We start from the raw sequence: 72,089 nt of genomic DNA on the forward strand, positions 1-72,089 counted from the left end.
GGCGTAAGAAAAGTAAGCAACAAATAATCAACTCAAATCTCCAATATCCCTTTTGACTAATACCAATAATTTTGGTTCGAAATTTCATCAATGAATTAAAATAATTTTCAAAGAATACTGCACTTTCTACACTACTAATTTTCCCAACATCCAACAAACATAATAACCAAGATTGTATTGTTTTTTTACTGATTTTCGTGGGTTGAAAAATGAAATACTGATTATTGCCTATTATTTATGATTATTGCTGATTATTGCTTCACTCCAAAAGTAATATGATGAATCTTATTTGCAAGGGTAACAGTGGCATCAGCAAGTTCGATTTCTTACATGCGAGCGAAGAATCAGACTTGGAGGAAATTGTAAATTAGATGATGAAGTTTGAGCAGTCATGAGTAGGCATGGCGGAATCGACTCCGGATTCGATTTATTGTGGATTCTACTGGAATCGATTCAGGTGACTTGGAATCAATTCTTAACTGGTAAAACTTGGATTGCAAACAAAGTATAACGTTTTGTGACACACATATGTATAAACCGCTATGTGAAGTTGTTACGACGCCGCAAACTTCACTATATTCCTACACTCTCATCCCACTCACTCGCTTGCGCGGGTCAAGGACACGTGCCACATTTCATTCGTATATTTTTTTGACTCCTCTATTGCGTTCATAACTCCTATTAGGAAGATGCATTAGGAAAAGTGAAATGACTGTTGCAATTTAAAGTATAAAATGTTTACACCGCAATCCGGCAGACCGGAATAGCAAAATAGCTCTCCAATAGAACGAATTAACCATATATATATTGACAATCTCATCAATGATGGTATTGACAGCTTTGAAGCAAGGGGCGGCGACATTGGTGAATGTACCAGGACGGTAGAGGCTTCAGCTGAGATATCAAAATATATAAATGACAGAAATTTTCGCATATCAGCGATCCAAGATAAAATGTTGCAACGGTGGCAACAAAACAAATGTTCTTATCTATACATCGCAGTTGTCGCTCAAAAGTACCTCTATGTGCATCAGAAAAATCATTAAGCTCAGAGGAGCTTACTGTCTCCAAATTGCAATAGAAACTCACAGGGAGGCATGTAAAAAAATTAAACTTTAGATTGCAATAGATTTTTTGGTTTCCTACGACAGTGATTTTTTGGTTTTAAAGTAGACATACAGACCATTTTGTTACTATGTTGTTGTTAGAATTCATCTCCTTGGTAGTGTTATGAAAAAATAACTTTTCTCTACTTGAACTAGCACTAGCACTTTGAAATTTTCAGTCGTTATAAATTGTAATCTTTTCTCTAGAAGGCTATTACGTTTATTTTATGTAATTCAAAAATTGCTGTGGGCTCTCACGGTTCCTTTTTTATGTGCGATTTAACTTGGTCTTTATGTCCATATAATTGAACATCGCTCTTTTGTTCGATTTCATATGGTATTGGTTAAGTGGCTATGTTCTCTCGGTAAGCTATGTCCAGGAATCGAGAATCGGAATCGAAAATTAAGGAATCGGAATCGAAAATTAAGGAATCAGATAAGAATCGAATACTTGTAAGTAATCATACTTAGCATCCTTAGTCATCACAATGATCACACTGTAAGTAGAAAATTTATTGATTTACATAATTCTGAATTTTTATTGATTTGAATAAAGGTATTGGCAATGTTTATCACTAAATCAATAGTCTGCTTTGAATACAGTATAATGATCAAATGCTTATTTTCTCGAATAATAGAAAATTTCCGAAGATTCTGTAGATATAAACCGCTCTCAACAGTAGTCCTAGACTACTTCCTGCTTTGCGCAATCTTTTCTTGTTAGTAGATGCAAATTTTTCAGCAAGTCTGTCAAGTATTGAATTCAATTTGTTCTGAATTTCAGTCGATATTTGACAAACTTCTTCTGGAAGCTGTGAAATATTTAAAAAATTTGATATATTGACAACTATTTTCATATTATTTGCAGTATAACGTCATTTTAAACAAAAATCTAGGCGAATTGATGACTATATCATATACACACGACATACATTCGAATACTCATGATTAAGAGTAACTTCATAAGCCGAGGTGATCAGTAAGCGCAGTTAGAACTCATGCCTGATTTATATTTTGTTATGAACCTTTACCCTTGTTTCAATGAAAGCTTTCAAGCAGCGAGCATATCACATGAAATTGAATAAAATCAGATGGAAAACAAGAGGCATACTAAAACACCATACCCTTCTAATTTAAAAAAGTCAACCTAGGCAAATAGGAATGTGTAAGTGATGATGACCAAATTACAACAAGAAGGAACGTAAATTGCCCGCCCACACAAATAATAATTTGACAATTTTTGGATGTACGAGAGTCTATTTCTGCTGTTCATTAATAAATAAATAAAATAATACCTCAACAATTCTCCTCCCATCGTTTGATAAAGTTTTTCCAGTAAAATTCGGCCTTGCTGAATATTGTTCATCACTATACGAGCAATCTCAATATCTTTGCAATGTTTACCATGCCAGTCCTTCGAATGGTCTATTTTTCTCTTTTCCAGTCATATCTACAGTATGGTATCATATCATGGGGTAACGCATCGACTACTCTCCTTCGAAGATTGGAGGTTTTACAAAACAAAGCAGTTCGATCCATATGTAACGCACCATTTCGGTCTAGACTAGATCCTTTATACCACAGATGTGGAATAATTAAACTTGGTCATATTCATGAATTTGAGGTATTGAAACTCATGCACCAGTACTTTGATGACAAACTTCCCATGGCATTCACCGAATTTTTTACGAAGCAGATTAATATCCATTCCTACTCTACCAGATCGGCTTCATCAGGTTCATTCCATGTCCCAAGGTACTCCTCGAGCAGAACACAGAAATCCATTAAATAATAGGTGTGAAACTGTGGAACGCTTTACCTAATACCATTAGATCCCTAGCATATTGCACTTTTAAAAGAGACCTAAAAAATAAATATATCGGTAATTATCTCTCCTCTTATACCAGTACGGGTAACCATTGAAATTTCTACTAAGATCACTTACTTTTTAACCTCTGTGAAGCTAGCAGCAAAACACGAAATTGTGACTGACAGAATCGCAGAAAATACCCACGCGTAAAATTAAAAGTTCCCAATGGTTTTTAAAAGAAAGTGTACATTTTGATTAGTTTCACAATAGCAAATAAAGCAAAACAATCATTAACTACACTCCTCGTATTGTTAATACATAGTAAACAAGCTAAAGCGACTGGTACAGTGCATAAAATTTTTTTATACTTTTTTGAGAGTTGTTTAAAAATGACCGAATTTTCTCGATTAAGACGGTCGATTCATGAAAACCTCCAATAAAGGCAGCATTGCAACACCATTGGTAAAAAGTAGAAACCTCAAAGATTCGATTTCATTATGTCAGAACAGTCTCAGCACGTTTTGACTTGGCCATATATAATAGTAAACATAGCGTATAATTTTCAATTGTATGCACAATGTATATACAACAAATTTAAAACTAATTTTGTGTTTCAACTAAATTTACTGGATAGTTCATCAAAGAAGATATTTTTCTCTTTGTCACACAACAATAATGCACTTCATTAAACTTAGAATAAGTTGAGGAAAGTCTAAAATACCAAAAAAAAATTACGCTACCTTGTGGATTCTTTAATAAATTTCACGAAATTATCGTTTTTGAAAGGGCGATTTTTCAAAAACCGCCAATAAAGGCAGCACTACGACACATTCGGAAAAAAGCAGATACCTTATAGATTTGATTTCATTATGTCAGAACAGTAGCAGCACGTTTTGACTTGGCCATATATAATACCAAACATAGCGTGTATTCAAAATGGTATAAACAATGCAGAAGTAACATATTCAAAAAAACGTTTGGTATTTCAACTAAATTTACTAGATAAATGATCAAACATCTTTTTCTTTTGGCATACATATATACTGTATTACTGTACGTCCATTAAACTTGGAATGAGTTGCGGAAAGTATGAAATATTGAAATAATCATTTTACGCCCTCTTGTTGATTATTTTCAAATTTTTGAAAAATTATCCTTTTTGAAACAGCGATTTCTCAAAAACCGCTAATAAAGGCAGCACTACGACACATTCGGAGAAAAGCAGATACCTTATAGCTTTTATTTCATTTTATCAGAACAATAGCAGCACGTTTTGACTTGGCCATATATAATACCAAACATAGCGTGAATTCAAAATTTCATAAACAATGCAGACGTAACATATTTAAAAAGTGCTTTGTATTTCAACTAAATTTACTAGATAGTTCATCAAACATCTTTTTCTATTGGATATACATCAGTACTCTACGTTCATTAAACTTGGAATAAGTTGCGGAAAATATGAAATACCAAGAAATCATTTTAAGCCCTCTTGTGGATTATTTTCAAACTTTCGAAAAATTATCGCTTTTAAAGGGCGATTTCTCGAAAACCGCCAATAAAGTCAGCACTACGACACATTCGTAGAAAAGCAGATACATTATAGATTCGATTTCATTATGTCAGACAAATAACAGCACGTTTTGCCTTGGCCATATATAATACCAAACATAGCGTACAATTTTCAATTTTATGAACTATGTACAAGTAACATATTTAAAGAGGGTTTTGTATTTAACTAAATTTACTAGAAAATTTATCAAATATTTTTTTCTCGTTGTCACACATCAATACTGTACGTTTATTGGACTTAGAATAAGTTGCGGCAAGTATAAAATAATAGAATTCATTTTATGTCATGTTGTGGTTTCTTTTCATAATTTCATAAAAATATCGTTTTTGAAAGGGAGATTTCCCGAAAACCGCCAATAAAGGCAGCATTACAACACATTCGGAAAAAAGCAGATACCAGTTGGATTTGATTTCAATATGTCAGAACAGTAGCAGCACGTTTTGAATTGGCCATAAATAATACCAAACGTAGCGTATATTATTCAATTTTAAAAGCAATGTAGACCAAACAAATCTAAAATTGATTTTGTATTTCAACTAAATTTCCTGGATAATTCATCAAAGATTTTTTTCTTCGCCACACAACAATAATGTACTTTATTAAACTTGGAATAAGTTGTGGAAAGTCTAAAATACCAAAACAACATTTACGTCCTGTCGTGGATCTTTTGAAAATTTCAAAAAAATTCCCGTTTTTAAAAGGGCGATTTCTCAAAAACCGTCAATAAAGGCAGCACTACGACACATTCGGAGAAAAGCAGATACCTTATAGTTTTGATTTCATTATGTCAGAACAATAGCAGCACGTTTTGACTTGACCAAATATAATATCAAACATAGCGTGAATTCAAAATTTCATAAACAATGCAGACGTAACATTTTTGAAAGTGCTTTGCATTTCAACTAAATTTACGAAATAATTCATCAAATACTTTTATCTCTTGATCATACACCAAAATTGTACGTTCAATAAACTTGGAATAAGTGGGCAAATCTTAAAATAACAAATCATGATTTTAAGCCCTCTTGTGGATAATTTCAGAATTTCAAAAATATATCGTTTTTGAAGGGGCGATTTCTTGAAAACCGCCAATAAAGGCAACATCACGATATATTCCGAGAAAATCAGATACATTATAGATTTGATTTTATTGTGTCAGAACAGTAGCAGCACGTTTTGACTCGGCCATATATAATACCAAACATAGCGTGTATTCAAAATGTTATAAACAATGCAGACGTAACATATTTAAGAAGGGGTTGTATTTCAACTAAATTTGCTGAATTATTATCAAATATATTTTTCTCCTTGTCGAACATCAATATGACCATTAAACTTAGAATAAGTTTCAGAAAGTATAAAATAATAAAAAACATTTTACGCATCCTCGTGAATTTGTTTTAAAATTTCGAAAATTATGGTTTATGGAGTGGCGATTTCTCGAAAACCGTCAATAAAGGCAACATCACGACACATTCGGAGAAAAGCACATACCTTATAGATTCGATTTTATCATGTCAGAACAGTAGCAGCACGTTTTGACTTGGTCCTATATAACACCAAACTTAGCTTATATTCTTCAATTTTATAAACAACGTAAAAGTATAACAATTTGAAAAGGGTTTGAGTTTCAACCAAATTTGCTGGATAATTAATCAAATATCCTTTTTTTTTCTTTGTCGCACATTATTACTGTACGTCTAAACTTGGAATGGGTGGCGGAAAGAATAAAATACCAAAACTCATTTAAGCCCTCTGGTGGATTTTTTTTACTTTCAAAAAATTAATCGTGTTTGAAATAGCGATTTCTCGAAAACCGCCAATAAAGGCAGCACTACGACACATTCGGATAAAAGCAAATTCCTTGTAGATTCGATTTCACTATACCAGAACAGTAGAAGCACGTTTTGACTTGGCCATATATAATGCCAAACATAGCGTATATTCCCAATCATTTAAATAGCGTAGATGTTCACATATTCTAAAAAGGTTCGGTATTTCAAATAAATTCACCTATTTCATTTGCTTACTCTATCAAACACCGATACTGTGTGTTAATTATACTTGGAATAATTTGCAAATTGATTTGGCCATATATAACATCAAACATAGAGTATATTCTTCAATTTTTGAATAGTGCTAACGTTAAAAATTCAAAAAGCTGTCGTATTTTAAACGAATTTACTGAATACTTGTTCAAATATAATTTTTTCTCAGTCACACATCAATACTGGACAAGGCGAAAAATATATTTGATTAATTATCCAGCAAATTAAGTTGAAATACAAACTTTTTAAATTCGTTACGTCCATTTTGATGTAAAATTTTAAAAACACGCTATGTTTGGTAATATATATGACCAAGTCAAAACGTGCTGTTACTGTTCTGGTATAGTAAAGTCGAATATGTAAGGTATATGATTTTCTCCAAATGTGACGTGGTTCTGCCTTTATTGGCAGTTTTCGAAAAATAGCCACTCCAAAAACGATAATTTTCAAAATTTTGAAAATAATCCACAAGAGGGCGTAAAATAATATTTCGATATTTTATACTTTCCGCAACTTATTCCAACTTTAATGAACGTACAGTATTGATGTGTTAGCAAGACAAAGAAAGTTTGATAAATTATCTAGTAAATTTAGTTTAAATATAAAACTCTTTTTAAATATGTTATGTCTGCATTGTTTTTTGAAATTTTGAATACACGCTATGTTTGGTATTATATATGGTCAAATCAAAACGAGCTGCTACTGTTCTGGTTCAGTCAAATCGAATCTTCAATGTATCTGATATTAACAATTTGCAACTTATTCCAAGTTTGTGTGTGTTTGAAAAAGTAAGAAAACGGAATAATACGTTATTAGGGAATTTACTTGAAATACCAAATCTTTTTAAAATATGTGAACATCTACGCTATTTAAATAATTGAGAATATGCGCTATATTTGGTATTATATATGGCCAAGTCAAAACGTGCTGCTACGGTTCTAACATAATAACATCGAATATAAAAGGTATCTGCGTTTCTTCGAATGTGTCGTAGTGCTGCCTTTATTGGCGGTTTTCGAGAAATCGCCCTTTTAAAAACGATAATTTTTGGAAATTTTGAAAATAGTCCACTAGAGGGCATAAAATGTTTTTTCTGTATTTTATACTTTCCGAATTAATTCTTAGTTTAATAGATGTGCAGTATTAATTTGTGACAAAAAGAAAATATATTTTATCAATTATCCAGCAAATGTAGTTGAAGTGCAACATCTTTTGAAATTTGTTACGTCCATGTTAGTGTAAAATTTTGAAAAAACACGCTATTTTTGTTATTATATATGGTCAAGTCAAAACGTGTTTTGACCTGCTACTGTTTTGGTATAGTGTAATAGAATCTATAAGGTATCTTATTTTCTCCGAATGTGTCGCAGTGCTGCCTTTATTGGCAGTTTTCGAGAAATAGCCATTTTGTAAACGATATTTGGTTGAAATGTTTGAAAGAATCCACTAGAGGTCGGAAATGTTTTTTTGTTGTTTTATACTTCTCGTAACGTATTCCAAGTCTACCCGACGTACAGTATGAATGTGTGACAAAGAGAAAAAGATATTTGATCAATTATGTAGCAAATTTTGTTGAAATATAAACCCTTTTAAAATTTGTTTCGCCCACATTGTTTATAGAATTTAGAATACACGCTATGTTTAGTATTAAATATGGCCAAATCGAAACGTGCTGCTACTGTTCTGGTTTGGTGAAATCGAATCTTTAATGTATCTGCTATTCGCCGAAAGTGTCGTATTGTTGCCTCTTTGGCAGATTTCGAGAAATCGTCACACCAAAAACGGCATGTTTGGGAAATTGAAAAAAAAAAATTGATATAGGTTGTATGACATTTTTCATTGTTTTATACAATTTGCAACTTATTCCAAGTTTAATTAACACACAGTATCGGTGTTTAAAAAAGTAAGAAAACGAAATATTACGTTATTAGGTGAGTTTATTTAAAATACCAAACCTTTTTAAAATATGTGAACATCTACGCTATTTAAATAATTCAGAATATACGCTATGTTTGGTATCATAAATGGCCAAGTCAAAACGTGCTGCTACTGTTACGGTATAGTGAAGTCGAATCTATAAGGTATGTGCTTTACTCTGAATGTGTCGTGATGCTGCCTTTATTGGCGGTTTTTGAGAAATCACCACTTCAAAAACGATAATTTTTGAGGTGCGCAAACTAATTCACGAGGATGCGCAAAATTTTTTTTATTATTACTTTATACTTTCTGAAACTTATTCTAAGTTTGATAGACGTACAGTATTGATGTGCGACAAAGAGAAAAAGATATTTGATCAATTATCTAGCAAATTTAGTTGAAATACAAAATCAATTTCAAATTTGTTACGTCCATGCCGTTTGTAAAATTTACATTACACGATATGTTTGGTAACATATATGGTCAAGCCAAAACGTGCTGCTACTGTTCTGTTATAAAAAAAATCGAATTGATAGGGTATCTGCTTTTCTTCAAATGTGTCGTGGTGCTGCCTTTATTGGCGGTTTTCGAGGAATCGAGGTTCCAAAAAGGATAATTTTTCGAAACTTTGTATTTGAGGAATACCTGAAAATTCATTTTCGCTCAGTTAGTCTTTTTTTAAACACTATTTTCTTGCTAAATTCAATGTATTCATTCAGTTTAAAGATTTTTCATGTATTTCCGTGCTAAAATTATATTTTGATCAGCCTTTTCAATTTTCATATGTAACTATAAGTGAACACTATATGCGCGTGGAACCTATATTCAATGTGTAAAAATATTCTGGCTGAAAGTGCTGCTAGCTTCACAGTGGTTACTTTTTATTACCGCTACATTAATAGTTGATTCAAAAATCGTTCAGAGTAGAGAGCGATAGCTTATTGCCCTTTAACCTACGTTCGCTATTATTTTCAATGACCAGGCCGTTTTATCTTTTCCTCTTTATTATGTACATTATATAGATGCAATAGTTTGTTTGTATTCCTCATTAGACTCTATCAATTTTTCGTAAGTGTCTCCTAAATTGCATTTGCTGTAAATATTTTCGATTTACTGTTTGCCTTATATTGCTTTTAGTTGCATATTCCGCCAAACTTGCCCTTCCTATATTTTTTCTGTGCTTTTATCTTGCTTTCCTCGCGTTTTTATTAGTTGTTAGTAATTATTCCGTGAAAGTTACATTTTCTGTTTTACTGTGTCATAATCGCATACATTTCGAATGTCGCTGTAATTGTATCAGTTGTGACTTATTCCTAGGATTTATTCATTTTATCCCTCATTTAATTATGTTTATTCTAACCTGTAGCGCTGTAGGTGTCGCTGCTTGAAGACCTTCTTAGGTCCCTCGCGACTCCGGTCACGCAAAAACATGATTAGTACTGTAATTTATTCATTGTGTCACTTTATGTTTGAACGTGTTTTTGTGATGACAAAATAAACGATTGATTGATTGATTGTTCAGGAAATGTACTTTGTATGAGTTTTGAATATGCTATCAAAACCGTTTCAATGTTATGAAAATATGAAGACGTGCGCTTATTGGCATGCGACGAAATTGAGGAATACAAGTTGTAAATGTAATATTTTCTATGGATTCTGTACACTATATAATTTTTTATATCGGTCACCTTTCATTTCATCAATGGATAACACCATGTATTTTTCATGTTCTTCCACTGTAATGCTTCTGGTTTTGATTTCTTCCAAAACATGGTTGTGTATTCCTGGGGAGGTTCGGAAAACATTCCTGTAACATTCAAATGGCCTTAAATACACTAGTCAAATTTGCTCATATACCAACACAATCCTTCCAACCATGTGTAATGTGTTCCAGTATGATTGGGCTGACCTGTAATCATTAATGTTCGATTGCTCGGCAGGTGGAGCAAACCGCTTTTTCTCAGTTCTTCATAAGCCTTGCGACTTTTTGCAGCCAAACTCAGGCAAATCTGTAATATAAATCTATTATTTATTCATATGGCCAATTTTGCTTTAAAGAAAATTTTTTATTCCTTACTTGATTATTTTAGGGTGGTATCTTTTTCTGCATAATGATGCTCTATTTAATTTGGTTTGTTCTTTCCAGAACAGTGAATAAAAGTCGGTAACTTCATTTTTTTGTGATGCTGAAGACATTTAAAAAGATATTTCAGAGTTCAGTGGTAGGATGTGGAACCAAACCATTTTTAGTGTGATTTAAGAAAATATTTGATAAATGTATTTCGTTACCGATACAAGTTAGACGCAAACCTGAACAAAGCAAATAATAGAAAACCTAGAATTAACAATACCGAGTTGAGAACCACAGAAAATTATGTACCATTATTTATTATTGTATAAAAGTCTTCTGACATTTCGGAATCAACAGGTACTTGAATATTTTTATCTTGAAGCATATTTTGGACTTGTTCTTTCGATTCTTTTAATCTACAATTAAAAAAAACTATTGAGTTCACTTTCATGTGTCTTATTAGTATTTATCTAAATCAACGTTAGGCAAAAATTTTGAATGCAATGTACGGTAAATCTTTATAAATGGAATTTGAACAAATACCACAGAAATTAATATTGTTAAAAACTACATCTCAAAATTGACAATAACAATCGACATCTTGTATCAATATTCAACAAAACATGATCAAAAATTTTAAAGACTACCTTATGGCTTAGTGTTTCATTGTGGCTTTGTTACGACAGTCTAAGGTACCAGATTTGACTTGTTTTAATGGTAATTGGCAAACTTTTTTTCTGTAGGAAGTTTTTCTTATCGCAGTACTTTGTATTCGCTTTTCGTCCTTCATACATTGCTCGCATTTGCTTCCTGATGATATGAATATGTCACAGGTTGTTGATCTGAAAACAATAAAGCTGTATTAAAATGACTTTGCTGATATTTCTTATTTAAGTTTCAATATAAGTTACAAAATAACACGGGAAGGTTGGAAACTAACGATACAACTGAATACGGTACAACTGAATATGTAATATTCCTTACAGCCTAGAATTATTCACAAAATAACTATTACTTACAAAAACAATGAAGTAAGTTCACGTGATGTAATTTCGCAGGCAAGAAATACGTGAAGTCCATGCTTTAGAAAACAAATAACTAACTAATCCCATACCCGACTTGGAATGGTAACCGCATGAGAGGCCGTAGACCGTGGTTCGCCATTTCCTCTCCCCCTGGATAAATATGTAAATCCTATCTTACGCATATTACTGCATTATGACAGTATGACAATGTATCACAATTCACAGCACAGTTAGCCTAGGTGGGCAAAACTCCTTTTCATGTAATGTATGATACCTCCTTTAAATAAAAATTCTCTAATAACTAACTTTGAACTTTGTCATCATCTGCGAAATGCTCCAAACAAATCTTCACACTATCGCGTTTGTAAAGGTCTTTGATAAAACTGTAAAACGATCATCTCTGATTCCCAGAATGATTCTCTCCAACTCGTCAGCCCACTCCCTCTTTTCACCTGAGCAAAATCGTTTCGCTGGCACCGCACACAAACCTGAGGTACTTGCGATACTGCTGCATCCCGGAACACAACAATGCTTGGAAATATTGGCAATTTTTGTTTGTTACGGATGCAGAAAGACGGGTAGGAAGCGTGAACAGCGTGCAGAGCAAGCAAAGAAAGCGGAAGATAGGCGACGACAGATATGTGCATTGGAGCGTATTATGAAATAAAATCTTTTGCCTGTAGCTTTACGGGATGACGTCAGAGTTTCCACTCTTTGTATATATGCTCATTGGTCTACAAAATGGCGTGGCCCGTGGTTTGGTAGTGCCAGGGTCTGAGGATGCCTTTTAGAAGTCCTAAACTTTTAAGATCTTGGTGTCCTATGTATGAAAAATAGTAATAATGAAATTGGTGTTGTGTGTTGACTGAAATTTAATAAGTAAGTCCCAGTATTCATTACATGTTCGCTGGAACCGATCTAGTAGACCACATATTCACGCCGCAGTGGTTCACCTGCGATTCAAATCCGTGATTTCAGTCTAGATTCTCTAGAACAGCGTTTACCTAACTGTGTTCCGCGAGCGTCTTCGCGTCAAAAATACGTCTAAAATGATCGCCATGGCAATCTATGGAACGTGGAATTGCCGCCCAACTGACCGGCGATATTGCGTCACCGTCGGCCTAATGTGGACCAATTAGGGTGGGGTAGTAGAATTTTTGATAACCGTCGCTATTCTTCCTTCATCTTTGACTGGTTTTACTTTAAAATAATTTCTTATTTGGCCAAACTCTATTCAATAAATAAATAAACTGCAGCAAGTACTTCTATCTCCATTAGAGACAAACACTATGTAATGGAAAGTAAACGACATAGAATGGTAAAATGAATGAATTGATTTATATACACAGTATTTAAATTAAACAACCATAAAACATTCATAATAATCAATATGCAAAATATTCAGTCATTTTTTAGGTATGTTTAACACAATTATGTTAGTTCTCGCGGCGCATTTGGCAACTCGCCACTAGATTGAGTAGCGGTTACATTACACCGTTTTTCTTTATCAATTTTATCCTTTCAACCAGTGGCGGCGCGTCAATTGGGCCAACCGGGGCAATAAAAAATATTCGAAAAATACCTCAATATCGGTTGCACAGACTGTCTACACTAGCCATATTCTCCCGACATGGTCATTTTTCGCTCGCAAAGCCTTCGCCGAACGTCGACGGGGCGACGCCGATTTTGCCCCGGTTGCTCATTGTATATCGTATTCTCTCTTTTATCTTCCACTCGCCGCGTTTGTCTCGTTTGTTTTCTGTTTCTTTTACTAAATCATCGGGGCCGATCGGGGCTAGCCCCGAAATTATGACGACACAATGCCGACGTTTCTTACAACAACGTGTTGACATATTCACGCATTCCTTCTCGTTCGTTGGTTGCTTGAAGAGTTGATAGTTTCCTCGCCTTCGTTTTTGTCGCTTGTTTCGCTATTTGAATCAGTTAGAGACCTTTAGTCCATTTGCTTTCGATTTTCCACATTCCTTTTGAGCTCCTCACTTCTTTCCGGCTTCGCATTTCTTAGCCTTAGACCTCATAATGAATAAGGTTGATGCACTACAACGTCTTGGGCCTTATCAACCAAAAAATTGTTCACTGGAACAATCCCATGACGAAGGAAAGCGTCGGCGTACATTCTGCGCAGAAACTTGGTATAAAAAACACGAATGGTTGTGTTACAGCGAGGACAAAAATGCACTTTTTTGTTTTTATTGCCTACTTTTTGCTACCGCCCGTGACTCACGTTGGTGTAAATTTGGTTTTAGAGATCTTAAACATCTTTCCGAGCGTGCCAGGGATCATCAATCTTCTATGGAGCATCTGGACAATGCAGTAAAATACCGAACATTCGGAAATGTTAATATTGCAGCACAGGTGGATGAAGGACGCGCGGTTTCTATTCGTCGGCACAACCAAAACGTCGAGAAAAACCGCCCTGTTCTCGGTCGATTGATAGACGTTTTGAAGTTCATTGGTTGTCACGAGCTGTCCCTCCGTGGGCACGATGAACGGGCTGGCTCTTCTAATAGAGGGGTATTTTTGGATATGGTGGAATACACCGCATCCCTAGATACAGTATTGAGAGATCATCTTGATGCCGCAACTGTTTTGAAAGGGACATCTAAGGATATCCAAAATGATTTGCTCGACTCAATGTATAAAATTTATTTTCAACATTTGGCTCTGGAAATTGAGAATTGCCAGTTCCTTTCGATTCAGTCTGACGAGACAACTGACATCACGTGCGTTTCCCAACTGGCTGTAATTTTTCGGTTTGTGAAAGATGGTAAACCTACCGAGAGATTTTACAGCTTTGTACCAATCGTTGATCACACGGATTGCGGGATTTCGGCTGTACTGAAAGAAGTGTTACAGCCTTACAACGCGAAGTCAAAATTGATAGCTCAAACTTATGACGGCGCGGCAGTCATGAGTGGGTCGAAACATGGTGTTCAAGTTTATATAAAAGAAGATTTTCCTCATGCGCATTTTTTACATTGTTATGCACACCAATTTAACCTCGTTATTAAAAATATGTGTTTTGATCCCCCTCCCGTATATTTTTTGCAAATGTTTCGGGGTTTTCTTCATTTTTTTCCGTTTCGCCGAAGCGCTCTGACCTCCTTCGCCAGATATGTAGCCGCCGTCTCCCAGCTTGTGCACCAACACGTTGGAACTTCCAATCACGCGTGGTGCAGGGCGTGTCCGAAATTAGGTCTGAGCTCATTGAGTGTTTCAATGGCATTCAGAGCTCTCCGGTTTGGAACGAACGCTCCGTGAGGGAGGCGGCAGGTCTAAAGCGTCTGCTAGAAGATGGTGAGTTTTCATTTTTTCTCGCTTTTTTCTCCACAATATTCTATCACGTGGGTGTTTTATACGGCGCATTATTTCAGACTTCTGCGATGCTGTATCTCGTATCCGGGAAACAATAAAATACGACGACACATGGAGTGCTTCTTTACGCCGCGGGCAAGCGTTTGATTTTGTCTGCAAAGGAATGCTGTGACATTCTGGTGAATCAAATAGGCGATCGTCTGCGCACTGAACACCTTGCCGCGTTCTCTTTGATGAACCCCAAAAATTTTTCAAAATTTGCACGTCAATTTCCCATCCATTTGTTGGCTACTGTCTCCAAATTTTACCCCGTGATAAACGTGGGTAAATTGGAAAATGAATTGCGATGTATATACACCAATCAAACTTTTTTGAACATCACATCAACTTGCGCGCTATGGGTTCCTCATAGATAACACCCTAGTAACTACCTTTGCGGCGTCTGCAAAATTTCTGGACATCATTTTGACGACGCCTATTTCTTCCGCCGACGCAGAGCGAACATTCAGCACGCTGAAGCGTATTAAAACGTATCTCAGAAACACAATGAAGCAAGATAGATTAAATTCCTTGGCTGTTTTATCCATTCACAGAGACGGTATTTCTGGGATGCATGACTTTAATCAGCGCGTTATTGAGCATTTTGCTTCCAAGAAACCGCGGCGTGTTGCATATATGTTCAAGCCGTGGAAGTCTAGCAGCATATATATCTATGAGTGAGCGACGCATGTCCTTATCTTTGCATTAACTTTCCTTCCTTTATAGTAACGTTTTAAACCTTATTTTAGGTTTTGTCTGCTTTCCCGAAGTTTCTGTTAATATGTCATTGTATTTATCTGGGTAAATATTGCCTTTCCTTTCAAAATAAACTATGTCTATATTTATTAATCCCTTGACTTGGACCGGTTTTAAAGACACTTTCTTATCGTTAAAAATTGTCGCTTTTGCCGATTGGTTGTTACCGATGGAATGGTTTTTATACTCATAAAATGATGGGAGAACTTACAGCGCTCATCCTGTCCCCGTAGATGGGGGTGACTTGGTCCCACAGTTGCTTGCCCCTGTTGTCAAAATGACCACGCGCCGCCACTGCTTTCAACTTTTAGTGTTCCGCGAGGCGAGATGAAAAGTGCGAGTGTTCCGTGGACGAAATAGTTTGGGAAACGCTGGTCTAGAACATCAGACCTCCTACCGAGGAGGTCTGGAAGTGAGCTACACTGGTCTTGCTCAGGGCTGCTACTTTTGCCTGACTGAAAACATCTAGATTGACCTCGAAAAACATCCAGATTGAAAAAAAATAACATCTAGAAAATACATCTAGATATGGGGTTATTAAAATTAATGAAAAGTACCCATAATACAGTAATATTAGATGTCGAAGAAGCTAACATGATAACCTAGAATTCAATTTCACCTGCAGAACTTACAAACGATCTTGTTCTTATCATCTGAAGGGGGAAACCATTCCTTAAGCCAATCTTTTCTAAATTTTTGCTGGTAGTGTATAGGTACACTTTGGCATTTTGAAAAGTTGATGTTTAAAGAGAGACACATTCAATGGCACTTATAGACTTAAATAACCCAATAATTTTAAAACCCCTTGGCAACAATATCACCGGACAAACGTCGTCCTTTCTATTTAACGTTAATCAAAACGTTACATGTTTTAATTCGCTATTCAAATATTTTAAGTACATATGGCTGTATGGTACCGGTGGACGAATACAATAATAATGGGTTTTATCAATCTTACATCAATACTTTTAAAAAATAAAATAACATTAATTAACCTATTACAGTATTATACACATCTCTTTAATTATTTCCCACTGAATAATATTTAGAACCTTGAAAAAAATATATCTAGATTTTATAGCTAACATCTAGGCTCCAAATTTTACATCTAGATCTTGAAAGAAACATCTAGATCAGGGCTTCCCAAACTTCTGAGCTCGCGGCCTATTTTGAAATATTAAAATTTTTCGCGGCCTCTGTTCACGTTAATAATGCTAAACAGTTCGAAATATTTTATTGACACAGTCACAAGTGACTTAATGTTTGTCGATTGAAGGCCCGGATGATAATGAATTACGATATCTGGCCACCGGCGGCATGGTCCTTATCAGGCTTTGTTACTCACTTTCAATGATCCAATTTAGCATAAAGCAGCGGTTCGTGCGCGCCAAATTGACAGGGAAAACACTTACGGCGCACCTACACAAAAAAATGCTGCCTAAAAAATTTTTTTATCATCGTCAATATGTACTTTATGCCTTTTAAAGTTTATAAACAAGTAGTAGGCTTAAAGAATATAGGCAAAAAGATTAACTACTCTTCCTTATCTCTGCCATGTTCTTCTTTGAGAATCTGAAAAAATCACTCATGTTGCAGCAAGTAGGGTTTACCTCTACTGTTACGTAACAATGAACCCAACGTAACAGAAAGTGAACAACATAGAGCGGTGAAATGAAATTATTGATTCATAATATACAGCATTTACAATGATGGGAAACAATAAAACCTTTAGAATAAGTACAATATTCAATCATATATTAACACAAATCTCTTAAATTTCGAAGCGCACTCAGCAAAGCGCATTCGGGAACCGCTGGCATAACGATTAAAGCCGGCATCGTTGTGCAGTCAAATCAGGTTTACGATCAGTATAGATAGACATTGTTATGCGAGCTCGAGGTTTCTACTAGGCCGCGAGCCGAGGCCATTTATCTTTCAGTTTCGTAGCGCACATCAGGTAACTAACTGAAAATGATTTTAAAATGTTCCTTAGAAATTTAGTAACAAATATTGCCTTGTTCCCACTTCCAAAAGTTGCACGTTTTACAGAAAATACGCTTTTACTACAATAAATATGTGTTACCATCTGTCCTATTTTCTCTGCTTTTCCGGTATCATGGGCCAATGAACGCAGACTTCTGCACGACGTAACAGTCAGGTTAGTCAGCTGTAGGTGGATCCCCAGTGGTCGGATGAATATCAGATGTACTCAACTGCTCGCTTTTGCGTTGAGTAGCCTTTCCATAGTTTTTTTCAGTTACCGGTAATATTAGTCCAGTTATTCTAAGGAGGTGTTGAAAAGTATAGGTAAGATATTAAACACTTGTATATCCTTGCCATAAATAGCAATTTTAGTTGAGCACTAGCTCATAAGACGTTGTTAAATAGGTACGGTGCGGTAACTCCAAGGAAGGCTAGACCTAGAATAATACTGTAATATGTCACAAACAACGATATTTTCTGGCTTGCATGAAATGTTTATGATTAATTTAATGACTCTTCTTGACTATTCAGCAGACTTATACTACTATATAGGCCACAGCATGTTTGGAAATAGAAATGAATGGCTGTTTCTGTAATGCACGGTTGTGTGAAAGAGAAGAAATTAATCAATTTTACTAATGTCGGTTGGTCTAAATCTAAATTCATAGAGTCGACAAGAACCTGGGAAGCAATGATAAGTTATGCCGGAGTGGAAAGAAAGGTAGCATTGGAAATGATTGAGAGGTGAGAAATGAAGTTGTAGACAAACAGTTGATGTTTCAAAATATAGTCTATAGTCCATACTCATACTGTCATAGGACATTTCAGACTGTGATATATCAAAATTTAGTGTAGATATAGTCTAGTAATGGTATGCAAACACTGCTGGACTGCAGAACATGCAATGAGCATATATACGCTCATTTAGTACATCAGATAAAATGCATTATGTATTCAAGGTATTAGTTAGTATTTAGGGGTATTTTTAAAATCATGCTGCTCCAAATATTATTTTCTTCCTTATTTTAGATACTGTACTACAAAAGAAAACGGCAATGTTCCACCAATCCGACCTAACGCAGGCTCTGATCCCTGCTGCTATCAGTGCTATAAAATGGATTAAACAAGAAGTCTTGAAGCTTAAAGGTATATGAGGTATACTTTTCTGCAATTGGAACTGCCCATCAAATTCATGTTGGAGACTTCATTGAGATTTTCAATTCATTTTTTTCCCTCGACTATGAAGATCTTTTGAGGTTAACGAGGTATTATTAAATAAAGCTGAGGAATTTGAAGAGGATATGAAGAATGTAAATGATACCGGTACCAGGGCACGTCTATTTAACACTGTCAAACATAAGGATTATACTCTCCACCCAACAATGATTCACTGAAGAAGCATGTGGCCCTCAAATCAGTTCTTGAGTTGGCAAACTGCAAAGAAAAATAGTCAAAATAATTTATGAAAGTGTGCCAAAATCAACTTAAATTGCACAGATTTTTGTTTTTGTATTGACTGCAGAAATCACAGTACACCTATAGAGGAAAAGTCGATTTTTTAGATAGTGGATTTCGAAAACAATTCAGAAGAAAGTGAATTAGATATTACAGTTGATTTAATAAGTGTCATACATTTGTTTTTGTTTTTCAGACATTTGTTAGTGTCGTAGTCCTGTTTCTAGAAATATTATTGCCTTTGTTCAAATACATAACCACATAAACTAAAAAAAGATTAATTGTAAATTGTAATATTTCTGTTCACTATGTTATGTACATATTGTACATTCATTTAATTTTCTTGACTTTTGCGGTAAATTTCTAAGTGAGAAATAACTGATTTATTTGTGTTTTCGTGCTCACGATGTTAATTTGTGACTTCATTGCTTAAAAATAAATACGTTTGATACTTGATAGCTTCTATAAAATGGATGTAGCTTTTTATGCTGTTCTTGTTGTAAACTGCTTGTGGTTATTACATAAAATTTATTCTCAAATGTGAATCAGCGTTGTTGGTGTCGCTGCTTTCGAGGTCACTCCCGACACACAATTAAAGTATTTTTTGTTGTTGGTTACATGTATGCCATATTTTTCGTAATCTACCTAATAAATTATGATTGACTGAGGAAGTCCGATTTTGGTCAGGCAAAACATTACAGGAATACATTTGTGTTAGTGTGCTGTAGGGCTCTCGAATTGTATAGTTCTTATGTATGCGTTGTAAACTTATGGTTATTGAATTTCCGGGAACCTCTTATATTCAATTTCGCACCAGGATTGTGGAACAAGCTGTAATGCGTTCATTATGTTCGTTTTCACACAAAACTGAAGAATTTATTTAGTTACCAGATGTGCGCTACGAAACTCATTTTCTGGGCGTTTTCATGGTTTCGTCTCACGGCCCATATCCGTGGTAAGGATCTACAAGTGTTTAATAATTTACTTATACATTTTTCAACAACGTCTTAGCATAACTTAACTAATAATAACTAAACAGGGCTATGGAAAGCCTGCCCAACTCAGCGCAAGGTCGAGCAGAAATAACTAATATTCATCCGCTCGCTAACAGCTGGTTTAATTCAATTGTTACGTCATGCAGAAGTCATTGTTCAGTGCTGAAAATGTAGAGAATATAGGACAGATCGTAGCACATATTTCTTGTAGTAAAAGCGTCTTTTCCGTAAAACGTGCAACTTTTGGAAGTGGGAACAAGGCAATATTTGTTACTAAATTTTTAAGGAACATTTTAAAATCATTTTCAGGTAGTTACCTGATGTGCGCTACGAAACTCACTTTCTAGGCGTTTTTCAGGGCCTCGGCTCGCGGCCTATACCGTGTTTCTCCGAAAATGCGACCTAGCCCTTCACTTAAAATAAAACTTACTCGATAGCGCAAATTTTTTTTTTGACTCAGTCGATAGCAAGAAATATTTTCTACTCCATTTTAATGGTTAATAATCTGTTCAGCAGTTATTTTAAATAAAACGTGATATTTATAAGTAAATGGAAATCGGTTTTCCTATTTTGTATATTTAAAAATTACGTAATTTCCTCATTTGTGAATTATTTACTAAAAAATAAAAATGAATGACATCACCCCAAAATAAGCCCCGGTGTTATTTTTCAAAAAAAAAATGGGAGACACTGTCTTATTTTCGGGGAAACACGGTAAGATGATGTATTCACTCGAAATCGTGAGATTTTTTACACTTGTTTTAATAATTGAATTTCAAATCAAGAGTCTGAAAAAGTGCAATAGATATAGTACTTTGTGTAAAATTGGTGTTCTCTTTGCGGCCCGCAAAATTCGTTTCGCGGCCCCTTGTGGGTCACTGAGTCACTTCACACAAAGTGTTTGATTGATAAAATGCAACTGTTTTAATTTGGTTTCCAATAGACTACTGGTAACTGTAGGCCTACCGTATTTTTTTGAATGGGTCGTATGGCGTAAGGTGCCAGTACTCTGCAACATTGAACGCTGAATAGTGGGCCAAAATGATCTAAGTCGTCTATCTTTTATGCCCCCAATTAATTTGTCGTTTGGTTTTTAGATTATTGGCAAATTTCAACGGGAAAGCAACCCCTCATCCTATTCTGCAAATAACTTCACAGAACTTCAATCAAGAACAGGCATTTAATTTTGATACTTTAATTATCATTCGTATTGAATTTATTGAAAATAAAATATATATATGCAGTGTTTGCAAATCATGACTTATTTGCTTTAGTCATAAAACCCTAAAACTGTTCTCATCTTGTTGGTTTAGACTTTAGACATGTAATCGAGGGCTGTAAGGGGTCTCCGAGACTACTTTGACTTTTCTAAACCGAACCGGTTCGCTGATGGCCAAATTACGATTAATTTGCATGATTTTTCGAAACAGTTCTCATACATTGACAGAGAGGTTTAAGATGATATCTAACAATTTGTGTATCAGGTTAGGGTTCAGGTTGCGTGCCATCTTGGTACAAATACTTCGGGAGCGCCTTATTTTCTACCATCAAAAATTCGCCAAGGCCATGCCTACCTCTCAGACTACGTCTCTGGGTAGATTTACTCTCTTTGATTATTATTTCTCCATCTAAATACAAGTTTTAGGTATTTTAATGTTTTGGAAAGCCCAACTGAACTAAAACACATAGGAAACTTTTATAAATTTAATAATATACACCTAGACTTAGCGAGGGGCCCACTGCCAGACTGCGGTTAGATAGGTTGCAGCGGCTTGTCGATTTTCAACAGTTGTTGGAGGTATGTAAAACTAAATGATGCCTCGCAAAGGTGAAGATACATTTCACTCGTAATTAATGAGAATAATTTGGGTTGAGCGTTCGCAGGATTATTGTTGGAAATCAGGGTGGTCGAGTCGAACAAAAATGGCTAAATATATGTTGACATCAGTTCCTTGAAAATCGATTCAAATTGGAGTATCCACCTCTTCTCTCGTGGACTGTCAAGGAAACCTAATAGAAATTAATGCTTTCGATTTTCAGTAATAAGATTTGATTTTTTTCACCATTCGAAAGCCTTCAATTCTGACGAACTCAGCGACCTCGACTCCATTGAAAACGCGCCCAAGTCCGGCTTCTCAGCACCATTGTTGAGCCATGACCGAGGTAATTTCTAATGAAGGTCACTCATTGAAACCACTTTTCCTATTGCAGGCTACATACCAGTACCAATATCATCACAGATAAACATATAGCACGTTTATTCAAGCGCAGCAGAGATATAATAAAATACTTGGTAAACATGTAAAGATAAAATAGTGTACCAATTAGCCTACTAAATCATTTCATACCCGGAAAGCCAAAACATCAAGAAAAAAAATTGGTCAAGTTTACTAGAATTAATCATTATTGAACTAAATCAATTAAAGACAAACCTATGTATGTTTTGTGAATGTAGGAGATGTGCCTTGAATATAACCATCACTACAGAACAGGTATCAGTGGAGCGAGCAGTTACTTGAATACTATTTTTTATCCAAATTTGTTCTAACCTGAACCATATCCCTAATATTAATTGTGTACTGGGACGTTTTATTTGAAATATGCATAACATTAGCCATTCCAACATTACAGATACATTCAAGTTGATTGTCGAGGAATAGGGAGGAAGTTTTTTATAACACATGGCAATAAGGTGAAATAGCAACAAAAAAAAAGAATTAATATAATTAAATACAATATTGTTTGCTTTGAAACCATGAAAATTATAAGAAAACAGAAAGTGAAGTGCTAGAGGTCAGACAGTCAAATTGAATATGCCAGAAATTGAGATAAGTCATAGATTCTTAGAGTGCTTTATAACTGAAAAGAATTTTAGGTATTTAGAGAATCTTAGATCCAAAATTATTTATATGAAGAATAATTGGCCACATAGCATGATTTGATATATAATATACAATCGCAAACTAAACCAATTCCACACAAGTACAATAATAAAATATTCAGTACATTCAGCTATAAAAAAACAATATTATTGTTATAACCCAAATATACAACAAAGAAAAAAACTTGACAATAGATGGTAATGTATCAGCACCAAATCTTCACAGTGTAAAGAACCACTGGGACAAGATAAAAATATAACAAGAGATGACCTTCAAGCAAATTTCGACTTGAAATTGAAAAACTATTTGATATATACGAAAATGGCACACTTAAAAATTATTTAGATATTTCCCCCTTTAATGCATTAAAAGTGAAATTTAACATGATTTTTATTTACCACTGTGAATAAACACAAAAATACATATAATAATAAACAAATATACAGTTGACATTTGAGATAAATGCTTTTGGTAGGTCGTATATGATTTGTTAGTGATGCATGTACTGCAACACATTCGGCATCGGGTCAACATATTTGACGCAAACGAAATTGGGTGGTCCAGAAGTATGCGCACCTAGATGTCGCACAACCTGAATCCTAACCGGTACACACCTACTGTGTTCAGGTTGTGCGCATCCTTGTGGAGGCCCCAAAACTGTCCTAGGTTTATTTTGATAACACTTACCCCTGTTAACAACACACCCTAGCCCCAACTTCTTGCTTTGCAAAACTGTCTGTATAAGGTACCATATTTTTTATTTGAGTTTTAGGCCAGTATGGTCTTATGAATAAATCCCGGTTTAGATATTGATAAAGGTCAACTTTTTTATATTGCTCTTACGAGCCGAATAAACATACATACATAATGAAAAATTGGTCATAAAATCTATCACACTGGCTAGTGGGACAAATTAACAATATATCTCAAGAGAATATCACTTTTTCATGGAAGACCTTCCACAGATTTTTCTTTGCTGATAAACTGGCTTGTACACATTTGGCAAGCAGTGCTAGTTAAAATTTCTGAAAAACTAGTTATTAAACTTTGGGCTTCTAATGATGCTGTGAATGTAATAAATAGAAAAGTTTATATTTATTCTGCTTCATTTTCAAATTGAGTGAAATTTTTTGTGTCACTTCCTCTTGCAGATGATAACATTTCTCCTCTGCTTGCCCTAAAATATAATTCAATTGTAAATTCAGGTGATTTGGATTTAAACAATATTGTTGATAATATCAAATAGTTTTTTTGCTAAATGATTATTAAATAATAAATGATCTTACTTTTTCCCCAAAGACATCAGTCCGTAGATGACTCCTGTGCAGAATGGAACAGCACATCCAGCTACTGTCATAATGCCAAAACATAGTGCAACAGGTACCATTGAAATTCTGAAAAAATGGAAAAGCAATAAAATATACACAATAGTAAATAAATGAAAAAATACTATCCATTCATTGAATTTTGTTTGCAGTGTTGATGGTCATTGACATTAGACAAATTTATGAGCGATTGGACCAATTTACAGTGTGTGATACCTCGGTATTCCTACAAAATTCATTCAGGATTTGTTAACTACCAAATATTCGTCTACCAATTATCACTAAATATATGAAAGTATTTTCAAACTACAACAGCAATTTTCACTAAGCAAAAACTGCATTTAATGTGAGTAAACTATGCGAGTACTGATAATAAAGAGTAGAGCTGCATGTTTGCAAATCAGGAGCACAGCTAGGACAATCCAACAGGATAATGATTTTTCTGTTGCTGATCCATGACCGATATGAGCATGTTTAAAAATGTCTTGCTTTTTCAATTTAATTGTCTACAATTTAACTTGCGATTGCGTCGACAAATTAAAAGCATCACTACTCTGAAATACACGCAATCCGCGGACATGAAGAGGTGTGGTGAACTGCACGACTATATCTTGTTTTGATCCCCATTTTGCGAATTCGACAAATCCAAGCTGTACTCGTAACACTGACTCCGCTCAATCGCAATGCTGTGGTCGGCCTCGTACGGCAAAACTTATATTGTTTTCGGTTTTATTTTTAGTATTTTATATTGCCGCTTTTAAATCAAATTTCCTTCGCGGATTCAATCCTTTATTTTTCTTTAGCACCTCACCGCCGATGAACATATAAAACTCTCACTGGATTCACAATTCTTTGCGAGTATGAAAAAAGTAATTCTTATCCTTGTCCTGGCACAATACTTGTGTTGAAGGAAAGACATGATTTAGGGAGAATTAACACTGATGTGTAGGCGTTTACTGCCTAAATACCACGTCACGCTGACAAGAACGATTGGTGATTTTAGTAAAATGCGATTGCACATGTTATTAGCCGCTTTTTCTCCTTCAGAAATTTCAAGGGGTAGGGGGTCAACCCTGAAAAAAAAAACTGGCTGTGCCACTGTTGCAAATAACCTAGTGAAATCATTAAACAACTTCATTCATTGAATACGTTGAACAAAAGTTTATTCATAAAGTAAAAAATAAAAAAAAAGACAGAACACAGTGTTCAAGATTTCATCAAGGCTAGACTGTCCTTTTACAACTGAATAATCAGTATTTATACCAGGGACCAGTGGAGCAAAATTATAGGACTGTAATGATTAGTGTAAACAAAGACAAGAGGCTCATGGAAAATCATTTGAACTGTCAAACAGAAATAACTGGTATCAATGAAAAAAATAACTAGAAGGCTTAATTCATAATTGATCTCTTTACATAGAAATATATTACTCTAAAATTATCATACTTTTGAAAACTTACATGCAATACAGAAGACCCTTATGCCAGTATCTCAGATTCATGGTCCGATTGGCAAATCCTTTGGTAAATTCAAAAGCTTGACAGCAGAATGGGACTTCCAACATGATTATAATAATTGCAATCAATCTGAAATAAATTTAATACACGCAATATCAATAAATCATATATGTCCATGTTTATTTATGTCATGTTTAGAATTATAGCATGTGTCGCCTTCCATAAGTCATATAGTTTGAATATAGATAATAGCAATTAAGTATTAGAATCATAGTACACAAGCTTTCACTACAAAACCGTCATTTATTGTGTGAAATGGAATTCTGATCTTTAGTTGCAATTCCCGCAGTGAAAGACAATTAATCACATAACTTATAATGTAAATGAGCATTTGAGGGAATAATATAACTCCCGAAATGTTCAATGATTCTATTCAAGCTAGCAATTGTATCCATTATTGATGATGCAATATATCTATTGATTTTGTTTGAAATGAGCAACTTAGATAATCAATCGGATTAATACATTTGGCCATATGCATATTGATTCATGCAGCCCAACATAATAAAATACTGCAACCTTTCCTTTCCAGCATGTGTATGTAAAAATTTCACACTTTAAAATGTCCAAAATTTTTCATTTTGAAAGGTAATGGTTTTTCTACAAAAACAATGACACTAATGAGATATGACTAAAGCACTAAGCACTATTATCACGATTCAAAACTTCGAATAGGGCAAGATACAAGCTGAAAATCTATGCATCCTCATTGTGAATTAATTTGTTTGAATCTACTAAAAATATAAAATTAAAATTTATTATATAATTCTTATAAAATATAATTTATTGTCAACTTACAGCATCCAAATTCCTGCAACCAGGCATCGAGGCTGTACTGTGATGAATACAGTGATTGAACAAGCAACAACAGCTGAAAAGGACAGATTAATTGTATAAGTAGATTAGCAAAAAAAAATCAATTCAGCTCCATTTTCATATAATGATTTGTATTGCATTCATTACTACATACAAAACTAAAAGCATATAGTTTATTTCAGACAGATTGAACACATAAGTTTGAATTGGACATCAAAGCTGTAATCAGTAAAAATGATAACTGATAATACAAACCATCAATTGTGAAAATGTCTAATGCAATATACAACAATAATTTCTTAGAAATAAAAAAAAGCATACCTATTGCCCCAATCACTGCAACAATTTTGACAAGAATCTTACACCACCATGTTGCTTGATCTTGTGGTGCAGACTGACTCTCAGGATCTGTTGTTGATGGTTCACTAGACATATTTTATCTGTCCAGTAAATAGATTCACTAAACTTTAGGTAACCTGATATTCACAAATGTAACAGTGGAAGCAGTGCGGACAATATATTTAATTAAAATTTGATTTTCTTGATAATTAGTTATTAGACGCCTAAAGAGAAAAATTGAAATATTTATAATTCTGTTCATAACATATCATAATACAAATACGATATCAAGATTTGAGCTGCTTGATGTATATACTGTAAAATGTACATCAGTGCTATCTAATCAATATTGAATTTACACATTCTTCTTGGCAATTCTGCAACTGGATCAAGAAATAGAACAATGCATTTGAATAGAAAGATCATTCATACAATATTTTTCACACCAAATAATGATAAACGACATAATTCTCTGAAAATATGTGTGTCACTGGCAAATTCAATTTCGCTAAAAGCAAAGCCGTGCAATTCTGCCTATTTTATTCAACATGGCTAACCCCTCATCGAGCTTCAATACCTTTTTGGAAAATCTAAATTGAGTTGGAATGAACCCTGTGTCCCATACTAAATTAATAAATTAGGACCTGAATCCACGAGCTTTCAGACTTTACAAGATTCAGAGATCAATGTTTTGTAGCTGAATCTATCCTAAATCTCTTTTTTTTAAAGTAAAAAATTAAATATATTAGACATGTTCATTTTCATGCATACTAAATTCATACACACTTGATTCATAGTTCAAATACAATTCCTTAGTATTTCAAATTCTCTGACAAAATTGGGTGATTTTCTATTTTTTTCAATGTTGAGTCTGTAAGAACTATGTGGTGATCGGGGGTACTACCTTCAAATATAACAGAATTTCTTTATATCCATATTTCATATCTAGTAATTGAGAGTAAAAACACTATAATATTTAAATATTTTCCTGTAATGTTGGAATGTAACAAATACCTCAAATACAATGAAACACAAGTTTCTTAATTTTTCAAAAGTCTGGCATTATTTAATTTTCTAACAGTATTTTCAATAAAATCAAAAACAGAATCAAAATATTCACAACTCATAAATAGATGACTAGCAAATACCGGTTTATTTCCACATAAAACACACATATATCATTTCCCGCAATATTTCTTATTCTTGGTTTTGTTTTACTGGTAAAATATCCCACATTAACTTGAAATTGAAGGTTTTCACATAGTTGGCCAGTATATCATCATAAACATTTTCACATGCAATATTCAAATTACAATTGAGTAGAAAAATTTATCTATCTCCAGTCATAGAAATAACAATTTTTTTTAAAAAAGGTTCTATGTTAACAATTAATATTTAGATATCTGTACTACTTATGTTAGGTTTTCTCAAAAAATCTAATATTAATCTATACTCAACTTGAGGACAATATCTAACTTATGGAATCTTGTGAAGCAAACGCCGTAACTGCTTAAATATCCCTAAACAGGGTTGTCCAAAACGAATCGAATATTCGAAATTATTCGAATATCAAAGTATTCGAATACCTTTTCGGCTCATTTCCGAATAATTACGAATAGTAGTCACTTTTCGCCGTAAACACGGTGTTTCGTTCTACCGGAATCTTCAAACGACTTTTTACGCTTTCTCGCGTATTGTAATGACGATGAAATAGAGTCGGCATTTTGATTGTTTATATTCAGCGCGAATGTACGTCGCATAGTGTTGCGACACATTTGCACGTTTGCGTTGGTGGACATTGCCGACATTCGTCTTTTAATTCACAAAATCATTTCCATTAGTCGAAAAATCGACAATCACCGTATTTCCCGGCTAATAGGTCGCTTTTGCCTTTCTAGACCCAATTTTGGCTTGGTTTTTTGGGGGGTGGGGCGCCTTATTGAGAAAGCATGTTTATTTTATTTCTATGTGGCCTGCTTATTTTTCGCATTAGTCTTCTCAAGCATAATTTGTGTTAACCTTATATTTGGTTCTTATGGGTCTGCCAATCATGATATTTAATCGTAGGCCGGTTATCGTTACTTAAAAGAGAAAACACGGCCACCGCCACCGAGATAAAGTAAGTGATTTATGACCCTTTGGTTTTGCCGATTCAGCAGAAAATGACAGGGACATGAAACACAGCTGTGAAATAACCCGTGGACGTACCGTGTGGAACTTATCACATTCCAAAATTATTTCAACATTCGGGTTGATAGGTTGTCCAAAATGATTGCCGCTTTATAATTTAAATTTACCGCTTCGTTGTTGAGAATAGTTAATTCCGTGAGTATGATTCTACCAAACAAACATGATCTGGTTCTGTTCTGACCCTATAAAATTATAGATTGTTCAAAATGGTTGTGATTTTTAACTTAAAATTACCGCTTTATTGTTAAAAATAGTTAATTCTGTGAGTATGATTCTACTAAACAAACGTGATCTGGTTCTAAACATTATTATTAGAGCGTATTAGCATAACTGAACAACAGGGAACAATTTTTCTACCCGTCTTCTTGGAGGCCTATATGGAAAAACCCCTTTTTTTGAATGCTAAAAATATACATCGTCCTATTTGCCATGTAGACTTATTAGCCGGGAAATACGGTATTTATAGCCGTAATTGTTACGATATCCAATAAATTGTCACAAGTTGGGAAACAAGTTGATTTATTAGAAAAATACTTTCACCCGCTTTCTTGCAAATAATTTTGATAATGATGGTCAAAAGTATCGATAATGAAAGTATTTATACCAAATACCACGGGTATTTGTGGGCATGAAATGTGTGGTAAACTGCCCAATTATAATTAATTTCGGATTCGTATTTACAAAATATTAAAACTATTAGAACTCAAAAATACAACGGCGATTTGTGGACTTGAATGTGTAATGAAGTATAAATTATTTTTCCGACTTCTGACAATTTTTTCGTGAGTACGAAAATAAGAATCAAAAATTAATTATATTCGGGCACAATATCACGGCATTCTGTGGACATAAATTGTGAGGCAAACTCGCGATTGATATTAATTTTTGATTCGTATTTTCGTATTTACAAAATACAACGGGGATCTGTGGACATTGAATGTATGGTAAACTACCCGATTATAAATAGTTTTCGTATTTATAAAATAATAAAAGTATTATTACACAAACATACAACGGCGATCTGCGGACTTAAAATGTGTGGTAAAGTTCCCGAATATAATTACTTTTTGATTCGTATTTTTGTACTCACGAAAAAATTGTCACAAGTCTGAAAAAGAACTCATACTTTATCCCGCTTTTTGACAAATAATTTGGATAATGGTTGGTATTTAAAAGTATGGGCGTTTTACTAGGATTATTTTGTGTTGCGCAAGCATTCAAATCCATCACCGATACCACTATTTAAAATGCCTTGTCGTATTATTTTAATTCTGTTAATTAACACAACTCATGTTATATAAAATATATATCGCAATAATCTGCAAACATGAAATGCCTGGTAATATAGCCAGGTTGTAAATAGAAGTTTTCCCATTGTTTATTGTATGAAAATTCCTTCATACACTTAGATTCTATTACTGGATTTTAATTTCGAAGTATTCGAAATTTCATATTCGAAAATAATAATTTCGAATGTATTCGAAATAGTGAACTATTCGGTATTGGCCATCCCTGTCCCTAAACAAAAATATGATGTGAAAACAAATGCTGTAGGTGCTTAAATAACGCCAAACAAAAATGCTGAAATGTGATGTGAAAATAACACAAACTTCACTCGAAGAGTGAACTGAACTCGAAGCCATTCGAAGTTTAAAATGCTTAATTCGAGATTCTCGAACTGTACGTGCGAAAAAAATGAAAAGAACCACCAAATCCGAAAGACCATTGAATCTAATAGTGGGTAATTGTAGAAATGATCAAATTAGGATAGGATAGGATTTACATATTTATCCCGGGGGAGAGGAAAGCCGATAAGACGGCTTACCCATATGGCGAACCACGGCCTCTCGTCCGGTTACCATTTCAAGTCGGGTATGGGATTAGTTTTACTGTATTGTTTGTTTTCGGAAGCATGGACATCCATGGAAGCATGGATGGTGGTGGAGGAAGCCGTAACCGACCAGCGGTTATGTGAACCACCCAACGACGGCGAGGAGTCCAGCAATCCTCCCGCACATAACCATCCCTGCATGGGATTCGAACCTGCGAACCCACGCAGAGTAGTTAGAAGTGCGGTGGCGAGCGTATTCCTAACGCTAAGCCCGTTGAGCCACACCGCCGCGCCAAACAGCTCAGTTGCATAGTTATATCATGATGGAGGTAGCATAATTTGTTGGCAGCAACCGCATACCGGTATGACAGGGGTTTAATTAAACATGACGCTCGCTAAAATGAAATGCATTTTTTCATGTACTATCTTCAAATATCTAGCTCAATGTCGTTTCTATACCGGTAACAAATATTCCGATCTGATGGAGCTATTGTTGTTGGATACAATAGATTGTAGACATATGTTCTGAGCCATCAATCCAAATTTTTTATGGTGAACTCGTCTTCTACCATTAGTCTATAAGACATCCAATCCTACCCTGCATCTTAAGTTGGCCTGTCGAAGATCAATAATCATCATCACACAATGACGTCACATATCATATGAAACATGTGACCACTGACCCTTTGATGACACCAATGACATTAAACAACATGATAGGCAACTCTGACGTCACTCCATAAGACTATAGGCGAAAGATTGTATTTCATGATACGCTCCAATGCACATATTTCTCGTCGCCTTTCGCGTCCGTTTTCCACTCGCTTTTGCTACTCGGCGTCTTTTTTACGTGTAGTACCTGCCTTTTTGCGCCTGTAACGAAACAAAATAATCTCTATATCTAAGAAGTTTTGCTCACTTGGAAAGCTGGAATGGCAGGCAAGCTGTAAAGAGCAATTCTGGACATCACAGACGTTTTTTTTTATCAGAGAAGATTACAAACGCGATAGCCGAAAGATTTGTTTGGAACATTTTGCAGATAATGACAAAATTCAAAGTTAGTAATTTTAATGTTTGCGCTTAATCATTGAAATTTCATTTGAAGAGGGTGTCATACAAAACTGTGCTGTGATACAATTCCATAACACAAAGTTTGCACCTATCGAACTTGCTTTTGTAGGTGAATTTATTAGACATTTTACATATTCAGTTAATCGTAGGTAACATTGCTGGTACATAATGCATCGTAGATAAGTTTGTTTAAATTCAGGAATTTAGCTCATAGCCCACTAATTAATATTATCTTCTATGCAGGAGGTTGCAAGGCTGAATTCAACTTGCAGCCTTACCGATCACCTGACGATGCTCATTTAGTTTGGCTCGAGCAAGTCTTCTTGAAATGCTTGTGTGGATGGAAACTACCTATATTTTTTGCCTTCCTCCGATTTTAGACAAATTTATGCTTAGGGATTTCGCATATAATTCTCATTGATTGTTGGATGTTTATAATTCCTATTGATTGTGAATTCTGATTATAACAAAGAGTTAAAAAAAATTTTACCTAATTTACTGGCACCTTTTTCTTGTCAATACTCCAAGCTGAGGTAATAAACAAGAAAATACATTTATGTCATCTAGAAGCAAAATATGCACACTAATTAATAGTTTGGCACATTGAGATGATACATCATGACAGAAAATACAAGTTAAAGATATGTATGACCATCACATGGTATTTAAAATAAAATAAATAGGGGCTGTGGAGTATGAAAAGTTCAAGACAAAGAAAAGAACAAATGTTCATAGCTCATGAACTCTCAATTTTGCCTCCATTGCTTTGTGAAGGCCAATATATTTCGAGTGGCTGAATTGGTTTACCTTTATGATAGCAACGATTTTGTATTTAATATAGCGAGATTATTTCAATTTAATTGAAGTGATATGATTTCCCAAAGCAATGCTTGAATCGTCTAGAATAGATCAGTGGTGTCAAACTCATGGGTTTTCGAGAGCCGCATTGCATTTTGGAAATTGTAAAAAGAGCCGCAAACAGTTTTTGATAATGTATACTTAAAAGATATTTTTAAGATAGTTTTAGTTTGTGACATATATTGTGATGCAACTAAACAGTTGGATTAATTTTTATTATTTTCTTCAATTTCAAATGCAATTACATATTAATATTTGCATTCCACTATTATCGCAACATTTGCAAGTTACTGTATTTATTATAAAAAATCATAAAAATCCATTGCTTTGTGAACGCCAATATATTTCGAGTGGCTGAATTGGTTTACCTTTATGATAGCAACGATTTTGTATTTAATATAGCGAGATTATTTCAATTTAATTGAAGTGATATGATTTCCCAAAGCAATGCTTGAATCGTCTAGAATAGATCAGTGGTGTCAAACTCATGGGTTTTCGAGAGCCGCATTGCATTTTGGAAATTGTAAAAAGAGCCGCAAACAGTTTTTGATAATGTATACTTAAAAGATATTTTTAAGATAGTTTTAGTTTGTGACATATATTGTGATGCAACTAAACAGTTGGATTAATTTTTATTATTTTCTTCAATTTCAAATGCAATTACATATTAATATTTGCATTCCACTATTATTGCAACATTTGCAAGTTACTGTATTTATTATAAAAAATCATAAAATTCTATGTACAACCATCAAAATCATTTTTGATAAAGCTTTGAATGAGGAAAGAATAATACATACACTAAAAATAACTTAATCTAAATATATGAACCTAAAATTAACAAAAATACTACAGTATAAACTCAATGTTTCAATAATTACATTTGTCCTGACGTTTGGCATCTTTTTTGTGTCACCAGCATACTAAGGCCAGGCTGAAATGATTTTATAGTACCAACTCTAACTAACGAGGCCACATGATCATGGGTTAATCTGTGCAAATGTTTATTTATTTCCGGTAATGCAAAAAAGTTACTTTTATCATTTCATGTATAGATCAGTAAAAAAACAAATGACAGATTTTTTCGACAAGACATTTCGCACCACATTGCGTGACATAGGATTGCTTGAATTATAATTGATATTGATTTTTAGTAACTAAGTCGTTGTATAATTATATTAATATACAAACACATGGAAATTTTCTGTTCGAAGTTGGTCTTCGAATTTTTCATATTGACTGCTGAGCTTATTCTGTTTTTTCATTGTATTGATGGAAATATGACAAATTAAACAATGTGCTTCAGAATTTTGTGAAAAGCAGAAATGTTGCAACTCCCATTTTCTTCGAAAATGCCACCTTCTTCATGTACTTTGCGTTTAATTTAATCACTCAAGTGTTTTATTCAAGTATTCTTTTGCTAGCTTGATGTGTATTCTTAATTAGGTCAAAATGTGGACAAAAAAAATTAATATTCCAAAACTACTTTCAGTAAATTGTTTTCTGTGTGAATATTCAATTTCACTTTAAAAGGTTTGAAAAATCTATTACATTAAGATAAAAAAAAAACTTCCAAAATACTATTACAATTATTGTTAAGCGTTTGAGGGCCGCATTGGAAGTTCTCTGGGGCCGCGAGTTTGAGATCCCTGGTCTAGATTGAAGTTGTCCAAAAAATATATGTTAGTATTTTATCATGAATGATGATTATACCCCTTTCGGAATTTCTTCTATAGTACTACCAAAAGTTGATGAACTAAATATAACACAGGTGCAGTGAGTTACCCGTAATCCTCATTTTCCAAAGCTGTTTTAAGTATGTCTGGCGTGTTTTGTGCCTTTTTATAAATAAGACCGCTTATGCAATATTACGCTTTGGAATTTTTAGGTATTTTCCTTAAGCCCTGCAGGATGTGGGGGCCATATACAACTCTACCGGAGGGTCAAATGTCTTTGCATGCCTCCATAAGTTGTTTTTCTATTGCAAACATTTATGGAGTACTCTAATTATATTTCTTGGAATCACACTGTCACTGATATGTCGCCAGACTTCTGATATCTCCCCTTCTGCTATAGTTGTCCTGTGAATAAATAATAGAAAATTGAGATTAGACGAATAGTTGGAAGTTTTGCTTTATATCGGCTTAATTTCTTGATTGATATACTTACTATTTCTGCTATTGCCTTTTGTGCTGCAGGAGTCTCACAATGCTTAGACAGGTTTGTCCACAACTTTTACTTCTGAAGAAAGAGAGGAGATTAATTAATTTTTGTTAGGAATAAATAAAGCAGTCTATATGATTTAGAATGGAAAAGCTAATAAATCCAATATCTCATGTTTTATGTAAAAAATATTTTACTGAGTTTGGTATATAAACCAACTAATAAAAGGGTTTAGTCAGAAAATTACAAGCATTCGTGGCTCCAAATACTTGAGAAATCAGACTATACAATATAGTCCGGTACGAGTGAAATGTTAGGTGAACTTGTTAACACTTTGATTCAATACGCAAATAAAAGTGAATGCGCAATAGTATGTTACAATGAGCAGCAATTAACAATGAGTATATATCCTCACTGATTAAAAAAATCTAACTGGAGGTGCATGAACTATTTGAAACCATAAGGGGTAAGTAAATATGTAATTTCGGCAAATGGGCAACTACGGTACGTACCGTACTGAATTAATACCTTCGTAGTATTTGACAAAGGCTGGCTTTCCCACATGTACTTAACAGTGCGATGCCCGGGTGTGATATACAACAATAGTATTTACCTTACCTTTTTTCGATTTCTTTTTACCTTAACTTTCCAAAATATCATTAAAATCGACAACAACTGTCAAAGCAGGCACGAACACCATTCGTGCTACGCCTTGAAAGCAGCACACATCCGCTCGTTTTCGTCTCGTCAAGTATGTGCATTGGAGCGTGCTATCGAATACGATCTTCGGACAAAAATGCCGGAGTTGCGCATCATGTTGTTTAATGTCATTGATGACACTTACTTATTTACGCTTAAACAAACCATCCTTGCGAGTTGCGACTACGATTGGGATTTCGGGACTGAATTTTAATTTTTAAGATCCCTGGGAAATAAATACATACAACAAAACAATGAACACACATTAGGTGGATAGTTTATTTTGAACACTGCATAATACCGTAGGAGTAGGCCTATACATTTACGATAATACATATAAATAAATTAGGATGGATAATTCTGGAGAGCGGGCGAAACCTTTAATGGCGTTTAAAACGAGAGAAATATCATGTGCCCGCCCACTAGCACACACAGAAAATTTACAGATCACACAAACCTAGTTAACGAGGTTTGGGCCAGAAATGACCAAACAAAAGATGCGCGAATGTATTGAACTTTAGGTAGGCTTACCATACGTCCCGGTTTAGCCGGGACAGTCCCGGTTTTGACGAGCTGTCCCGGCGTCCCGGCCGGTTGACTCAAATGTCCCGGTTTGTCAGCACGACTGTTGTGGGTAAAAAATTCATATTCATTATTATTACAATTTTTTTTAACGATGGCAGCCCATTTACCACTGTTTTGCGACACACTTCGCTAGTTCAGAGAGAGAGAAATTGCTCTATTGTTATGTCACAATCGGTATATGTTTTACTATCACACTGCTATTCATGGCCAAAGTTTTGACTGCACCTCTAAATTAATTTTTTTTTTCTTTAGCCTAAATTTGCGTTAACTTGTATTTATACACAGTTAGAATTTCTGATGTCCGCTGTCTGATAAGCGGATTCGCTGATTTTGCACGTTCAGCCAGAAATAAATGAGAGTCGGTGATTTTTAATTGCATTGCTCTGCTGTTCTCCTTTGAACCTAATGATGATTTACTTTAAACCAAAGCGACTATAAACCAAGTGAGGACAACCATTGGTACCGTTATAAGCGCTCGTGTGACGTCACACCAGCCATTTTGTGTCCAGAGTTCATAGTCATAGTCATAGTCAATTTTATTTTTTCCAACCAGCAAAAAAATAACATACAAAATCAAAAGATAAACAAAATTTAACACACATTTTTACTGGGGAAGGGAAGCCGCGGGGAACCAAATTTGGTTATCGAGCAGCGACACCCAAGATTCGTCATCTAATTTAATTTGGAAACTCGGAAGTTATGTTTGAAGAATAAAATGTACCGGTACAGGTTTGAAAATTCCATCCCATCGGATAACTCGTAGGGTATTCCCTGATTAATCGGGTAAGTAAAGGTCTGAAATGCTGATACGTGTTGTATATATTGTCTAGAAATAGCCTGAATGCGAACACTATAAACACTAATAAGTAGTTTATATATAACCATAGTTTAAATAGGCGCAAACATGCAAATGGCAATGAATTATAAATAGGCCATATTACAGGATGAAAAGGACGCGGGAAATCAGTGGTGGTTATCGAGCAGCGGCACCTATAAAATAACTCTGGACACTATATTATAAAGAAGAAAAAGTCAAATACAGTGTAAATAAATTGGAAAATAAAATGCATACAGTTCTATCGCTGTGTGATCCTAACTAAGTGATTTAAACCTGCGATCGTTAAACAGCTGATTAAAAAAAAACGATGCTCAATAATTCGGACCAAACTTTCGCAGCGGCAAAACGAATGAGCATTCTTCTGAAAATTTAATTATCCGCAGATGTTTCTCAGATAACTCGGCTCGGCGGTATGGTCAGCATATACGAAGTTAAGGTTAAAGTCATTCAACTTCACTCGATAAATCAACAACCCGATAACACCAAAATATTAAACAAAAAGATACCCATTTTATTATTAAATTATTATAAAATTCCTGGTGTAATTATCGCTACTTGCACAGAACCTATTTTAACAAACTGACGGAACTACAATACAAAAATATACTACAGAAACCTGCACTATTTTTGCGGTACATGTCATAATATTTTTATTTTTTTTTATTTTTTTATTTAATCGGATCAGAGTACGGATGTGAAATCGGATCGGTATTATATCAATACGTCATGTCCGAGTTGTAACGGTAATACGCTTCATAAACATATCGCTGCATATGCAGCAATCATACGTATGTCAGGGGGTTGCTTTCGTATGCTCTATGTTAAACATAGCATAATTGCCGCCCCCGAAGCTTCCGTTTCATCATTCCCGACGGGGCGGTAGATGGTATTGACTTATCTAAGCTACCACTTATGGGTAGCGGGTAGGCTTGCACGTAATTTACGGATTTACGAAATTACGGAATTATTTCGAGTTACGGAAGCGAAGTTACGAATTACGTAAAGTCGTAATTATTGGTCGAGCGCTTTCGCGATTAAAACGAGCTCTCTTCAGAGCAGTCAATTCCGTCGATTGTAAAAAATTAAAGTTTAAGTTAGAGGTTAGAGTTCCGGTATTCGCAGCCGTTTCTCTCTCTCTTGTTAGGCCGATGGGGAAGGCATAACGCGTCATTTACTAACCTATTATCAACTTATCTAGGATGGTTCCATTACATTTGAACCCACGTACATTTGAACCCATGACAATTGCACCTGATTGCTATTGCACCTATGGAATTTTTTTTTGTTTCACGGATAGTTAAACCCATACTAACCCTAACCCATGGGTTTTAGCACCCGCATATAGATTGAACCCGTGGATATACGCATGGGTTCAAATGTACGTGGGTTCAAATGTACGGTCACCATCTAGGATGGCCAATGTACATATTAACCGTAGATAAGGAATAGAATTGTGTTGAGACCGATGAACGTCAACACACCTGGTTTCAACTTCTTCGGGTGAAATGACTAAAGAATGTAAGAGATCAACTTATAAAACATGGTCTATTTGTAAATGCCGTGATAATTAATGTCGCGCTTATCAAACAGCAATATAAAGACGGAAGAGAAATTGCGTAATGAACCAACGCAACTTAGTCTTTTCGGCATCGGTAAAGCGATTGAGACGACAGAGAAACAACGATACGACGGGATTTCCTGTGTCTATTCTGCGCGAGATCCATTTTCTATTACAAAATCTTGATGTTCTGTTACCGATTTTATCGTTATATATCTGTCCGGACTTGGCATTGCTCAATATGTTTTTCACAATGCCTCGCAATATGTCGGCCAAATATGATTACCTGTCTTTACCAAATGCGGCAACTTATTTTGATTTATCGTCGACTCGAATACCACCGGCACTCGACCAAACTTGTGTCAATCTTGGCAAATAGGATTGTCGACTAGAAAAATAAGTTAATATTTTCATGAGTGCAAAATAAATGTCACAAAATGCATTGTTTTGCGATATAACTTTGTATTTTCGGAGAAGGCATGTCATATAAGTACGGTATTTTAAATAATTCGCAAATAATTAATATTTGATCTAAATTTATCGCAAATAATGTTATAACTTTTAGGCCGCGAAATGATTTAATGTAAAATGAAGCATGGAATTCGGAATATCGTCAATAAGTCTGCATCAATAATTATTATAAAATGCTAACTAAGTAGTAAAGTCGGATATTGTAAAAAACGGTGAAATAACAAGTCTTCGTCGCGAGGCAAGCGAAAGTATATAATCAAACGAGAGAATACGCTTGTAGTTGATTAATAAATTAGCAACCCAGAATTTTTATTTAATACGAAAGTCGTATTAATACGTTAATACGATTTAAAAAAAGTGAACTATCGTTTCTTAAATATATTACCAGTGTTCGCATAAAATTTGGTGATAAAGTGGATAAAAAAATCAAAGCTAATACAAAAGATAAAAATCAGAATAAAATTATTTTGAATTCACTCCTTGATATTTGTCTTTAACATCTGTCGCCGGCGTGTAGTACTGCCGGGAATATGAAAACCAAACTTTGATGTCCCATTCGGAATAGAAGTGGATTAAATTTGTTGTTATGATAGGTTTAAATGTGTGAAAAAAATATCGCAATTACGGGGTCATTACGTAATCGATTTGGCCGTAATTACGGAATTGATTTTTGTCAATTACGTGCAAGCCTAGTAGCGGGGTATGTCCTTGGGCTAGTGTTACGTATATTAGCCTCGTTCATATCCGTTTTGGATTATCTTCCAGTTTGGAACTATTCCTAAAAACGAGTATCTCCGTATTTATTTTCTATAGTGCTCAGAAATTCTTTGTACATTTTGATTGTGGCTGTTGTTATGCCAATATCAAAAGGGCCAATATATCGGTTTTCGATATCTAATTTTATTTTCAGTTTTATTGTTTCCCGTTTCATAATAGCGAAGAGTTTGTTTGTCGCTATAAGTTGTGGTCCCGAGTGGCTATTATAGTAAATATTTTTGTAGTTTTTATCTTTTGCTGGCTGATTGCGTTCAAACAAGTTTGTAAATATTGGATGTGCTCGGTTATTTTTGAGCAGTGGAGGAAAATATGTTCAGTAGAGTCCGAATTCGCTTTATAAAATTTACAATTTAGGATCCTAATTTTTCCGAATTGATCATGGCGGAGTGAGGTGCCTTTGCGACGGTTTCCGAAAAAGTATCCATTTTGGACTATTCTGTAGCTACAGACTCTTTCTGCATTGGAGATGTAGTTTTTAAGGTAGCGCTGTTTTAAATTTACTTCTTCCCAATTTATTTCCGTTTTTGTTAGGTCTTGCTTTTTAAGAATCTGATATATATCCCTGAGCTTCATAGTTTTCCAATCATTCAATGTTTGATCAATTTGTTTAAATAGGATTAGCCTACAAGCGTTTTCCAGTGCCATGGTATGACAAGGCTGTGCGGCATAGAATTTGTATATGCTTCCGGATTTATTATGCGTATCTGTGATCCGATAGAGTAGAGAGCCTCGAAATGCCAGAACTGGCTAGGTGTCTCCATTTTCACAAGTTCCCGCATTTTTTCCACTTGGCATGCGTTGATTCTTGCTTTGACGTCTATGGTGTTAAAACCCCCGACCTTTTTTCCTTTTTGTAGAGTTGTCCTAGCGATTGCTTCAATTTTTTCTGGGTGCCAAAAGAACTTATAGATTAGAGATTAGACGCTGTATTTGTTGTATTTTACTTGGTGGGACTTCAATAACGCGCGCATGGAAAATTATTAATGATACTAGCAGGGCATTTATTACGTTGAGTTTGCCATACCACGTGAGATGTCGTGATTTGACAAAATTCAGGGTTTTGATGAGTTTGATGATGCTATCATTCCAGGTTTTCCGTACTTGGTCTATTCCGAAGTAAACGCCTAGGATTTTTACGGTGTCCTTCATATATATTCTGTATGGTGAATTGATAAGTTTTTGTCTCGCGTCCCTAGTTATACAGAAAATTTCGGTTTTATTCATGTTAATGTTTTGTCCCGTGGCCAATTCAAAATGTTTTAGTTCCTCGAAAATAGCGGGAATTGAAGATGGTTTCTGCACTGCAAAGGTAATGTCGTCCGCGTATTGATCTAGTTTGTGTTCATACATTCCTAATCTGATACCGCATATATGTTGGTTATGTTTAATCGCTCTGGCAAGCGGTTCCGAGTTTATGGTGTACACTGTACAGGATCATGCTGAGCGGGCACCCTTGCCTTATTGCTCTGTGGATTTGGATTTCCTTACTAGGTTTCCCATTTACGTCTACTATACTTTTGATATTTGAATAGATATTTTTGATTAGTTTGAGGGTTCTTTTTCCAAGCTCTACTTTTTCCAATACTTTGATGAGAAACCGAAGGTTTACTCGGTCAAAGGCCTTGAGGTTATCTATCATGATTAAGGTTCCAGGAATATTTTTTTTGGTACAGTACGAGGTGTGGCTAAAAAGAAACGAGACTGACGTCACAGATTGCGCAACACGATTAACCATTGGTAATCAACACTTTTACAGTGTGGTGTAATATGTGTTCTTTGTTCAACAGCTTTTTTGACACAATATCGCAATTATTTTTGCTCTTTAGGAGCCATAGGTGAATGTGATTAATTGCTTGTTGAAAAAAAAATTGCCGTGCGAGATCTGATTGAGTTTTTTGGCGATAGGGGGTTCAATTGCAGAATGACGATTGAGCAATGAATTAACATTAAATTTTGTGTCAAACTTGGAAAAATGCATGTCAACTGGGCAACATTTAATCGTTGAGCTTTCTGCTCCTCAGTCAACAGCCTTGGCACCATTTTGGCACTCACCTTTCACAAGCCAAAAGTGTCAACCAAACTGGTGCGAACCGTTTTTTTTTGTCTTTTCCAACTTCGCAATGACGCGAATTGTTGAGCGACGGTCGCTGCGAATCAACTGCCTTTCACAACTGAACTCACAACTGATACCTTTTCGATGTTGGTATCAGTTGTGGAAGTGCAAGGCCTTCCTGACTTCGAATCATCCTCCACATCCTCCCTGCATCCCACAAATCGCTTGTGCCATTCAAAAACTCTTGTTCTGGACATGGAAGAATCTCCATAAACATCACACAATTTCTTCAAAGTCGCAGTCGCCGTTTTTCCAAGTTTGACACAAAATTTAATGTTAATTCATTGCTCAATCGTCATTCTGCAATTGAACCCCCTATCGCCAAAAAACTCAATCAGATCTCGCACGGCAATTTTTTTTTCAACAAGCAATTAATCACATTCACCTATGGCTCCTAAAGAGCAAAAATAATTGCGATATTGTGTCAAAAAAGCTGTTGAACAAAGAACACATATTACACCACACTGTAAAAGTGTTGATTACCAATGGTTAATCGTGTTGCGCAATCTGTGACGTCAGTCTCGTTTCTTTTTAGCCACACCTCGTATCTCACTATAGAGTTTATGTTAAAATGTACATCTGTCATATTTCTGTTAGGTAGTGTACTTTTTTGGGAGGGGCTAATTATTCTACTAATGACTAGTTCGAGTCTTTTTGTTAAAATTTTTGTTACTGTTATTTTTGTTTCATTTCATGTCATGATATTAAAATATGCGTATCGCAAATTTTCAACTAGGTGTACATTGCCAAAATAATATCCAAAAAATATACTACATGCATGGAATGAAGGATAACAGCGTATATCAAGTTTACAAGAACATATACTAATCTGTAGTGTATAAAGTATTATATTATCTATTTGACTTGAGCTCTTGCCGCAGGTCTACTAGTATACCGTTTTCAATAATTTTATTTGTCTCCTCTTTTGCGTGAATATTTAACCTTAAATTGAGAAAACGTTTCAAAATTTTAAAAGCGATATTGTTGCAAGATGGGAAATTATATTTCAAGCAACTTTATCTGTCAGAAAAGTAACAGGCGAACATATATTATGAAAGGCATTAATATTTGCGCGAAGTATAGTTTACACTTCGCGCAAAAATACGATTGCTTTTTTGGATGGGTGGCATAAATATTGGGTAAAACTATCAATTTTCAAATATTTATCAGGTGTGTAAGACCTGAAAAGAGTTAGTAACGATTGTGGGCATTCATCGGGATTCCATAGAAACAATTTAAACCCCGTGTCTTTATAGGGTTCCGCCGGAAGCATCAAGGCTAATTTTTCAATGTTGGATATCGATAAAATTACAATTAAGTTTTATCAACGAGAACGTAGAAGACATGATGGCGTCGCTAGATCACCTAGTAAATATTTTACATTTTTCGACGCAAAAGAATCAAAATATCCTGCCAATAATAAGTTGATAAGAGATGCAACACCAGTCGCGGCGGCTGGTTTTTAAATTTTGTACCTTATAATGTACATGCTTCGATGAAATTCATTATGCCGCACAATGTGCTAGCCATGAGATCGTTTACATTCTATAATTTTTGGAGCAACTGTTGCAACAGCTCGTTAAATTAAGAAACATTTTTCGGAGAAAATTCATTTCATCAGCTTCTGGAATGATTAATGTAAAACGCAGGCTTTAAACTTTCGGCATGGTGTGAACAGGTATCATAATACCAGTTCAAATAGTACCTGATTTAAACGTATGCATTAGGTTAATGACGTTTCACACTTGCGAAGGAAAGCGATATGTGTTTTTCATACGGAACGTTGCGACGTAATTGCGTAACTAAGTAATTAGGGAACGTTGTTGTTTAACTCAAGTTGGTGCAGTGGACATTTAAAGAATTGGAGAATATTGAATGAAATAACTTATACAATTTTACTGGTGCACGACAAATTATATCTAATATCGAAAGCTATTCTTAACCTATGCAAATGTGTCGATGTCATATTAGGTTAAAACGAGCAAATCGAAGTTTTTGTTATTTAACTCAAAAGTGCTTCAAAAAAATTACACGCTTTTCAATTTTGCCGATTTTTGTATGATAATCGCGACATTTTATTTCCATCTCATAATTATTCTCCTAGATTGTCTTTCAAACAATATAAAACTTTTTTGCGTATCATATAAGGTTCGTGAGATATGAGGTTTCAAAGTTGTATAGCTCACACGGGATGATAAGATAACTATCGCAACTTTCACGAAACCGCACGATACCAGTATGATTCCACGAGGCAATTAGCATATAAAAAATAATGGAATTAGCCGAATAAAATGCAAAACAGTAAAAAATCTTCAAACAAATTGACGAACGAGACCTTCTGACGAACGAGACCTTCTGACGAAGCTAAAACAAACCGACGCTGCCTCTTTCCCCCGATTCGCTGGACACAAAATGACGTCCGATATGCATCATTGCACTCGGTGTCCCCACTTGTTTTATAGTCACTTTGCTTTAAACCAGTTTCGTATCGGTAACCTTCGATGCATCAAACAGAAAAAATTTAAAGCTTATTCCAGTTGTGGTTCGTTATTTTTTACCTGATGTTGGTGTGAAGATAAAACTATTAGAATTCAAATCTCTACCCAGGGAAACCGCCAAAACTTTTACTGAATACTTGCTCTCTGTTCTCGGAAAAGTTGTTGGATTCTGTGCGGATAACTGCAACACCAACTTTGGAGGCGTAAAAAGACGAAAAACAAATAATGCTTTTTTTTAAACTAAAAGAAATATAACCGGTATAGATTGTGCGACTCATGTAGTTCAACACTGCACTGCGACGCCCTTTCCAACATGCCGTAGATACTTTGCCTGTTTGTGTTGTTGTCAGAATGTATGATTATTTTTACATTCACACTGTCCGAGTAACAGAGCAGAAACCATTTTGCGATTTTGTTGATATTGAATATCAACGGCTATTACAGCATGGCAACACTCGGTTTCTCCCTTTATTACCTGCTTTGCAAAGGATTACGGAAATGTTTGAAAGCTTGATAAGTTATTCAAATTCTCAAGAAGGATGTCCTACCGTAGTAGTATATATTTACGGTCCTACTCTTATGCTTAAATGTTCCAACGTACGAACTTCACTTGAAATTTGTCCTTTGCCAGCTCACCTACTTCAGCAAAATTATTTTAATTTTGGAAAAAGATAATAGTAATGCCGTAGATTAGGAGTCGGCAACCTACGGCCCCCGGGCCGGATCCGGCCCGCAGAGTATTATAAGCCGGCTCGTGACGCTTCACTGAATCATAGTAACAAAACAGCCGTTTTGACGATTATATTTTTTAAACTAAATTATATTATAACCTTACAAGTATATAATTCACAATTACTCGTTTAATGTGCCTATAATTTAATTATAATTAGACAAATATATTCTATATTCTATTCGAGAGATGTATTACTGCTTGATTTTTATTATAAAAAGTATCATCCGTTCGGTTTCAGCTTTCTAAAAATATGTGCGGCCCGCCAATGACTCGCAACCCTTAATTTTGGCCCGCGATCGACAAAAGGTTGCCGATCCCTGCCGTAGATGTCAGAGGTGAAGCTAAATTTGAAGGAAAAAGGGTAAAGTCTGTTAATTCCGACGCAATCACTTGTACTTCTGAAATCCTTGGAACGCTCTGGCGAAATCGACGTAACTCTATAATGTTTGCGATTTTTACGAGAAATGTCTATCGTAGCTGCATGATGAAGCCTACAATGCTGTCAGGCCAAACATATGGAGAAATTTGAAGGGTGAAATAAACTGGACTGAAGTGATTGGTCTTCAAAATTGATAAATGATATATATGTTTGGTTGGCTAGTCAGATTTTGAATAGCGATGCACTTTTCGACAAATACCGATGAAGAGATATTTATTTAAATGAGCATGGTTCAAATGCAATTTGGCTTACTTTGCCGGTTGAAATTAAGTGGACAGAGATGTTTAACGTTTTTTCTAACAGAAATATTAGCATTTCGAATTTGCAGAAACTCGTAGATTTTGTTTGCCGGAACATCGGCATCTGTTCTATATATATATACCTGATAATAGTGAAATAATTCAATTACAGTTTAAGAATTAGAGTAAATGCAAAGGCCAAATAAAGTCATCAACACAAAGTCCATCGGAAACTGTTTACAAGCAAGCATGTGAGAAAGCTTCAATTTCTGTTTTATAGTGATAAACAGTTTTAGCTAGGAGTACTTACCTGGGATGTAAGCATATGCTTTTCAACGTAGCCTATTGGCTCCACTTTATACCGTGGCCATTATTTTCCACCATATTTATTTCGACGACTAAGGCAGCAAAAATTGCATTTTGGTTTAGTGAAAATGAGATTTTTTTAAATTTCTGAACAGCATCATGTCATACTTCTCGTAGTTTCTGGTTAAAATCAAGCAAGATATACAAGTTTGTCCATCGCCGTCGTTCTCTGTGTGATGCGCTCAGTGATTTCCCTACACCCCTCTATAAAGGGTGAACCCCCCCTCCCTGAAAACACTCCCCGAATTTTGAGGTGCGATTCCACACTGTAATTTCCAACTCAAGTATACTTGTATTTAAATATATAGAATATGGCATAGGTATCAGTGTAGATCAGCAGTTCCCAAACTGCGGGTCAATTACGGCACGCGTAACGACTTAAAATGGACCGCCGAACTTAAGTGAAATAATTAAACGGTTGAACTTTAACTGCAAATAAATACTAATACGTTTTGACATTTTTTGTGTTTAACTTTTTGCGATTTAGATGCCGCCAATTGTTACACCATTATCACAGTTTAAGCACGAGTATTTCGATTCAATTACACCGGTATCTTTTGTATACGTACCAGCATTAGTATTACATACGACAGTATTTTAAGTATCAGCCGTATATTAGGAAAGCTCAAAGATGTCACAAAACGAAAAATAGACACTGAAAACAGATGTATTTTAGATGGATGGCAGCGTTCTTATTTCTTTATTGAATAGAATCAAACTTCAGCGATTTGTCTTTCAGGCCAACGAAATATTCCAGTTCTGAAGGAATACAACATTAACCGTCATTATAAGACGAAGCATTCTTCAGTTTATGATCAGTTGACGCGCGTATATCAAAATTTAATTCATTGCTAAATTCATACAAAGGTCAAACAAACATGTTCAAAGAAATATCAAATGAAAGTGAATCTACGTTTTTGGCCAGTTATATTGTAGCCCGCAACATCGAAAAGAATCGCCCGTTTGTTAAAGGGGAATTTTTCCGCGAATATATGCTGCAAGTTTTGGAAAACATTTCTCCTGATGTGAAAAGTAACTTTTCCTATGAACCTAACAAATCAAAATTTCGATTTAGACTGACAGACAATCTTTTGAATGCGTTATTCGTTTTTTTTTTATATGTAAACTTGGGATGTTTTTTATGTAACAAAACAAGCCACAAGAAGCCATTTATACGGAGCCGCATGCTAGTTCAGCAAGTAACTTCATTAGTCACTATCGGTTGCAAATTTATTGTTAAAACCGTGCTTGTTATTTATTCCTCGGGTATTCTATCACCTAACTATGTAATTATTAATTTTATTACATAAGAAACTCCGATGCTAGGTGTATCTAAAATCGATCTTGCAGTTTATTTTAGTTCCTATGTTTCAAAATTTTCTCCGGGCGCTTGAGCGCGCCCTGAACCCCAGTCGTGCCGTCGTGCCCTTTTCGCCGCTCCCCTTTTTTGGCCCGCGAATATTCTTTTGCTTCAATTTTTGGTCCGCGATCAATCAACTTTCGGAACTCCCTGGTGTAGATCGTTTGCCAAATACATAACCAATTTTTATGATTTACAAAATATTTACGACCCCCTCGGGGACTGTCTATATTAGCCAAGTGAATATACCTTCTGCCTATTGGTTTCAGTCCATTTACACAACTTGATATAAAGTAGGCAAACAAAATTAGTTACCTTCATATCGGTACACATAGCCTACTTCTGGAGCGCCAAAAATTCAACATTTGGATAATTGCAGGTAATTCTCTTCCAAAATGCCAGAAATTTGTGGGAATTGCAAAAGTTAGACTAAAATAAATAATATAAACGACAGAATTGCTTGGGTGACCTAATTCGATAAAATAATATGATGATTCAAATTGCTAAACCTAAAAAGTGTTAATCATAAATGTGTTAAGTTAATATTTTTAAAAGGTATATATGACAAAGGTGGTCTTGAGTTATTTCTATAAAAATATTTTTATCTTTTTGTGCTCTATCTGTGTGCGTGAATGTTGGGTTATGGAATGTGCGATTGAAGGTTTCCCAATTTATAATGTTATATCGTGCTAGTTTGATAGTTTTTTTGCATGATTCGTGAGTAAATGATGGCTGTCGCATCTTATTAGTCGCGAACAGGCTTGTCGTCGAATCTCGCAGGTCCAGTCGGATTTTCTTTTTTAGACGAGTATGAAAATCTTATCCAAACTCATTGTCATTGCAAACAATCAGAGTGACCAACATAAAATTGATTGATTGATTGAAACCCCAAATGTGTAGGTTCAACTGCCCCTTTGGTATGTTTTGCCAATGACATTAAACAATTGATGTCAATGTGTTTTTTTTATTGATTTTCATAAAATAAAACAATATTGCAATAAAATTGCAATAAACAGTATCAATCAAGAAATAATACAACACAGTGATACATAACAAAGTCATGCCAAATCATTCCCTCCAGTCCATACCGAAGAAACGTTATGCGTATTGCTTTATATTGGATCTCCGCTCTATAGGAGACCCTTATTATCAGTCGTTCTGTCTGTCTGTCTGTCTGTCTGTCTGTCTGTCTGTCTGTCTGTGTATCTGTCTGTCTGTCTGTCTGTCTGTCTGTTTAGATGTAGCGTCTTAATGGCTGGACCAATCTGGATGAAATTTTTCACATGGGTTATCCTGTCACCCTAGTAATGTGCGTTTTATAGAAAGTCTAGATAAATGTTTCGTTCCCATGGTAACAACGAAAAACGCTCCGATCGTTATGAAATTTCTATTTTTTTCACAGTTTATCGCCGTTTTCTCGCCAACCAAGTCGAAAATTAAAATTCCAAGAGCGCTTCCTTCCGCATGGCAAAGTACTCTTTCCAATAAGTCGTCTTTGGTCTCGATACTTCATAAACTGGAGAAGCCTTAGGGATTTCAGTGAACATAATTTCCCCATTTAGTCACAGTATATCAGTCACGTGAGTATGTCAACGGAACGCGCAGCGTTCAAAATGAACTCAACGGAACTGGTGAGCCGGTGCAGGTGTTCTTGATATACGGAATTATTATTTGCTTGAGATTTGATGTACTTCTCGCTGTTAGTGGGTGGTTCACCTAAACGCTGGCTACAGTTTCTTTAACTATTTAAGTCTATAAATTAGGATTGCTATATCCGAATCCAACTGGTAAGCAGACATCGTTGTATAAATATGATAAATAAATAATTCTATTAAACCGTAAAGTACCGGGAAAATGTTGAGTCTTGCATGTATATATGTTCCTTCAGCTTAAGTTGTAATCATAATGCCTAGGGGATTTCAGTGAACATCATTTTCTCATTCAGTCACAGTATATCAGTCACGTGAGTATGTCAACGGAACGCGCAGCGTCCGAAATGAACTCAACGGAACTGGTGAGCCTGTGCAGGTGTTCTTGATATACGGAATTATTATTTTCTTGAGATGCAATACGAGCTGCAGACGCTGATACTTGTTGTGTTGCTAAAATAGCGTACTGGCTGTCGTACCCTTTTTTACGAAGGTGGTCGGCAAGTGCTTCTACGGAATCTTTTATGAATTCTGCATCACGTTTACAATCTTTGAAATACGCCGTCATTGCCCCGCAACAAATAATCGTCAGCTAGTGCAAAACCTACTCGCCTCTCGCCTATTTCTTGCGAGGAAATTTTTATGAATTCACTTCCAAGCGCACAAATTAAAGAGATTTAAATCTGAACGAGTGCTGAAGTGCTACAGAGACTAAAATGAATTGGATCCTCGCGATATACTGTATGCCGCGGGCCTGGGTGTCAGCGGAGATCCTGGACGCCTACCGGCTTGTTTATTATTATTATCAATGTATTTATGTTTTTTTCTGGTTGACAAATAATAAATCTCTCTCTCTCATTCTATGCATGCCGTCCATTTGGATTTTTATAAATAAAAATCATTGCAGTATACAATATTAATAAATACTATTTCATCCTATCTATAATTCAATAACAATGTCATCCCAGACGACCCTATACATATGAATAAAAAATAAATTATTAGTTAATACAATAGTTATAATAATATAATTACAATTATCTCAAACTTTTGGTGTTACGGAGCCGTTGAAGTAGTTGATTATTATTCACGGAGCCCACAATAAATTAAAAAAAAAAAAAAAACATTGTTACTTGACGATTAATGTTTATGGGTAAGTTGAAATTACTTTATATACCCAATTCAAAAGCTAAACCTTTTATAATATATATATGATAAATAAAAGCCATAAATGATGCTAAATTTAATATATATATATATATATATATATATATATTGAGATGTGCTGGCTTGTCTAGTAGGCAAAATAAGCACGTGCTTAGGGAGCAAAGGAAAATGGGGCACCACAGAAATTTTGGACCTCTGAAGTATGCGCACCAAGATGGCGCACAATCTGAACTCAGGTTGTGTACCAGGCTAGGGTTCAAGTTATGCGACATCTTGGTGCGCATACTTCAGGAGGTCCAAAATTTTATTATACAAACCCCAATGCATGCACTTATAATACAATGGAAGATTAATTGACCATAGCCTTCACATTGATTAGCTGAAATTTCATCTGAATCACGGGAAATATGACGCGTGGCCACGACGTAGTATCAGAATGAATAGAAAGGTGCGCATAGCACGCGCAATTTACTACATTTCATCTTTAGTGCCTGGGGTAACATGTTTCACATGTCGTGGGGCTCTTTAGACAAAATTTACGTTTTTTTTTTCATTTTTTAGTGTGTATGATATCGTTTCAATCTATAAAAGGGCTAACGCATCGCCAATTTTGATCTGAGATGTTTTATAAATTAAGAAAAGTTAACCAAGATACGAGGGGCTAGTTAGCACAAGAGACAAAAAGATTAAATTAGTATTCCTCCACTGACAGTCAGAAATTTGATTTGCACATTCACTAGTTTGAATTATCTTAGCATTTTCCTTAAAAACTAAACTAAAATGAACAACAGTATTAAAACGGGATATTCACGCATTCAACAGTTAAAGCAGCGCACACGATAGTCCCAGATGAACGCTTTCGATTGAGGTATGAATACACATGCTTCGAATCAATGTAATTTGGGAGCTCCCGAATTATGTGCACCAAGATGGCGCACAACCTTAACATAGTATGTGTACCAGGTTGGGGTTCAGGTTGTGCGCCATCAGTTCTGTAGGCGATTAGACTCGTCATAGGCTGTCAAGTGTGACGTCGTTAATTAAGTAAGATTTTAATCCACCCTATCCTCGACAGTAGCGATAGCTCAGGGGAAGCGTTGGGACATGATCAAACATTAGGATCGTGGTTCGAACCCCACATGGTGGAGTGAGTTGTAGGGGTGGACCATCAGACAAGGCACACAGTCGAGGGGAAAAGAGGCAGGCGAGAGCAGCAGCCAAGGAGAGCAGAGATGAAAAGGAAATAAATAGGAGCCAGCATGGGAGTCAGCGAAAATCGATCGGCGGGATGGCCAAGCGATAAGGGTTAAAGGTGGAGTAAAAATGGAGACAAGAGAGAGTCATCCAGGCGTAAGATATCAAGACCAGAGCAGTTGAGGGAGTAAAGGGTCAGGCAAGAGCAGCAGCCAAGGAGAGCAGAGATGAAAAGGAAAATAAATGGGAGCCAGCATGGGAGTGAGCGAAAATCGATCAGCGGGATGGGCTAAGAGATCAGCAGGGTGGAGTTGAAGCGATCAGCAGGGTGGGGTTGAAAATGGAGACGAGAGAGAGTAAGTCATCGAAGCGACAAGATATCAAGGCGAGATCAGCAGGGTGGAGTTAAAAATGGAGACGAGAGAGAGTGAAGTGAGGCCGAAAGATATCAAGGAGAGCAGAGATGAAAAGAAAAATAAGTAGGGGCCCAGTGAGCAAAAATCGATCAGCGGGGTGGAGTTAAAAATGAAGACAAGGGCGAGCCAGCATGGGAGTGAGCGAAAATCGATCAGCGGGGTGGAGTTGAAGCGATCAGCAGGGTGGGGTTGAAAATGGAGACGAGAGAGAGTGAAGTCATCGAAGCGACAAGATATCAAGGCGAGATCAGCAGGGTGGAGTTAAAAATGGAGACGAGAGAGAGTGAAGTGAGGCCGAAAGATATCAAGGAGAGCAGAGATGAAAAATAAATAAGAGCCCGGTGAGCGAAAATCGATCAGCGGGGTGGCCAAGCGATTAGGGTGGAGTAAAAATGAAGACACCAGGGTGGAGTTAAAAATGGAGACGAGAGAGAGTGAAGTTGAGGCCGAAAGATATCAAGGAGAGCAGAGATGAAAAGAAAAATAAATAAGAGCCCGGTGAGCGAAAATCGATCAGCGGGGTGGCCAAGCGATTAGGGTGGAGTAAAAATGAAGACAAGGGCGAGCAAAAAAGTTCAGAGGGAGCAGCCAAGGAGGGCCAAGCGATTTAGGGTGGAGTTAAAAATGAAGACAAGGAAGGGCGAGCAAAAGTTCAGAGGGAGCAGCCAAGGAGAGCAGAGATGAAAAGGAAATAAATAGCGTGTGAGTGAGCAAAAATCGAAAAAGGCGAAGAGTGAAAATCCCACCCAAGACACATCCATTCAGGTTAGCGACCCGATAAAAAGCGAAAAGAAAATCCCCACCCAGGACACGTATTCAAAAATTCCATGCTTCATTTTACATTAAATCATTTCGCGGCCTAAAAGTTATAACATTATTTGCGATAAATTTAATCAAATATTAATTATTTGCGAATTATTTAAAATACCTCTCCGAAAATACAAAGTTATATCGCAAAACAATGCATTTTGTGACATTTATTTTGCACTCATGAAAATATTAACTTATTTTTCTAACTCTAGTCGACAATCCTATTTGCCAAGATTGACACAAGTTTGGTCGAGTGCCGGTGGTATTCGAGTCGACGATAAATCAAAATAAGTTGCCGCATTTGGTAAAGACAGGTAATCATATTTGGCCGACATATTGCGAGGCATTGTGAAAAACATATTGAGCAATGCCAAGTCCGGACAGATATATAACGATAAAATCGGTAACAGAACATCAAGATTTTGTAATAGAAAATGGATCTCGCGCAGAATAAACACAGGAAATCCCGTCGTATTGTTGTTTCTCTGTCGTCTCAATCGCTTTACCGATGCCGAAAAGACTAAGTTGCGTTGGTTCATTACGCAATTTCTCTTCCGTCTTTATATTGCTGTTTGATAAGCGCGACATTAATTATCACGGCATTTACAAATAGACCATGTTTTATAAGTTGATCTCTTACATTCTTTAGTCATTTCACCCGAAGAAGTTGAAACCAGGTGTGTTGACGTTCATCGGTCTCAACACAATTCTATTCCTTATTTACGGTTAATATGTACATTGGCCATCCTAGATGGTGACCGTACATTTGAACCCACGTACATTTGAACCCATGCGTATATCCACGGGTTCAATCTATATGCGGGTGCTAAAACCCATGGGTTAGGGTTAGTATGGGTTTAACTATCCGTGAAACAAAAAAAAATTCCATAGGTGCAATAGCAATCAGGTGCAATTGTCATGGGTTCAAATGTACGTGGGTTCAAATGTAATGGAACCATCCTAGATAAGTTGATAATAGGTTAGTAAATGACGCGTTATGCCTTCCCCATCGGCCTAACAAGAGAGAGAGAAACGGCTGCGAATACCGGAACTCTAACTTCTTTAACTTAAACTTTAATTTTTTACAATCGACGGAATTGACTGCTCTGAAGAGAGCTCGTTTTAATCGCGAAAGCGCTCGACCAATAATTACGACTTTACGTAATTCGTAACTTCGCTTCCGTAACTCGAAATAATTCCGTAATTTCGTAAATCCGTAAATTACGTGCAAGCCTAGTATATATATATACCTGATAATAGTGAAATAATTCAATTACAGTTTAAGAATTAGAGTAAATGCAAAGGCCAAATAAAGTCATCAACACAAAGTCCATCGGAAACTGTTTACAAGCAAGCATGTGAGAAAGCTTCAATTTCTGTTTTATAGTGATAAACAGTTTTAGCTAGGAGTACTTACCTGGGATGTAAGCATATGCTTTTCAACGTAGCCTATTGGCTCCACTTTATACCGTGGCCATTATTTTCCACCATATTTATTTCGACGACTAAGGCAGCAAAAATTGCATTTTGGTTTAGTGAAAATGAGATTTTTTTAAATTTCTGAACAGCATCATGTCATACTTCTCGTAGTTTCTGGTTAAAATCAAGCAAGATATACAAGTTTGTCCATCGCCGTCGTTCTCTGTGTGATGCGCTCAGTGATTTCCCTACACCCCTCTATAAAGGGTGAACCCCCCCTCCCTAAAAACACTCCCCGAATTTTGAGGTGCGATTCCACACTGTAATTTCCAACTCAAGTATACTTGTATTTAAATATATAGAATATGGCATAGGTATCAGTGTAGATCAGCAGTTCCCAAACTGCGGGTCAATTACGGCACGCGTAACGACTTAAAATGGACCGCCGAACTTAAGTGAAATAATTAAACGGTTGAACTTTAACTGCAAATAAATACTAATACGTTTTGACATTTTTTGTGTTTAACTTTTTGCGATTTAGATGCCGCCAATTGTTACACCATTATCACAGTTTAAGCACGAGTATTTCGATTCAATTACACCGGTATCTTTTGTATACGTACCAGCATTAGTATTACATACGACAGTATTTTAAGTATCAGCCGTATATTAGGAAAGCTCAAAGATGTCACAAAACGAAAAATAGACACTGAAAACAGATGTATTTTAGATGGATGGCAGCGTTCTTATTTCTTTATTGAATAGAATCAAACTTCAGCGATTTGTCTTTCAGGCCAACGAAATATTCCAGTTCTGAAGGAATACAACATTAACCGTCATTATAAGACGAAGCATTCTTCAGTTTATGATCAGTTGACGCGCGTATATCAAAATTTAATTCATTGCTAAATTCATACAAAGGTCAAACAAACATGTTCAAAGAAATATCAAATGAAAGTGAATCTACGTTTTTGGCCAGTTATATTGTAGCCCGCAACATCGAAAAGAATCGCCCGTTTGTTAAAGGGGAATTTTTCCGCGAATATATGCTGCAAGTTTTGGAAAACATTTCTCCTGATGTGAAAAGTAACTTTTCCTATGAACCTAACAAATCAAAATTTCGATTTAGACTGACAGACAATCTTTTGAATGCGTTATTCGTTTTTTTTTTTATATGTAAACTTGGGATGTTTTTTATGTAACAAAACAAGCCACAAGAAGCCATTTATACGGAGCCGCATGCTAGTTCAGCAAGTAACTTCATTAGTCACTATCGGTTGCAAATTTATTGTTAAAACCGTGCTTGTTATTTATTCCTCGGGTATTCTATCACCTAACTATGTAATTATTAATTTTATTACATAAGAAACTCCGATGCTAGGTGTATCTAAAATCGATCTTGCAGTTTATTTTAGTTCCTATGTTTCAAAATTTTCTCCGGGCGCTTGAGCGCGCCCTGAACCCCAGTCGTGCCGTCGTGCCCTTTTTGCCGCTCCCCATTTTTGGCCCGCGAATATTCTTTTGCTTCAATTTTTGGTCCGCGATCAATCAACTTTCGGAACTCCCTGGTGTAGATCGTTTGCCAAATACATAACCAATTTTTATGAGTTACAAAATATTTACGACCCCCTCGGGGACTGTCTATATTAGCCAAGTGAATATACCTTCTGCCTATTGGTTTCAGTCCATTTACACAACTTGATGTAAAGTAGGCAAACAAAATTAGTTACCTTCATATCGGTACACATAGCCTACTTCTGGAGCGCCAAAAATTCAACATTTGGATAATTGCAGGTAATTCTCTTCCAAAATGCCAGAAATTTGTGGGAATTGCAAAAGTTAGACTAAAATAAATAATATAAACGACAGAATTGCTTGGATGACCTAATTCGATAAAATAATATGATGATTCAAATTGCTAAACCTAAAAAGTGTTAATCATAAATGTGTTAAGTTAATATTTTTAAAAGGTATATATGACAAAGGTGGTCTTGAGTTATTTCTATAAAAATATTTTTATCTTTTTGTGCTCTATCTGTGTGCGTGAATGTTGGGTTATGGAATGTGCGATTGAAGGTTTCCCAATTTATAATGTTATATCGTGCTAGTTTGATAGTTTTTTTGCATGATTCGTGAGTAAATGATGGCTGTCGCATCTTATTAGTCGCGAACAGGCTTGTCGTCGAATCTCGCAGGTCCAGTCGGATTTTCTTTTTTAGACGAGTATGAAAATCTTATCCAAACTCATTGTCATTGCAAACAATCAGAGTGACCAACATAAAATTGATTGATTGATTGAAACCCCAAATGTGTAGGTTCAACTGCCCCTTTGGTATGTTTTGCCAATGACATTAAACAATTGATGTCAATGTGTTTTTTTTATTGATTTTCATGAAATAAAACAATATTGCAATAAAATTGCAATAAACAGTATCAATCAAGAAATAATACAACACAGTGATACATAACAAAGTCATGCCAAATCATTCCCTCCAGTCCATACCGAAGAAACGTTATGCGTATTGCTTTATATTGGATCTCCGCTCTATAGGAGACCCTTATTATCAGTCGTTCTGTCTGTCTGTCTGTCTGTCTGTCTGTCTGTGTATCTGTCTGTCTGTCTGTCTGTCTGTCTGTTTAGATGTAGCGTCTTAATGGCTGGACCAATCTGGATGAAATTTTTCACATGGGTTATCCTGTCACCCTGGTAATGTGCGTTTTATAGAAAGTCTAGATAAATGTTTCGTTCCCATGGTAACAACGAAAAACGCTCCGATCGTTATGAAATTTCTATTTTTTTCACAGTTTATCGCCGTTTTCTCGCCAACCAAGTCGAAAATTAAAATTCCAAGAGCGCTTCCTTCCGCATGGCAAAGTACTCTTTCCAATAAGTCGTCTTTGGTCTCGATACTTCATAAACTGGAGAAGCCTTAGGGATTTCAGTGAACATAATTTCCCCATTTAGTCACAGTATATCAGTCACGTGAGTATGTCAACGGAACGCGCAGCGTTTAAAATGAACTCAACGGAACTGGTGAGCCGGTGCAGGTGTTCTTGATATACGGAATTATTATTTGCTTGAGATTTGATGTACTTCTCGCTGTTAGTGGGTGGTTCACCTAAACGCTGGCTACAGTTTCTTTAACTATTTAAGTCTATAAATTAGGATTGCTATATCCGAATCCAACTGGTAAGCAGACATCGTTGTATAAATATGATAAATAAATAATCCTATTAAACCGTAAAGTACCGGGAAAATGTTGAGTCTTGCATGTATATATGTTCCTTCAGCTTAAGTTGTAATCATAATGCCTAGGGGATTTCAGTGAACATCATTTTCTCATTCAGTCACAGTATATCAGTCACGTGAGTATGTCAACGGAACGCGCAGCGTCCAAAATGAACTCAACGGAACTGGTGAGCCTGTGCAGGTGTTCTTGATATACGGAATTATTATTTTCTTGAGATGCAATACGAGCTGCAGACGCTGATACTTGTTGTGTTGCTAAAATAGCGTACTGGCTGTCGTACCCTTTTTTACGAAGGTGGTCGGCAAGTGCTTCTACGGAATCTTTTATGAATTCTGCATCACGTTTACAATCTTTGAAATACGCCGTCATTGCCCCGCAACAAATAATCGTCAGCTAGTGCAAAACCTACTCGCCTCTCGCCTATTTCTTGCGAGGAAATTTTCATGAATTCACTTCCAAGCGCACAAATTAAAGAGATTTAAATCTGAACGAAGTTAGGCCGACCACTAAAGTGCTACAGAGACTAAAATGAATTGGATCCTCGCGATATACTGTATGCCGCGGGCCTGGGTGTCAGCGGAGATCCTGGACGCCTACCGGCTTGTTTATTATTATTATCAATGTATTTATGTTTTTTCTGGTTGACAAATAATAAATCTCTCTCTCTCTCATTCTATGCATGCCGTCCATTTGGATTTTTATAAATAAAAATCATTGCAGTATACAATATTAATAAATACTATTTCATCCTATCTATAATTCAATAACAATGTCATCCCAGACGACCCTATACATATGAATAAAAAATAAATTATTAGTTAATACAATAGTTATAATAATATAATTACAATTATCTCAAACTTTTGGTGTTACGGAGCCGTTGAAGTAGTTGATTATTATTCACGGAGCCCACAATAAATTAAAAAAAAAAAAAAAACATTGTTACTTGACGATTAATGTTTATGGGTAAGTTGAAATTACTTTATATACCCAATTCAAAAGCTAAACCTTTTATAATATATATATATGATAAATAAAAGCCATAAATGATGCTAAATTTAATATATATATATATATATATATATATTGAGATGTGCTGGCTTGTCTAGTAGGCAAAATAAGCACGTGCTTAGGGAGCAAAGGAAAATGGGGCACCACAGAAATTTTGGACCTCTGAAGTATGCGCACCAAGATGGCGCACAATCTGAACTCAGGTTGTGTACCAGGCTAGGGTTCAAGTTATGCGACATCTTGGTGCGCATACTTCAGGAGGTCCAAAATTTTATTATACAAACCCCAATGCATGCACTTATAATACAATGGAAGATTAATTGACCATAGCCTTCACATTGATTAGCTGAAATTTCATCTGAATCACGGGAAATATGACGCGTGGCCACGACGTAGTATCAGAATGAATAGAAAGGTGCGCATAGCACGCGCAATTTACTACATTTCATCTTTAGTGCCTGGGGTAGCATGTTTCACATGTCGTGGGGCTCTTTAGACAAAATTTACGTTTTTTTTTTTCATTTTTTAGTGTGTATGATATCGTTTCAATCTATAAAAGGGCTAACGCATCGCCAATTTTGATCTGAGATGTTTTATAAATTAAGAAAAGTTAACCAAGATACGAGGGGCTAGTTAGCACAAGAGACAAAAAGATTAAATTAGTATTCCTCCACTGACAGTCAGAAATTTGATTTGCACATTCACTAGTTTGAATTATCTTAGCATTTTCCTTAAAAACTAAACTAAAATGAACAACAGTATTAAAACGGGATATTCACGCATTCAACAGTTAAAGCAGCGCACACGATAGTCCCAGATGAACGCTTTCGATTGAGGTATGAATACACATGCTTCGAATCAATGTAATTTGGGAGCTCCCGAATTATGTGCACCAAGATGGCGCACAACCTTAACATAGTATGTGTACCAGGTTGGGGTTCAGGTTGTGCGCCATCAGTTCTGTAGGCGATTAGACTCGTCATAGGCTGTCAAGTGTGACGTCGTTAATTAAGTAAGATTTTAATCCACCCTATCCTCGACAGTAGCGATAGCTCAGGGGAAGCGTTGGGACATGATCAAACATTAGGATCGTGGTTCGAACCCCACATGGTGGAGTGAGTTGTAGGGGTGGACCATCAGACAAGGCACACAGTCGAGGGGAAAAGAGGCAGGCGAGAGCAGCAGCCAAGGAGAGCAGAGATGAAAAGGAAATAAATAGGAGCCAGCATGGGAGTCAGCGAAAATCGATCGGCGGGATGGCCAAGCGATAAGGTTTAAAGGTGGAGTAAAAATGGAGACAAGAGAGAGTCATCCAGGCGTAAGATATCAAGACCAGAGCAGTTGAGGGAGTAAAGGGTCAGGCAAGAGCAGCAGCCAAGGAGAGCAGAGATGAAAAGGAAAATAAATGGGAGCCAGCATGGGAGTGAGCGGTGAAGTTGAGGCCGAAAGATATCAAGGAGAGCAGAGATGAAAAGAAAAATAAATAAGAGCCCGGTGAGCGAAAATCGATCAGCGGGGTGGCCAAGCGATTAGGGTGGAGTAAAAATGAAGACAAGGGCGAGCAAAAAAGTTCAGAGGGAGCAGCAAAGGAGGGCCAAGCGATTAGGGTGGAGTTAAAAATGAAGACAAGGGCGAGCAAAAGTTCAGAGGGAGCAGCCAAGGGAGAGCAGAGATGAAAAGGAAATAAATAGCGTGTGAGTGAGCAAAAATCGAAAAAGGCGAAGAGTGAAAATCCCACCCAGGACACGTATCCTTCAGGTTAGCGACCCGATAAAAAGCGAAAAGAAAATCCCCACCCAGGACACGTATTCAAAAAGCCCCCCCCCCCCCCCCCCAAATCGCAGTCAAGATTTCAGGGCGACCCGATAAAAAAAGGCGAAGAGTGAAAATCCCACCCAGGACACGTATCCATCCATTCAGGTTAGCGACCCGATAAAAAGCGAAAAGTGAACCCAGGGCACGTATTCAAAAAGCCCCCCCCCCCCCCCCCCCCCCAAATCGCAGTCAAGATTTCAGGGCGGAAGATAGAACGACAACAATTACGAATATAAAAAAGCCCACAGAGTACGGAAAACATTCAGAACTGGGGGTGGTAGGCGCAATAAAAATCAGCTGGGGGAAAATTGAAAACACTGGAAAAGCACTGAAAATAGAAACTAACGAGAGAGGTATTTTAGCCTGCAACTGTTTTGTTGCTTAGGGCCTATAAAAAACATAATCCGGCCCTGATATTAAGGCTTTACTTTTTTGTTCTCGTGCGAAATTGTGAGTTCAGTGTGAAAAACAAGTTAGTATATTATAATTATCGACGACGAGATGATAAAAATAAATAATAAAGAGGTGGATCCGCAACCCAAATTTCTTGATTGAAAAGTGGCATTATAAAATATTAAAACTAAAACCTAAAACGGAACGGACATAAGTTTTGTTCTAGCAAACTCGAGGCAGTTTTGATAAGTAATGATTTTATATAATCGTAAGTCGACTCAACCACAGTTACATCCAACACAATTAAACCAAGGAACAATGATCGGTCATGAACTGCTCAATTATAAATTGTACTCATTGAGATTTTACGCCGACCCTGGGATTTTCGGAAAGGCGATATTTTGCTTAAAAATAATCTTGAGGGCTGAAAAAACAACACAAATTCAACGAATCAAAATATCGCGAAAATATGATTTCAGTCTATTTAAGTCGTCAGTTTAGCACGTGTTTGATGTCATTTGAGAATAATAATATTTCATTTCATTTATCGTAACAGTAATCTCAACTCAAAAGGCGGGTAACAATAAACACATATAAATAAATTTGACAAGACAATATAAATATTCGATTCCAAATTTTAAACCGGCTCTCTATTTAAAAATCCTGGCTGCGCTGCTGCTTATAGATAATGTCATATATAATTGAATTGCCGCAATATTGCCAAATTTTGATGCCACAGTTGTGAAATTTCATTAATGTTGTTGTTGCTTCTTTGGACAGTTACAAAATTAGCCTCCACACGGAGCACTTTGAGAACCTATGCTTTATAAAATTACTGCATCTATATATATAGAAACGGGCAGCCAATAATACACAGTTGACAAATTGCAAATTAGGAATATCATCAAACCCTATGAAACATACTTTTATACTGAGACAAAAATTCATATCCTCTGTTTTAAAAACTATCCATTGGTCTACCTCAGACCAAAATTGACTTGTTATGGGACAATAATAAAACAAATGTAATAAAGTTTCAATAGTATGCTTACAAAATTTACACATATTAGTATCTACTAGTCCAAAGCCGTGTAATGTATAGTTTAGAACTATATATTTTAAAAAGTTTAATTTGGAAAGACCTTAATTTTTGTTTCAATAGTTGATAAAAAGGAAATTTTGAAGTAGCTGTCCCACTTCACATTGGAAATATTAAATGATTCTTCCCAAAATGATTTATACATACTTGGGGGAACAAACCTTTTCAGTATTATTTTCCTATAAGCACTTTTACACAAGTAGTCTTCAGTGGTGGTTGTGAGAAATGCTATAAAATCAAAAATGTCATTGGTTTTGCAATCCATTCGTGTGCGACGAGAATCGCGCCTCAAGTGTGCAGATGTGATTGGCAGAGCATTTCTCGTCACACAATTCAAATTATTGTGCGCTTTTTCTTGCAGGAACTGGTCCGGTCGTTTTACTGTATTATCGTTGCATTTTATGTTTGACGTAACTTTATCCATCGTCTTTAACGCTGATTTAAGTAGAATTCGTTACAAATGAACGGACCGAAGTCACATCTTTCGGTAAGCATAAATTATCTTGTTTATGTTTGGTTCTGTGGTGTGGTTTACTTAGTCTTTACCCTGTTACCCGCGGATGTCAGGATGTGGTGAAGGAAGTGTTCTAACGTTTAAACCAGAGGTCGGCAACCTACGGCCCGCGGAGTGATATATTCCGGCCTGCGACGCTTCGCTGAATTCTGGAATTATAGTAACAAAATAGGGGTCTAGTATAGTTTAATACCACAAGTAGGCTACTTCCAGTCGGCGTAGCATACCGGTAACGATTTTTGCATATGTTATTCCTAACCCCCATATGACTATGCCATTCAAAAATCACGTCACTACGACGTCGCCATCACGTCATACTGTCATAGGGATTGCCAAAGTATAATTACGATCGCCCGAAATGGCATCTGCGCCGCCGATAACGAACTTGCCAAAGCCGGCGATCTCGCGACGAGAAAACGAGGAAAATAGCTTGCTTGATTTCGGGTGATCGTCTGCACGTTTTGAATGACCATTCGCATACTTCGGTGGGTCTTATCACGCCACTGTGACGTCAGAATGACGTAATTTTTTGGTGACGTAGTCACGTTCAGGGGTTAGAATTGACATATGCAAAAATTGTTGAGCCAGGCCAACTATAAGTGGATGTGGTACTAAACTATACCAGACCCCAAAATAGCTGTTTTGACATTAATATTCACTAAGTAACTGAATTTATTGAGAGACATGTGTAGACTAAATTATAAATTTAACAAGTATAAAATTCACAATTCCTCGTTTGATGAACATAACATTTAATTATAATTAGACAAATGGCAGGAAAACTCAGAAAAGTTCATACTAAGTTTAATGACGCCACAAATATTCAAATGGATGATTCAATTTTATGAGATGCAATGCAGTGAGGAAATAAATGTAGCCTATATTCTATTCGAAAGATGTATCACTGCTTGTTTTTTATTATAAAAAATATCATCCGTTCGTTTTTCAACTTTCTGAAAATATGTGCGGCCCGCCAATGACTTACTGACTTACGACCCTTTTTTAGGCCCGCGAGCGACAAAAAGTTGCCGACAACTGGTTTGGGTTTAGACGTTAGTCCACCACATCATGCACCCAACTCTGTCAACTTTTGGTTGGGCAATTTGACTCCAACTATATTCAGCTTGGCGATATCTTTTTATTAACATTAAATGTTTTTCTTTATTGTTCACTCTGGTTTATAAATCAATATAAGTGACTTTTTTCTGTATTTTGCTTGTGTTATACTCTGATTATACGGATATAGTCTACACTGCTACAGGCGAAACTGGGATCTGTTTGTTGCTGTGTTGTACAGTTGTAACGTTCAGAAGAAGAAGAAAATACAAATTACGACATTAGCTTATAACACAAAAACTGAGGGCGCTTGCTGTGCCCCCCTGATATTCCTGCGCGGACCCCAATTTGAGAGCGACTGTTGTATATTAATCTGATAATTGCACTTATTTTATTTCTGTATTTAGCCAAGCTGCATGAGACCTCCGCTACGACCAGTAAATTCCGCAGCTCCAGAAAGAAGAAGTGTCCGTAATGTCCAACAAAAGAAGTAGGTCGTTAAAAGCATAGATACTAGTCACAGGACATTTGTTTACTGCTGTCTCATGTGTTCTGTGAGACCATGTGTAGGTACCTGTAGCGTTTCAGTTGATTTCCAATTTGTTTTCTTAGATTTCATCTGGCTTCTGTGAATTCCTAGCTAGCTGGTCAATGGGGTTTCATGATATGAAATAACCAACCCTATACCTTGTTTCCTACTAAGAAGTAAGAAATCCACCCAAAATGGCAGCTGAATGAAACAGTCAAGATATTTCGAAAATAGATTAAAATATTGGGTTTGTGTCACTGGCAATTTGCTCTAACTTGCGCATTAAAATACGGAAGCTAAAAGTTAAATGCAGTGATTTATTGGTATTTCCTAATTTTCTGAAGTCACTTGGTCCTGTATTTTATTTATGTTTGAAGCTTTTTGGTTCATAGTTGGAATGTAACTTATGTAAACTAGACTATATATCAAAGAACATGAAATTGTGGAAACATTATATAACCAATCAACTTTCCTATAATTGATTAAATTCTGTGCAAAACAGGAGTTTATTTATCAGGGATTGCCAGACTAGATGTTTATATATTCACTCCATTACCAAACCTTTAATAATATCTCAAACATGTTCTGTTGTGACCGTTGGGATTTTACATTACCATTGGGAACCATACATGCGATTTATAAACCAGTACAATATTGAGCTTCATTGATAATAGGTGAAGTTTCATTGCTCTGAAATTTCAAATATTTATTTGATAAATTTTATTGTATCAATGACTACACTTTCTTCCACCTCGTAATTGGAACCTCAGTGATTTGACTGTATAAGTAGTTACCATGATATTTTCATGGCAATATTTATCATATATTTATAAGGGCATTGCAAAATATAATCCATTCCTTTTAGTAAACCACACTTGTATTAATTTTCAGGCATTGGTCTTTGGATAACTTTGATATTGGTAAACCTCTTGGCAAGGGCAAGTTTGGAAATGTATATCTGGCAAGGGAAAAGGAGAGCAAATTCGTTGTGGCATTAAAGGTTGGTATTTGCAAATATGGTTGAGAGATCACCTCAATTTAGTTAACATATGCCAGTCCCAGATTTTGGAAATTTTTTAAAATTGTTATGATTCAATCAGGGCTGGAGCTGAGAAATTTATCTGGAGCCGCAGCTGTAGCCAAGATTACCATGTTAGATAGAGCCGCAGCAACAGAAATTTTAGTGACTCCGGGCGTCTCCGGCTCCTAACTGGGGTGAAATATGTTTCGCATTGAATATTTTCAACGGATAATGAATATTTTTATCGTTGATTACTATATGTCACTACAATCGTTTTGGCGGCCGACATCCTGATGTTGTCAAGCTATATAGTACCAGCACGTTCTATTTTTTCATGAGTATCAATTCTTATGCAACGGCGGACATTAATAAAATTTGGTTTTTATATTTCTGCTTTTTCACATCGGCTACAGACTATTATTAAGAAGTTAATTCAGAACCCAAACTAATTTTATTCTGATTTGTTATTGTTTGCGTTGGCTTTGATCTTCCTTCTTATCACCATTTGTAAATGAACCGGGCCAATTTCAGGCAAACAGTATTATTACAACTAACGTCGGGATGCAGATATTTAGGAAGACTAGAGTTGACTTTTTATGATTTTACATGTCTGTGTTATTTTCGTATTAAATAAAAAGTCTGCAAAGTCATTTGTGAAGTAAAATGTCATTTTAATATTCAATTTTCTATTTGTTATTTGAATATTTTGCCCAGCCCAACCACTTAATTATTTGTTAACATTTATAATTTTTCGATACTTGATATGAATATTAAAATCCGTTCTTTTCGCCTTGATCTCAATTTATAATATTAATTTGAAAGTGGAATTCATATAATTAAAACTTTGATTTCCCAAAGTTTACCGGTAGTTTTGCTATTTTTAACATTATCTTAATACACCTATATCATAGTTTTGAGTCCCGCTACCACGAAACTGCATTTGGGCAGATATTTTATGGTAGTGATCACAGTTACACATAAAAGCCTCAATGGGCGATTGAGCCAGAGCTGGAACCCTGCTCTGACATAAAAAATAAAGCAATGGAGCTTGAGCCTCAATTTGAACATACTGTGATTTCGAATCAGCTCCCCAGCCCTGGATTTAATAAACAGAGACGATCAGGATGAAATTCCATATATATACATACATATACATTGTCTGAGAAATATAATCCTCATATTGATATAGAATGTGTGGCACAACATATGCTGAACGGAATATTGTGAACTTGTCTTTCAGGTGTTGTTTAAGTCGCAACTGATCAAAAGCAATGTTGAACATCAGCTTAGACGAGAGGTTGAAATACAAGCTCATCTCAGGTAAAGTGATTGAAATGCCGCTCTTCCTTGTTCATCTGTGTTTATCCACTTCTTGCGTTACCTGGATTATTGAATTTAGAAATTTTTCTCGGACAAATTTAATAATTTATTTCTGTTAAGTTTTTTACTGCTGACAAGAACTATGATAATGGTCGTGAGTTCAATATTTCAGAATTATTGGTACATTTATGTGTTTTAACTAGGTTATATCCCTAACCCACGAAAACAGGTCTTTTACATGACAGGCATCCTCATATTCTCAAATTATATGGCTACTTCCATGATGAGAAGAGAGTGTATCTGATCCTAGAATTTGCTGCCCGGGGGGAAATGTACAAAGAACTGACAAAAAAGGGAAGATTTTCGGAGACTGACACTGCAACAGTGAGTATTTGATATTGAAAGGTCAGCATGCTCAATGGCTAAGATCAGATAGATGGCCTAGGGTTCTTGATAAATTATTGAAATATTCATAGGGCCTCACAGTTAAGAATGATATTATGGTTCAATTTGTAGGCCATATGGAAAAAATTTCACCTCATTTCAAACAAAATGTATGGCGATGGTCCAATAAGAACCGTAAGAAGTGACATCTGGTTAATTCAGCCAGCTTAGCAATATCCAGTAACAATATACAAAATTTATTTTGATTTTTCTTTTTCAGTACATTGCAGAATTGGCAGATGCTCTGAATTATTGCCATGGCAAAAATGTCATACATAGGGATATCAAGCCGGAAAATCTACTGATGGGTTTGCGAGGGGAACTCAAAATTGGAGATTTTGGCTGGTCTGTTCATGCACCTTCTTCCAGGTAAATTGGTTTCTAGGAGTTGGATTATGCAAAAAATCACCAATTTCAGGCATAACAATTTTTTTTTAATCCAGGAGGCAAACTCTTTGTGGTACATTGGACTATTTACCACCAGAGATGGTTGAAGCAAAGCCACATGATGAGACTGTAGACTTATGGTCCCTTGGTGTTCTCTGCTACGAATTTTTGGTTGGGAAACCGCCATTTGAATCTGCTTCGAATGAAGATACTTATAGAAGAATCCGAAATGTAAGAACAATATTTTTTTTTGCAATTCTTGACAACTAATTAACAGCTTTGTAAAAAGAGTGCAAGTGATTGTGACAAGAGTTGTGACAATCTTTCGAAAACTTGATGAACCCTATAATAAACGAATATATTCATTTTTTATTTAGTAAGTCTCAGTACTCTTTGTTGGATTTTTAAGCGAAGTAAGTTTTGAACATAACTGCTCTGAAACTTCTGAGAAAGTGACACTTGAGAATCATTTTTTCGGCCGATCAAAAAGCTCAGACGCTCGCTTTACATCTTATTATGCAGGCAAGTGGAATTGGGAGCTTGCCCGCTTGGTATACCGAATACCGCAATATAATAATTTATTGATAATAAGAATGTTTTCGATGTCTTGATACCTTGGTTTGAAAAATCTTTCATAAAATTGATATTACCTTGGTTTGAAAAATCTATCATAAAATTGATATTATGAATATCATAAAAAGTTTTGTTCATTTTTTAATCACAATGTGTTTTTTCAGTGCCAGTATGATTTCCCTTCTCATGTCTCTGAAGGAGCAAGAGATTTAATTCGAAGATTACTGCGATATATTCCACACCAGCGATTGTCACTGAAGGGTGTAATGAATCATCCATGGATCAAAGAAAATGCAAGAGTGCATAAGTTTGGCCCTGATGGTGTCCCTATAAAATAACAGGATTATTTGGCAGTTCTATTGTGGTCAGTCTCCGTTTCTTTGAATTGCATGTTTTTTTTGTTATTTTACTATCTGCAGCAGTGGCGCAGCCAGGGGGGTTTCATGGTCGACCCTCCCTCCCCCACCTTTTTAAATTTTTATAAGGATGAAAAGTCGGTAATAATGCGTGCGATTGTATTTCGGTAAATCGCCATTATTTTTCGTTAGCGTGAAGCCGTTCCGCGAGGTTTTCGAGGCGATTAAAATGTATTATTGATATACTAATATAGGTTGTATTTTTTTTTTATTGTACTAAACGTTATTGTATATTCTGGGATTTTATAGCAGATCTTGTGTTTTCCTCACGCATGACAAATTCGCAAGATGGCAAAAATAGTATCAAAATGAAATAATATCCGGCATTTTATCTCACATTTTTATGTCCGCAGATTACGGGGGTATTTGGAAGTAATGCTCCTATTTTATCGTAAGCGAACACAACAGGGAGAGTTACCTTGAAAACAATTCAATTAATATGAAGAGACATTTTTTAATTCTCGGCCGTCTCAAAAGCCGTTGCTTGGGAATGTCCGAAGCCTGGCTGCGCCCTTCATCCGTAGAATCTTATCATGCCATAAACGTTAACTGCTTGCAAGTTGTATTTATAGAAGACTCGTATTGTTCTTTTCATGCAATATAAACTCCTGTGTGCATTACGTCTAATTCTTTGATGAAAAGGAAAAATCAGTTTTATTGGATTCACTGATAGCCGTTGCCCGTTGCAACTTCTAATTCTTTGATAATAGCGAGCGAGTAATCGATTTTACACAAGCACACAGTCCAAATTGTAAGTTATCTCATTTATTAAAAATTGTGTTTTATATAATCCGCAATAAAACATCCATCAGTTTAATCTATATGCATATTTAAAGAAGATATGATTGTCATATTTTTTTACTATCCTCTGTCTAAAGCAGTGGTTCTCAACCTTTTTCAGTTCGCGGACCGGTAAAATTTCAAAACAAATTTCGCGGACCGGCGGACTTTCAAAATTAACCAAAAATGTCATGAACACAAAACATAATCAAAAGAATGCAATTACCACAAAAGTAGAAGGTGCAAAAGAATACAATCCAATCTAATGAGAAATTTGCGGCTGTCTTTTTGATATTTACTTTTTTCGTTGGCTTTGCGAGTTTTATTGCATCGTTTGAAAGAATTTTGGCGCAGACTTTGCACATGGGGACCGGTACTTTTTTGCTGCTGGGAGCAATGGTAAAACCTAGCTCCAAATACTTCTTATCATACCAGATCCGTATCAACTTTCCTGAATGGTCGTTTCGGAGCATGTTGTAAAGTTGATGTAGCAATCTCTTCATCTGTCCTGTCAACACCACTAACTTGGTTTTCACCGCTGGGTTTCTTTTGGAAGAACTGGATAATACTTTGCTGTGTATTTGTCTCCATTTTACTATCATACCTCGCTAAATATAAACCTACTGTTAAATTACGGAACGTGCGAACTGCGAAGTTCTCAATCAGGTACCGTATTGTGTGTAGGGATTTGTTCAAAAACAATTTTTTTAAACAATTGTTTTAAATCCATTTTTTTGCCTGTTTTGTTTAAAATGGCTGTACTATTTGCAGGCGCTCTCGTAGTATGTGGACCAAGATGACGGACACCGGAACGTAGTATGTGTACCAGATTAAGGTTAGGGAATAATTTTATTCCATTTTTTCTAGCCAAGTAACTTCCATAGTATTTGTACCTAAAATTATGGCCTAACCCCAACCTGGTACACATACTACGTTCTGGTGTCCGCTATCTTGGTTCACATACTCCGGGAGTTCCGATTTTTTTTGTTTTAAATGTGTTAAAGAAAAATGAATGTAAAAACATGCCAAGCGCTTCTTATTTGCAATAAATCCCTCGAAACGCCACAAATATCGACGAAGGCCCATACAAGCCTTCTCAAGCTTTAGTTTATAGGGAGACGTAATGCGGTCTTAGGGATAAAGACTGTTCACCCTAATATTCAAAGTTCGATTCCCACGTTATTAATTTCACGTGTTATGGAATGTGACTCCAATCTGGATTCCCTCAGACGATAATAAGCACACGATGATGATTGTCGAATTGTTGTATATTATTGAAAAGATGCACGATCCAAATACAGATAAAATTGTATACACTTAATTCCTAATGCAGTAAGATTACGGTCAGATCACAAGTCATATATCGAGTGAACAAGAAAACACAATATTATAGAGCATTCTCGGCAAACCGGAAACGATACGTTTTCAAATTGGTCGAAACGAGAAAGGCAATACATGGAGCGAATGCATTATCGCTGTTGCGAAACATAATGCGGCCTAGTTTGTGAAATATTACATGCTATTAATATGAAAGGATAAAATACATTATAATCCATAGTTACACAATGCACATTCGCTACACAATTCCCCCTCGACAGTAAAAAAAATTAACTTGGTAATTTTTTAAATTTTGTAGTCCGGTCGCCGAGAGATGAAAGTCTAAAAACAAAAACACGAATCAATAAAAGGTACGATATGATGAATAATGGCTAAGGTATACGAGAGAATATACGTCGTTTACGAGGGCACGAAAATACGAGAGAGAAAAAAAATCAAAATACAAGAAAAAAGGGTCTCCGTGATGCTTTGAAATGTTTAACATTTGAAAATAAAATTGTAACAATACATTGAAACAAAATGGCGACGATGTACCGGAAGGGACACCCTAAAATGTAAAACGGTTCTGATGTTTAATGTAGAGGCTGAGAATGGAAAAAAAATGGCGGGCTCTAAAAATTGCATTGAAGTTGATTAGATGTTTAAGGTCGTAAAATTGATGTTAGAGGTAACTTGGAAAAAATAATAAGGAAGAAAAATCCTGAAAATTGAATAATGAGTGATTTGAAGAAGTATTGAACCATTGAATCCTTGAGATTGAACCTGTATCAAATTCTGTATGAAGTAAAAGAACTCATGATATCTAAAAACAACAATTGATTAGTAACAAGTAAATACACACAAAAGAAATGAGAATACGCAAAATTTTTTATTTTGATGGTTTTGTAATATTTATATTTTTATAGTAAGGTGTTTTTATGTTTATGATGGATAATATTAAGAGAAAAGATAATAAAATACAAGACGATTAAATTGATAAAATGAAAACAAGTAATAACGAAGCGATACATTGCGAGTTGCACACCATATACCATTCGCAACGTGCGTCGAAATCGAGTTTACTTAATAGGGTGTGGATAAATCGAAAGGTTTGTTACGGTCAAACTTTTGATTCCATTTGAGCTTGGGTGCTCGCATCTGAGAAGTTGCTAGCACTTTCTATATCTTCCGCGTCAATTTCGACATCGGATATCTGGTGTATTTCTTCTTGTTCGTCGAATTGTACTACGGGTTGTCGTTGAATATTGAGAAGTCGTTGTATCGGCTGGAACAATCCATTTGTTAATGCATTGCGAATTGTAACTCGGCAGTTTGGCAAACTTTGAAAAATGAAATATCCTATGTACAGGAAAGAGAGAATGGGTATAACAAATAATGCGTAAATAAGGCAAAATCCTATGACGTAATTCCATGCTGAGCTCTTAACTCGCAAGAGCCAGGCAAATATGTTGCCGTTGACGGCTTTTTGAATTCCGTCTTCCAGTGTAGTGATATCAATAGTTTCTGCAGAGGTTCGTCCTCCTTTGTAATCGTCATTCAGTTTGTTGAGTTCCGAAATTGTAACTAAAAGGTCGTCCATGCTTGTAGCGGAAATTTCCTCTTCATTTGCTAAAATTTCTTCGAGAAATGAGCTGTGATCTTGTGTAGATGGGTCGTCAAAGGTTGTATACAGTGAGGGGTATACTTCTTTGACATTTTCGTTTTT

General features: G+C 35.8%; 3 protein-coding genes and 2 long non-coding RNA genes across 6 annotated transcripts in view; 2 read left to right on the top strand and 3 right to left on the bottom strand.

Moving 5' to 3' along the window:
• The first annotated feature begins 17,836 nt into the window (after positions 1-17,836).
• On the top strand, positions 17,837-19,664 carry LOC144422885 (uncharacterized). 2 transcript variants are annotated; one of them, XR_013475420.1, is made up of 3 exons: positions 17,837-18,408; positions 18,694-18,810; positions 19,187-19,664. It is a non-coding gene; the product is annotated as an uncharacterized LOC144422885 (long non-coding RNA). The 2 variants fall into 2 exon arrangements; XR_013475419.1 differs by having other exon boundaries at positions 17,840-18,408; positions 18,694-19,664.
• Positions 19,665-22,355: 2,691 nt separating this feature from the next.
• Positions 22,356-27,229, bottom strand: LOC120344471 (calcium channel flower homolog). The gene is made up of 5 exons (XM_039413708.2): positions 26,976-27,229; positions 26,637-26,709; positions 25,782-25,907; positions 24,283-24,390; positions 22,356-24,173 (listed from the first exon to the last, which is right to left on the bottom strand). Exons 1-5 carry the CDS (start codon positions 27,085-27,087, stop codon positions 24,092-24,094), a joined length of 501 nt encoding a protein of 166 aa, XP_039269642.1. The 5' UTR covers positions 27,088-27,229; the 3' UTR covers positions 22,356-24,091.
• Positions 27,230-33,973: 6,744 nt separating this feature from the next.
• Positions 33,974-36,646, bottom strand: LOC144422968 (uncharacterized). Its single transcript, XR_013475499.1, has 3 exons — positions 35,725-36,646; positions 35,113-35,184; positions 33,974-35,024 (listed from the first exon to the last, which is right to left on the bottom strand). It is a non-coding gene; the product is annotated as an uncharacterized LOC144422968 (long non-coding RNA).
• Positions 36,647-62,329: 25,683 nt separating this feature from the next.
• LOC120344457 (aurora kinase C-like) lies at positions 62,330-68,883 on the top strand. The gene is made up of 8 exons (XM_039413686.2): positions 62,330-62,493; positions 63,984-64,066; positions 64,997-65,105; positions 66,367-66,446; positions 66,692-66,830; positions 67,111-67,259; positions 67,334-67,508; positions 68,015-68,883. Exons 1-8 carry the CDS (start codon positions 62,467-62,469, stop codon positions 68,186-68,188), a joined length of 936 nt encoding a protein of 311 aa, XP_039269620.1. The 5' UTR covers positions 62,330-62,466; the 3' UTR covers positions 68,189-68,883.
• A 2,128-nt stretch (positions 68,884-71,011) lies between these two features.
• LOC120340856 (uncharacterized) overlaps positions 71,012-72,089 on the bottom strand; it is a 2,727-nt gene continuing 1,649 nt past the window's right edge. The window contains exon 1 of the mRNA XM_039409245.2: positions 71,012-72,089. This exon is cut by the window's right edge and continues 1,649 nt beyond it. Coding sequence (XP_039265179.2) covers positions 71,484-72,089 — 606 coding nt within the window. The 3' untranslated portion in view covers positions 71,012-71,483.

Source organism: Styela clava, chromosome 5 (assembly GCF_964204865.1).
Source record: "Styela clava chromosome 5, kaStyClav1.hap1.2, whole genome shotgun sequence".
Taxonomy (NCBI): domain Eukaryota; kingdom Metazoa; phylum Chordata; class Ascidiacea; order Stolidobranchia; family Styelidae; genus Styela; species Styela clava.

What these genes read in the sequence shown, in the direction of transcription:
- LOC120344457 (XM_039413686.2), top strand. Translation starts at nt 62,467, where the DNA reads ATGAACGGACCGAAGTCACATCTTTCG. An exon ending in CGTAATGTCCAACAAAAGAA is followed by an intron (nt 64,067 to 64,996) that starts GTAGGTCGTTAA and finishes ATTAATTTTCAG; the next exon opens with GCATTGGTCTTTGGATAACT. An exon ending in CTTATAGAAGAATCCGAAAT is followed by an intron (nt 67,509 to 68,014) that starts GTAAGAACAATA and finishes GTGTTTTTTCAG; the next exon opens with TGCCAGTATGATTTCCCTTC.
- LOC120344471 (XM_039413708.2), bottom strand. Translation starts at nt 27,087, where the DNA reads ATGTCTAGTGAACCATCAACAACAGATCCTGAGAGTCAGTCTGCACCA. An exon ending in GTTGCAGGAATTTGGATGCT is followed by an intron (nt 25,908 to 26,636) that starts GTAAGTTGACAA and finishes AATTTATTTCAG; the next exon opens with ATTGATTGCAATTATTATAA. An exon ending in CTGATGTCTTTGGGGAAAAA is followed by an intron (nt 24,174 to 24,282) that starts GTAAGATCATTT and finishes ATTATATTTTAG; the next exon opens with GGCAAGCAGAGGAGAAATGT.